General features: G+C 37.7%; 1 protein-coding gene across 2 annotated transcripts; it reads right to left on the bottom strand.

Annotated features, from left to right (window-relative positions):
• Positions 1-21,398: 21,398 nt before the first annotated feature.
• SAG18 (senescence associated gene 18) lies at positions 21,399-52,623 on the bottom strand. Of its 2 annotated transcripts, none has more exons than XM_087664887.1 (7): positions 52,213-52,622; positions 39,062-39,161; positions 38,859-38,979; positions 38,355-38,476; positions 37,603-37,724; positions 26,969-27,128; positions 21,399-22,553 (listed from the first exon to the last, which is right to left on the bottom strand). In XM_087664887.1, the coding sequence occupies exons 1-7, from the start codon at positions 52,370-52,372 to the stop codon at positions 22,403-22,405; spliced, it is 936 nt and encodes a 311-aa protein (XP_087521013.1). In that variant the 5' UTR covers positions 52,373-52,622; the 3' UTR covers positions 21,399-22,402. The 2 variants fall into 2 exon arrangements, with proteins under 2 accessions (XP_087521013.1, XP_087521014.1); XM_087664888.1 differs by lacking the exon at positions 21,399-22,553 and adding an exon at positions 22,886-23,258 and having other exon boundaries at positions 52,213-52,623.
• Between the last annotated feature and the right edge of the window lie 19,466 nt (positions 52,624-72,089).

A 72,089-nucleotide genomic window follows, 5' to 3' on the forward strand; every position in this document is an offset into this window, starting at 1 on the left:
TACACTATAGTGAACCTATTCTATGAGAGACAATACAATAGTGGACTTGCATAACTCATCAAGCTCAAGCCATTCCTCATCTGGCATAGTTGCAAGCGGATGCCCACTTAACCTCAAAGGTTTGATCTGCAATTTCTACATCAACACCTGTCAAATCTGGCTCTTCCAATAAGAGTAATTCGTACCATCAAGCTTAGTGATGTTGAAAATAGCATGATCAGTGGAGGAACTCACCATAATGCAGGCTGGAAGACTATAGACAATTCAAAACTGCTTGCTGTTTATTGCAAAAAATGACCAAAAAATCACCAAAATCGAGGGAAAATTGCGAGGAAAGTGGAACCAAAGCTGCTGCCCACCAAGTACTAATGAAAGTACATCATTTCAGAGTATTTCAGCGTGAAAAATCCATGTCAATCCATATATATATGCTTGTTGTAATAAATTTCAGATTTCAGTAAAAGAGAGGTAACAGTGCCAAAATCGGATCCCAAGGCAATCAGATATTGCCAAGATCAAAGCCGGCATCATGCGGGCATAGCAGAAGCATATGACTGTCGATAAGCATGAATCCAACACCCAAGTATGTCATACAAACATCTGCCAGTGAGTAGGCACACCCCCAGTCAACGGGGCAAAGTGTTCCTGCCACTACCAAAACTTGACACAAGTAGGTGTCAGTTCACAAAGATACGAATCCAAAACTGAGACAGCTCATAAGCATACAGTGAACCAAGACATATGATGTATCATCCCAAAAGGTAAGAAGTCCCAAAGTCTAAAGTGTTTGTAACTGCTCAATGGCATGTAACGGCTCAATGCATAAAAGTACCACCTGCTCAATGGCATGTAACGGCTCAATGCATAAAAGTACCACCTGCTCAATGTCTGATAAGCATTCAAGAATGCTCCCACTGGCACAAAAGTCATATGTACGAGCTCAAGAGCTCAAGCCAAGGCAAGACACAGTGCCAATGACATAAGTCCAAGACAATACATCAATAGTACATCCCGAACATGTAGGCGGTAGAGCATCCGTATGTAGCATCTGTAAGCATGTAAGACATCAAATACATCCCAATCCAAACTCTGACAAGCCAAGTAACATCCAAGACTACTCCAGATAATCCAAAATATATCCAAGGTGGAGCTTCAATGAGCACTCAAGCTCAATGTATGCATAGGGTAATCAACTGTAACATGAGCATCAAGCCGTAGGCAACGGATATGCATAAACCCAAGAAGCATCACTGTCAAAGCATATACCAATGTCAATAAGTGCGGGCTGAAATAAGCTCAAGCTTCCAAAAGCATCGAGATTCAATGACAAGCTCAAAGTTGTCCCTCGATGATCAATACATCATAGCATAACCCAAGACATACATCCGGAACCAATAGGCATATGTCAAAGCATGAAAGATAGCTTCAGCCCAAGAGTATTCAGCATGCACTTACTGTTATAAACTGTGTATTTCCAGCCCCAAAATCAGGACAAAATCATAGCATTACATGTAGCTTCAATCCCCCAATCAATCGGGATGCAATAGGCATTAAACCGGTTATGTAGTCATGCCCAAACAAGCATAGGCATACAAATACATGCTGTCTCACACCTGAAATCTATTGCAAAAGATTTTGTCATCAGAATTTGGCAAATCTGACATCACCATCGCATCCGGAGCGTGCCAAAACCCCAACTTAGACTCTTACCTTGCCTGAATCGGGTTTCAAATGCCCGAGATATGACAAAAATAGTGATTTTTGAGCCAGATTTTGAAACATGCGCAAAAAAAAAAAGTGAGCTGGCTGGGGGGTCTGTTATCCCACGTGTCAACAATGGGGTCCAAAGGGGGCACAAATGAGGGCCAAAGAAGGCCTACACCAAGCCTCAGCAAGCTTGATAGGCTGGAAGCAAGATCCAGGTGAAGGAAGCTCCAAGAGGTGTGAGCTATGGCTGCCCACAACTTGTTTACAGCCTGTGAGACCTGAGAACTGAAGTAAACCCTGAAGAAAATGATCAAATACATCTGATGTAATGCTCTGAAGGTGTCCAACAATGCCGAGAAGGTGCTCAGGAAGCCGGGGAGTGACGGGAGCTCGAAGGAGTCGGATATGGCTGCCGGGAAGGAGACCCAATGCAAGTAGGGAGTCGATGGGATGCTAAGAATGCCATGAACCAAGCTCAAGAGTCAGAAAGCAAAGCTTTGATACCCGTTGAAAGGGAGCGACGGATCGAAGGTTGGACTGGAAAGCTATGGCGGGAGAGCAAGAGCAAGAAAGGGAGAGACTAGAAATGGGAACTCCAACAGTCACAATGTGTGACCGGGCCTTCCTTTATTCAAACTGTCACTAAAAGAATAAAGAATAAAGTGACAGTGACGGGCGCCTGCCACCTGCAGTGTACAGTGGCGGTGACTGTCAGTGTAGTAATACACGGGCGGCTAGGCAGAGGCGCCTTTACCCCCAACAATTTGTATTCTATTTACTTGTCCAATTTTGACAGTTTTCTATCTGATTCTCAGAGATTCGATTCTCAAGAGTCCAATTATCAGAATTGGATGTCCGATTTTGGGTGGGTCTGATTTTTGTGTGTCCGATTTTGAACGCATCTGATTCTAAGAATCGGACATCCAATTTGACAGGAGTGTCCAATTCTGGATGGTCCGATTTTTGTGTCCAATTTTTATGTATTCGATTTTGGGAATCGAATGTCCGATTATGGGGTGTCTGATTTTCATGTGTCCGATCTAGGATGTCCAATTTTCAAAATCAGACATGGTATGTTTGATTGAATAGGATAGGATGGTCTGAGTCCAAAAATCAGACTGTTCGATTCTGGGAATCGGACCGCCGTCCGTGTCCAATTCTGGGAATCAAACTCTGATAACAGTGTCCAAATCATGTGGACAAGTTTCCAAAGATGACGAAAATCACTCGATTCTAACAATTTTGGTCATGAGGGGTTGCACAAACTTCTAAAATATAAGAATAGACCCTAATGAAAGATTATGAATACCTAGAATAGCAAATAAACTCCAAAATACAAATCGACAAGCAAATCAAACCCTCTTGCCCTATTATGATAATAGAAACCCTAATGCTTATTTTTCTTTTTTTTTCCTTTTTTTTTCCTACCCTAATGCATCCAAATCACAAAGCAAACACCTACACTACTCCAACCTACTTTTCCAAATCCAAAAAACCAAAAACCTAGTTCAATGCTAATTCGAAGCTCGCAAGCACTCAAGGCTTGAATCCGTTGGTCTCGGCAATGGAACCAAAATGTAGAGGTGAACTACCAAGACCCACAGACCGCTTATTGTTTCAAGTATTCCAAGCCGAGCACTAATGGCTACCTCTCACATAGTCAACGTGCTATCCATCTCTACGAGTATAGTGAGCTTATCTCCATGCTCGATAGAGTTGCCTCCTCTCCCAAGCACTCCGGTAGCTCCATGATCCAAGTGCAAGCTTCAAGCAAGCTCCATCATCAAGCTCCACACTCCAAGCTCCATTGCCACGAGCAAGACAAGAGAAGAGAAGAGAAGAGAAGAGAACCCTCGCTCTCCTCATTATTGTTGTTGAGAATTAAGCTCTAGAACTTATATCAAATATTGTAGGACAACTCTACACTAGTTGACATCAGTCATGTGTGATACAATAAATGAATTGATGTGACTCAACTATGATTAGTCTGTGTGGTTAGTTTAGTGCCTATCTCTTTAGTTATATATGCAACTTAGTAGTGGTGTGTGTCACACTGAATGAATGGAATACACCTACCTCCCTTGGGAGCATAGGACCCCCACCCGCAGGTGAGTTTTTCCACACTCCGCAGAGTGTAAGGGAGCATTGGGTTGGGGACCCCAATGTCCTGAACCACCACAATCCACATCTCATCCGTCTATGCAAGCACGGAATCATAAGAGCCATAACTCATCATTCACAAATCCAAAAGCAATCGTAACCATAAGACATTTTTACCAATTGTCAATGTGATGCATAGAATATATCCCCTTCATCAATTTCAGTATTCCTTCTTAAAAAGCATTTGATAATATTAACATGCTTTTACAAGTCTAAGTGAGTTCTAACCAATCGTGATCCTTTTCTTATGTACTAACCTGATTATCTCCGTTTAACCATCCATCGTGCTTACGGTTTATAGCCGCGACCTCGATTTGTTGTGGGATGGCTAGTTCTTTAGTTTGAATGGGTTCGGGGTTAACTTCCGCTTATGCTTCAGCATTGTGTTGAGTTCCCTCAGTAGCAGCGGCGACCACTTCCTCGTGTTGGGGAACTTTCTGAGCGTGACCTTGCTCAGCATCGCATCGTCTCTTAGGAGCCATGGGAGAAGCTTGATGGGCAACGCTTCCGCGTAGGGTTGGAGAGAGAGAGAAGAGAGAGAGAGACTAAGCTGATTGCAGCAGAGCTTCGTCGCGTCAATAGCAGCAGAGAGACTTCTGCATGATTCATTGGAGCCCCAAGAGGAACACCGAGGAAAAAGAGATTCTACTACAATAAAATATATCTTGGAACATCAACAAGCTTTTATTTCATTCTTTTGATGACCAAAACAAAGAAAACAGCAAATCTTCACGCAACATCATATTAGATATCTCCCACGGATTTGATAGAATCAACCATAATCTTCAACATCTTCATAGAATCCATCAATATAACAATGAACATAAAAGAATACACCATTTTGAATGGAAATCAATCATATAGTATTCATCTTCAATATCTTCATAGTTTTCTCTCTGAATCTCTCATATACCGATACATTGTTTTGATAGAATTTACTATCTTTGGCTCTCTCTCTCTCTCTCTCTCTCTCTCTCTCTCTCTCTCTCTCTCTCTCTCTCTCTCTCTCTCTCTCTCAATAGTACATTATCTCCTCACTACAATACTCTATAATGACTCTCAATAATCCTTCTTAGGTGGTGGATGCACCTCCCAAGAGGTATGTCTGATGTAAAGAGGCACCAGAGCCACTACAGTGTCTCTTCACAGCTCACTACTGTCACTTCACTCCAGTCTTCAGCACTGCTTTTTCCATTTTTTTTAGCTCTTTTGAACTTAGATCCATCCTTTCCAAAAGTTAGAAAACTTTCCCAAATTCACACATACATTCTACAGAACACTTACAGAAGATCTACAGAACAGTACAGTACAGGACCAGAGCAGATATAGAATAAATACAGAGCAGAAACAGAGGCTCTATAGAAGGTTTACAGAGCATTATAGAAGGTCATCAGATCCTCATAACTTATACTAAAACCATTCCAAACTATCAAAAACTATTCAATAAGCTTTCAAAATATTTCTCCCTTCATCAATCATCAATCCATGCTTCATACAGAAGAAAATCAGAACAAAACAGAAGCTATACAGAAGATATATATAACCAATCAGAACCTATCAGAACATTACAGAGCTTCATATTTCCACTAAAAATCATCATAAGCTTCAAAAATATAATCAATATCATCCAAAACATTCTCAAACACTTCCATTAACAACCATACATCACTCTAAATCCATCAAAAATTAATCATTCAGACCTCAAAAATAACAAAAATCAATCAAAAATTCAGTCTTTTTCCACTCTCAACATATCCCCACACTTAGAAAGGAAGCGTCCTCGCGACCTAAGGAAAAGAAGAATAGAAGTTTATTAAAGAGCTCAATTTAATCTTCTTCAGTATCTTCAATAATCTCTCCAAACCACGACCCCAACTTATCACATGTATTTCTAGAAAAGAATACTTCTAAAGGAAAACTTCATTATTAATTAACTCATCTGATAAACATTTGAAAGTCATAACAAATTTGTAAAGGATAAAAGAGGTTCGTCAGCTTTCCATCATAGGCTTTCCATCCACCATCAATAGTTGAAAAGAGCTCTCGAACAAATTATTCAACCAGCACAAACTCATCACATACAAATGATTACAACACACACACACAAACACAACCATCTGAATGACACCTCCAAAAAGAGAGATATATATCATTAAAAATCATCCAAAATACATTGCAAAGGCATCAATGAAGGTGATCCCTTTTGAAGGCTTGGTGGTTACGAAAGCGATCCATGGAGAAGGACTCATCCACAAATGTCTTGGGAGGATTTTGAAAGAATTGAAGACAGCACATCCTTTCTAGCAAAACAAGGTATCTGCTAGGTAGACATAGGGCATGAAAATATAGGGCATCCAATTGTTGGGAATCAATGTTCACATTGACATTCATACAAAGCTTTGGAATGGCCTTTTGATCGTTATGGGAATGCCTATGTATATATGCTAGATACCAAGCAAAATGAGCTCTCAATCTCACTGAAGGATCTAGAGATTGTGAATATTGGTGAGTAAAATGGAGGTAATTATGGTATGCTTGACTAGCAATTGTCCTATCCCTTGGAATTAATGGCCAGTTAATCCCGTGAGAGAATCAATTGAGCTCCATCCTCTTCTTCTTGGAATTTGCTGATCAAATCATTCGTACCCACTAACCAACTAAGGGGGTTGAGAAATCGAAGTGGCAGGAGATGGAAGTGGAATAAGTAAAAGAGGATGAAGAGATGGGTAGGCAAAATCATAAAAGGAGGAATAAGCTAAAGAAGGAGTGGCTGAAAATTTAAGTGAATCAGTTAGGAAAGGTTTCAATTGATAAGCAGGAAAAGTAGAAGGTATATGAATAGATGGAGAAGGACATGGTGGAAAAGGAGAAAAAAATCGATTTTCAATGAAAGAACAATAGGTAAATATAGAAATTTGAGGAAAACCCTGAGGTTGGAAAGGAAGAGGTAAGATAGTTGCTGAGTTGGTTTGATAAAGGGAAAGCTAAGTATCATAGCGATGAGCCATTTGTTGATAGTACAATAGGCTAGGAATAGAGGGACCTAAAATAGATCGTCTTTGGTAGGCATCAAAGAAGGATGAATCAAATGGATGGTTCTTGGAAAGATAAGCTAGGAGATCTTGGTTAGTGCTCTGCACATAAGTAGAAGCTGTATTCTGATGTTGATTCAAGACCACAAAATCAATCATTGAATGCATGAAGAGTCCGAGCAAGTAGCCACTTTAGAAGAATAACACTGGAACATGTCATCTATTCTCAACTCCAAATAGTTGACATATAAGACAGCTTGCAAAACCACATCCCCCACATACCATGCTAGATCTACATCATCTGAAATCAATAGATCACCTCGTAGATACATGTAAGACATCAACATGGTATCCATCATTAAAGAATCTTCAAAAACCATACGGAAAACTTTTGTCAGCAAATCAGAAGACCAAGCCCCACTCCAACCATCCTCTAGAAGAGGAAGATCCATCGTTGAAAGCTTCATATAGAAGGCCAACTTCTGCAACTAATAGTGGACAAAGAAGGAATGGTCCGGAGGAACATACTCCTGAAAGAGTTCAAATGTGGACCATAACAAATCCATCCTGGACTGTAATCTTTCCACTTTATCTTGAAACAACGGACATAATATGGCCTATCTCTGGAGAACTGCCAAGTCCTGCTGAGATATAGAAGGAATCATAGGAACATTGGGGCTTAGAGGAATGGACTGTGATTGTGCCAGTTGGTCCTGCAACTACTTAATCTGGGAAGCTTGTGATTCCAATGTATTATGAGCAGTCTGCAAAGCTAACAGTTTTGTATCTAAAAGAGTCTGAAACTCTTGAGCTTCTTTGGACATTCTCTCTTTCCCCTCTGAGACTCTAGTGACCTCTGACTGAGCTTCTGTTAACTGAATCTTCAAAGAAGATATTTCTTCTCTCTGGGTCTCAATCATGTGGGTCTGCTACTCCATCTGCTTAAACAGATCAGCAAGAGTGTCTTTAGCAGAGGCTAACTCTGAGGTTGCCTTATACAACTGGTCTTTGGACTGCATCAATTCTTCATAGAAAGAAGCATATAACTGTTGAAAACAAGCTATCACTGAGAGTTCAATAGAACTCTCGATGCCATTACAAAGGAATGGATTAGCATCTCCTGATACTAAACTGTTCAGTGAAGGGACTGATATTTCCAAAGAACCCTCTCTATGTGCCCTGAATAAATTGTTACATGTGAGGTAGGCAAGGAGGTCACTGCCAGAAGTAGCAAGAACTGTGACTGAAGGAATGACTGATGGAGTTTTAGCTGCAACACGTTTCAAGCGCTTCCACTGAATGACCAATGGAGGAGGGGAATCAAGATCCTCTATGTCAATAGGTTTTGAATCTTCTGAAGGTGGAGGGGGAGGAACTGGATCAGATGGAGGAGAAGGTAGCACACCCTTCTTAAGGCTTGAGTATGTCAAGAAAGCATATAAGTATGAACCATAAGTGACATTTGTGACATTCCCTCTAGTCACTTTGACAAAATGTTGGTCCATCTTCGTAAGCAAGTAAGTACTCCAATCAATGGCAACCCCTTTTAACACCATCCTGGAAGCTGCGAAGAGTTCCTTGGACAAATAATGAGATGGTGTTTTGGTAGGCATAAACCTATCTTGGAGAAATTGGCAGACTAACTTCCAAAGAGGATTAGTGATCATGGAAAAAGACACTCTTGAAGTGTTAATCACTTTCTTGACATCCAGAACCTCTTTTTTCTACTTCTGTAATAGCTTGAGAGTCTCATCATTGGAGAATAATTGTTTGGCTATAACAAAGGGTTCTCCTTTGTGGGGAAGAGACAAAGCCTTCCCTAACCCTCGGGGTGTCAATACTATGGAAGCACCACGAACCATGCCCGATTTCTTACTGTGTGATGCAAGAAACTCATCACATAGGGATGGATTGTCTGGAATCAATGGGAGTGAAGCAGTCACGAAAGTTGCAATTCCTTCTTTCGCTATAGGCTCAAAAGCCAGTAGGGAAGAATAATACCTATTGATCAACGGGACATACTGGATAGGAGGAGGAGCGTGATGCGCCATTTAGATAGAAAACACACATACCACAAAACACAGACAATCACAAAGAATGCCTGCAAAATAACCAAATAGTAAAAAAGAAATCAATCAAAAGAAGCACACACACAGACGTAACTAACCAATTGACTACCCCAAACAACCCACATCCTAGAAAAAATTTGACATGACCTCTACACATATGTGACTAAAAACTTCAATGGAAAACTACCAAATTTGAACTCTGCATAGGGTTTGGTTCTATAAAGGGAACACTTGGTACGTGTAAAGTCCTTCTATTCAAGAGAAAAGCCAAGCTGTGTTCTTGAGCTTTTGGTACCATATGGAATGATTGCTAAGCATCATAATTCTTGATTAATACTCTAGAATGGCTTGGGTGGTATAACTAATTTCTTTGGTGACATATGGAACAAGTGGCCTACATATGATAAGTAGCACGTTTTATTAATCCATTGCTATATGGAGTATTAATCTACAACAACATTTGGTATTATCCAAAGACTTTCATACTATTCTAGAATGCACTCAAGAACATCAGTCCAAATCAAAATCCAAGCAATCAAAGATCTCAAGAATAACGTGTTACATTAGATTCATCAAGAAGATGTATGGGATGTTTGATAACAAAATTTTCCTCAATTCTTTGCTTACATATATCCTTTTTGCTAGGTGAAACTCTTGCCTCCAATGTCTAGAATGCATAGACCAAATCTCTCATTTCATCTATGATGCTACTATTTCAAGGCAATTATCTCTGACAAGCACTAAGTGGCAACACTTCACCCTTATTTTTCATATCTAACCAAGTACTTATTGCCATTATATTCCTTTGATGAACACCCAAGACAATAGCAATTCTTGATTGATTGATTGATGGTGTTCTATCATCATTATTCAAGATCATCATCAAAGTAGCTCTCTCTTGACAAAAAGCTCCCTTTGTGTTGAGTGGGATATCTTGAGCTAAGTTAGTGTGTTATGAATACCGAATACAAGATTCGCTTCAACATTTGAATTTATCAACTTGGAAAATGTCTATCGATGCATGAGTTTCTCAAGAATTTCCTATTTTGTTCATTTATTGTAAGGCCTTCAGTCTGGCTCACACCAATACCAAGCCATGGCTAAGTATATGTTCTCCCTTGACCTAGTTCTTAATAGTTGAGCTCTCATACCATGATTCTTTTCTTTGCTTCATTGTTGATGCTTCTTTTCTATGCAATAGCTTTGGATGTAAGCTTGATTAGAGAATGGTTCTCGTGGATGAAAGAAGGGGCACCGACTTCCATGGTAGTAGTCATTGTAGATGCAGGTTCCTCTAAGTAAACAAAGGTGGAGGGGCTAATGTAAGCTTCCATGATACAAGGGGGGAGAGAGAGAGAGAGAGAGAGAGAGAGAGAGAGAGAGAGAGAGAGAGAGAGAGAGAGAGAGAGAGAGAGAGAGAGAGAGAGAGAGAGAGAGAGAGAGAGAGAGAGAGAGAGAGAGAGATGGATATAGTGTGCAACAACTACAAAGACTGACCATGCATAAAACAAGTCGAGCGTTGCAACTCCCCTCACCCTCTACACATGTAATTGAGGTCCCACCCTTCTATTATGAAACATTTCAAAAGAAGTGATCTTTCCAACCCTTCCGCGATTTTTTTTCTCTCTATTTTACCTTTACACCTTTTTAAAAAGAAACTAGTTTTATACACACAAACAACCAATCCAATACAATATTAAACAAGGACGCTCCTTTTTGTACCAACAAGCCGTGCTTTTGGCCTAATGTCAAAGCAATTATCTACTAGCATCTACATAAGAAGCCATATTCTTACATACATGCTATTCTCAAAGAGGTATGACCGATTGCAATTCTAAAATTCCTAATGGCTCTTACCCTACTAAGGAAATAACTAATATGCTTATGGCTAGGCCTCATGGACCTTATCGCCTCTTCACTACCGATGATGACCTAAAGAAAAGAATATTGTGACGATGCACAAGTAGATAGAATAAAAGCAAGAAGAAGAAGCATGCTCTCAAGTTTGCACACTAGAAGAATGAGCTTATCCATTCACTTTCTAGTTTTTATACATGGGGTTCTGAGTTTGGGCTTCCAATTAAGTTGGGCACTTGTATCTCCAATGTGGACTTGGCTTGGTCTTTTATACATATTAGATTACACCCATCATCATGAAAGTGAATGAAAGCTAGTGAACGTGCCTTTGCCAAGCTATGGGTCTTTCTTTTTGGTAGAAAATATTACAACTTGCACAAGCACTACACTCGGCTTTGAAAATAAGATTACAATTAATTATATGAATGTAAACTTTGACTGAAAATTATTACATGCCTTACATCCTTCACTTAATTTGCACTTCTCTTTACTTTTTTATGTCTTTGTCCACCTTTCCCGATTGCTCTATTGTTCTGTCACCTTTCATCTTACAATTAACAATGTTGCTAGGAAATAAAGGGAAAGAGCTTATCCAAGACCCTAGAAGTTACACAGTGTTGAAGTAGAGAATAACCATGTGTAAGAGGTCTCCCAACTTGTTGAAGGTTTCAAAAGGGAGGATAGAGAGGTAGGTTTAATTGATCACAAAGATGTTGAGGAGAATGATAATGAAGTTTCTATAGCTCTATTGCCCACCTTCCCTATTGGTGAGTATATTCTCCTAGACTAATATCCAAGCCCTTTTTAACATCAAGGAGAACTACTACCTAGCCATTATTGCACAAGATCTTGAAACAAATTTTTACTTTATTGTTTCATATTGGAATAAGTATTTGCTTGTGGATTCAAATGTCAAGGATAAAAAATACTAATCCATTGTAGAGACTTTGACCATGATATATAAGGACTCACTCTGATATGAGTCAACCCTTCCCTCGAAGAAAAGTCTGAAGCAACATAGGACAAATTAAATGTATCTCCCTTGGGCAAATCAAACAAGGACTTGACTTCTAATTCTTTGAAGAACAACCAATCAAGCATCTAGATGTGGAGTGAGGAGTTGCTAGTTTCAAATAAAAATCAAAAGATTTGTTTCATAATTTATGTTCATTTGGATACCATATTGATTTCCATAAGAATTTTGCTATAGTTAACTAGGTATATTTGATTTTGTTGATCTTTTTGTATACAAGGATGGGTTCATTAGTTGTGCATCCAACAAACAAAAGGGAGGTTTAAGCAAGGGCTATGCCTTGGGCCATTATATCAAAGATCTCACATTTCCAAGGTTTATTATTTTCCATCACGAGTTCTCAAGAGACAATACAAATTCTCCCCTTTTTACTTTGAAAACCCTATCAAGATATCTTGGAGAGTAGCAAATTAAGCGTAATGCAAAGAAGATAATGTTTTGGAAGAAACGGGAAGCTTTATGAATTCTTTGTCAAGGTCCTAGTTGCCAAGTACGACATGGTAAATACCACTTCATGTATGATCAAGGATCCGAATGTACTTGTAGAATATAGAAAAAGGTGTCTACTTAGAAAGAAATCAATTTCAAAAATTGATTAACAATCTTTAAATGAACTAGAGTAACGATTGTACAATGAAGCTAGGCCATTTTCAAAGGCCATGAGTAGAGGAGTGAACTTAAGCATTGTATTCTCGCTTTACTCAAAAACGATGTTTTTCAAAAACAAGATGTTAATCAGCGTTCCCTTGTGTTAATATTTCTTCAAGACTTCTCAAGCATTTATTTCATTATGTATGGGCTTACGAGAAAGTATTCTTTAGGGGTATCCAAGCCTTTCCTTATCTTTTCCTAGTTTGTCACCACATAGTATATTCATTGCTTCATTAGAATTCTACCACAATTTCTTTTTTCTTTGTCACTCCAAATATTGTATTGATTTGTTAATTTTAGATATTCTTAGTGTTTCTTTTCTGTTAGCTCTATAGACAAGCTCCACTCGTGTAATTCTTCTAAGCTATTAGATTTATCCACTCCTCCATTGTGTCTTGCATAGCTAAAATAGCTTATACGAGCTTGATAATGGATTTTCTCCATATCTTGAGTTGATCACACTAATATACTACCATATTCCTTGGCAAACCAAGGGGTGTGATTATATAATATGTTGTCAAAGCATAAGAATGATTCTCAGTTAGTGCTGCACTTTCAATTAAGTGATTATACTTTATGAAACATTATGAAGACAACCTACTATATAGTGTGTAATGTGTTGATTTGTCAAAACACTAACCATTGACTTTTTGAACTTTCTTAATGTTGTCTCAATGGCGTGAAAGTCATGTGAGTTTCATACCCACATGTCACAAAACTTGAAGATTATATATAAGGACTTTCAAATGTTCACCTTGCATGATCATGCTCCGCTACTATCATAGTGCTCCATAGCTACATTATTGATGCATTGCACCTATTGAATTGAATTCTTTGAGTGAATTGCATTACTTGATAAGGATTGTCTTAGGATGATGCTAATAAAAATCTTCATTCTTCCACATCTCCAATGGAAAGTCTCTTTGGCATGTCTCAATCATTCTTTGACCTTTTCTTATCCTTCTCAATTTTCACATTTCCACCATGCAAACCAATGTCTAACAATACCTTCTCAAGTGCTACAATTGCCTTGATTTACAGACCTAGGCCACATTGTCCATGCAAAATATATATAGAAGAAAAGTAATTTCTCAATGATTCTGTATAGACCATGCATTGTGCAAATATAGACTCTAGACAAGGGAATATCTAAAATTACACTAAAATTTGGATATTTGAAGTGCCTATCAAGTGCCTTTTTTCAATTCTTTTTGTCAAGTTCATTTACAACACATATGCAAAATATGCATGGGCTCTTTAAAGTGGCCCATTTTGAGACATTTTGATACACTTTAGGGTCTTTAGATCACTTCCTCGATGCCACTTTACTTAAAATCTTCTAAATCCTTCCAGGTGAAAGATTTTATTGTTCATTTTCTTACTAATGATTTGGATATGCTTGTATTATGGAAAATCTAATGCAAGGTTTCAAAATTCTCAAATATAACCTAGAATACACACATATTATAAGCATGTGACACAAGAGAACTATTAGCATGAGAAAACTTCCGATATAAATATATCGCTCATCTCAAAGGATCCTAGAGAATGTATTCTTCTTAGATTGGACACTAAACCATTTTGGATTTTTCTTTGAAATTGTTGACTTGAGTGCCCTATTCATCAAGGTGATGGTGACCCATTCTAGCTTTGCATCCTTCACAATCCAACACTCATTGAGCTTGAGTATAAATTTCAAGACACCATCACATTCACTGAAGTTACCTCAAATAATTGAAAGGAGTATGATTGTAAGGCCTCCATGTTGTAAAATATATTATTATATTTTTTATAAATCATTGCCTCCCATATTGCATCATAGTACGTATCTTCAATATGAAGTGCAAGGGCCTAGGACCTATAGAACTTGATCATTCACTTGTTTTCACATTCTTTTGAGTAATGTTTGGTTTGGCAATTTTTGTGGTTCCCTTTCAAAAATGCCTCAATCTCTTATTTCATAAGTTTTTGATACTTTACATCCTTCAAGACTGCCTTGATAGCTTCCTTATTGAGAATCATTCTAATGTGTGCAATTAATGTCTCCATTCTTGAATTCTTTTTTTCATTGGCTTGTAGGATATCTCTATATTCAAAATCAAAATATTTATTCATGATAAAATACTTTATTAGATGAAGAAAGAAATAATAAAAAACTTATCTCACAGCATATGTCATTACACTTTATATCTTGAGTATTTTGAAGTTTCATGCACAATTTATGAAGCCCCAATACCATTTCCTTAAGCCTCAATTGATCTTTTTATTTCACCAACTCTAAAATAGCCTCCTTATTCTACAATAGTTTGTGCTTAAATTTCTCTAATATTAGTCTCAAAGAGGCATTCTCCTTCTCTAACAAATCTCTTTCTAACTTATATACATTGCTTGTGTGTATCCTAAGAGGCCATTATAGCCATCTCCAACAAAGCTTACTAAGGATGTAATATCCCTAAATGGAGAAGGACTTATGCAAAGGATCTTTTGGATACATTTTCTCATTATTCCATAAATCTCTATTCCTCTTTTCATATAACCTACATAGTTCTTTGGATATAAAAGATGACATAGGGTTTGTTTTTCTTACATAATGGCTCATACTCGCACTAAAGCTCAACATGGAAGTGATATGTTTCTCTCATGTATCTCTTTGATTATGGTTTGGGCACCGCCATATCCTTTTGAATGTTGATTCCACCCCATCCATCCCCATTTGTGATGTTGATTTGGCCCCAATCGTCCTTGTTAATTCCACCCTAGCCATCTACATTTAAAATATCAATTCAACCCCAACCATCTCTATTTGTGCTATGTGAAGTTGTTTCTAAAAAATGTAAGAGAATACATGAAATGTTTTAAAATGCAATGTGGGGAGCACAACACAAGGCTTCATGTAATCTTTTGGCTCATCTTTTGATGAAAAGAAACCACACTATTAATCCTAATCAATCTGGATACGAGTCGTCAAAATTTGAGCATTGGGCACAGAAGTGCTAACCTCTAGATTCTTAGTTAGGGCTAATTGACAACTCACAAACTACGTATAATTTGTGTATTTTGAAAAAAAAAACTTAAAATTTGACATTTTTATTTTTAATTCTTTTTGAATTACATCTCTCTATGTTGAGGTGGAATTTCTTACAAGGCCCAACCTTGAGACCAAATCTCCCTAATGGATGCATACCAAGAGAAGATCGAGGGCCTTGACATCCTAAAGGCTAAAGATATATACATTGAGAAGGAGATTGCAAATGTGCTAAAGGAGATTCAAAGACTATAGAGAAGGAGGCAAGAGAAATCCTTGCAAAGGCTTCAAATCCTAACATTGGGGAGGATATATGTGTTGATGAAGAAGTCATTACAGGAGATGAGTCTCCAATAGAGATGTTGTCCTTCTTCCTTTACAAAGTTGGATATGTTGAGTTCTTTGAGAATGCTAGGATAATATTCAATGCTCCCTTCAACATAAAACAGGTGATAATATCCAAGGTATGTTTCTTGGAAGATGAGTACAATACCTTCAAGGACTTGGTGGATTCATAGAAAACTTTTTAAACCTCCAAGATCTTTATACACTATCCAGATGAAGGACTGAAGTATGATAAGAGAGTTGCAAAAAAAAGGCTCCAATTAGAAGCTTTGTAATTTCCAAGTTTTTCTTTTGCATCTCTTTTTTGCAAGCATGTATGGTCTATAATGAATAAAAACACTCTGACAATATTGAGGAAGGTTCTTCAACAACCACATTGTTAGTTGCTCTGCATCCTTGTCTACTAATTGAAGCATTATCAAAGGCTTCTAAAACTTGTCATGGTTCAACTATGTTTTGATAATCCTTGCTAATCTTTCCAACACATATTTGTGTAAAGAGCTTTAAGTCGGGTCCTTTAGCAAGTTGATAATATCCTCTCTATTTTGATGTGCTATATGCTTCTTGAAATAAAAATAGTTGAAGTCAATACTTATTATATTCTTTTTCATCATTTTCTTGAAGCCCCCACTCTTTGGTGCTAAATTGTCAAGGCTTTTAAATTGCCTTTGTCTAGGCTGACACCAGCTAAATGAGCAAGGGTTTCCATTTAACAACTTCATCCTTTTGTGATTGGTTGTCCTCCTTAACCTTCTCCATTTCCCCTCCATTGTTTTTAACTTTGTGTCTAACTTAGCTAATCTACCCGCTTGTTGTTCATACTTTGTCTCCCAAGAACAATGGTTGTGATAAAGCAATTAACTTATATTGTGAGCTTCACTTATATGTTGACATTGCAAACAATTACAATACCCCAACAAGCGATCCTTTCTGTCTCCAATAAACCCAATTATGTCACGAAGATTCTAAAATTTGGATGGTTAGCCTATTAATGAATTTTTTGGATATAACCCTCCATTTACCTACAGATCAATGTTTTTCTTACCTTTATCTCAACCTTCTAACTGCGACCTAATCGATGAGAACCTTGTGATTCTTTCCTCTCCATACCCAATATTTTTCTTTCATAAGAATGTGAATATTATTATTCTTTCTTATTGGAGATTCATCAATGCTTCTTCAAAGCAAAAGAGTGCTATAGACCTACAACATTGAAAGACATGGTTATGAGAGACTTCTTAAACTAATGCAAATATGAACACAAATAGAAATTACTTTAGCATTTCAATTATCTTGACAAATTCCATGCTTCTTCCAATCAATTTGGCACACCCAAGCTTTTTTCAATACAGCATAGAATACATAAAAAGCAGAAGAGCAATAATGAGAAAGAAGACAAAAACCTTGTGATAATGAAAAAGACTTCTTCTGATCCAATTGGCACACCAAGCTTTTTCCATTAGACCTTTTTCCAATAGAGCATAGGAATACATAAAAAGCATAAGCGCAATAATAAGAAAGAAGATAAAGCATTGTGACAATGAAAATACTTATTGATTTCTAATAGTTAGCATTTTAATTACCTTCACAACTTTCTTAATTCTTTTAATCCAATTAGTACGACAAGCCTTTTTCCAATAGAGCATGCAAATCCATAAAAATAGCAAAAGCTATAGTAAGAAACATACAAAACAAAGAGAATGACCTATAATAATAAAAATGACTTCTAAAATCATAACAATCTTTACATCATCAACCTTCTTTCTTCTTCCCATTAGGTTGATATAACTTGCTTCTTCTAATAGGGTATACAAATATATAAAGAGCGTAAGATTTCTAAAACACTTAACAATGGGAATGGAAATGATACCTCAAGCTTCTTTCAACTATGTGAACAAACATAGAGAAAGAGAAATGTCGAGAGGAGAAAGAGAACGAAGGAGAAAAGACAATAAACAAAACAACAAAAAATGTGAAATCTAGAAAAATGAAAACATTGAAATTTTTAAGTCTAAAAATAAAACATATTTAGATATTGAAAAACAAGCATCTAGAGGTAGTAATCAAAGTTATTGGGAAATGGGACATCATTCTCAAGGCTTTACTCAAAATCTTTGGGAATGAGGTTATAAAACACAAAAATAAAGGGAAGAGATGAAAAAGGTAGATATGCCACCCTTTATTTAATGCTAATTCAGCCCTAAAATTCCAAATCTTCGCCATGCCCGTTTGGCTTCAAAATTAGCCCCAATTATTAATATGAAAGTACATACTAACTATGTAATTTCTTTGAAATATAAATTCTGCTAACTTAAAATGAGGTAGAATATGCGATTATATGGAGGGTGCCAAGTGAAGATGGATGTTTGCATACCATTTATCTTGTAACTTGAATCTTGGTATTCCTCCTTTTCAATGACAATCCATGTTTTCTCTTTTTCATTTGTTGATTCTATGAGGACCTTTGCAAGAGAGAAGGATTGTCATCCAATTGTTAAGCTTGTAGATTATTGGATACCACATATCATCCTCTCTTCCATTATAGTATGTACAAGCCTATATAGAGTTAGATGGTTGCCTAGAAGAAGCCATTGATAAGGTCTAATGTATTGACAAGAAATTAGGTTAAAATAGAGCATAGATAATGTGCAAAAAGGAGTTTGGAGGAGCTGAGATAAAAAAGAATGAAAGCTACGAGAGGAATTCACACAAAAAGCATGCAAGCTATAAAAACTTTTGAGACATCTCTTAAATCAAAATCAAAGATTTTAGTTTTTAATGTTGAGGCATTTTAAAGGACCTAATCTTTTAAAAAATTACATCATGTTATTGAAAACAAGAAAAACTAGCCAAAAAATTTCAATATCAATTATAGAACTTTTAGCTAGAATTGCCTCATAAGAATAAGTTGAGACTCCTTTTTCACTTTTTGCTAGAGATAAATGAGATTTGGTGGAATTAGTATAAAATCAAATGCTGAATCGGATGACACATGGTAGTGTGCATTAGTATATCTATCATATCAGGATAAGGTCGGTGTGTGTGTGTGTGTGTGTGTGTGTGTGTGTGTGACAACAATTATGGAGATAAATTCCAATAGAGATGGAAGTGGAGAGAGAGGAGAGAGAGAGAGAGAGAGAGAGAGAGAGATCTGAGTGTAAAATCCTCTATATAATTGCTATAACATGAGCTATGAATTTCACTAATGAATCTCATTCAACTTTTTTAAATAAGACGTGTTACCTTCTCAAGACAAAGGTTCCCTTGAGATCATATAGAAAGCTATCACCTTACTAGTGATGTCTAGAATATAGGTATCAAGTCCACATATTCACATATGCATCCGCACATGTTGATCCACTAGCTACCCATCCAAAGCATCATCGACGTAGTGTGATTCCCCTTGCTTACTTGTTGATGACATATCTTTGTTGAACTACATTACAAAAATTTGATCTAGGTGCTAGCATTAGAGGTAAGCATAGGCTCACCTCCTTAAAGAAGAGGTGTTGTCTCGGAAACAAAAATGAAACCAACCATCAAACTTGCAAATGGAAGTAATTAACTTAACTTGTAAATCACTTTACATTTGCAAATACATTACTTCACATAGGGGGAGCTAGAATGTTCTTGCTAAAAGACAAAAGACATAGATTGGCTCGAAAGCTTTAAGTTTTTATTTAAGATCACTAGAGCTACTTGAATCGAGTACAAAGTAGCTAATTTCTACTTCAAAATCCCATGTTTCAATCACAAGCAACTTGTTCTTATATCTACTCTTCACAAATCAATCTAGCCTTAATTACTTAATAATTCCAAGCTACTCTCACCAATTGTGATGAAACTTCTCCAAGACTAACTAGATCTACCATGAAAGCTTCAACTTCTATAAGATCTCCCCAAAGAATAGTAGCATGATGCCCAAGACCATTGCCAACAAAAACATTTTTTCCCTCTGGAGAGAAAAATCACAGCCCTAAGTAAGTCTATGTTGAATAGAGATGCTTTAAGTCATCACTAATATTTAACACTTCAACTCAACCTTGCATGATGTTGTCCACTCAAGATTTTCTTGCACTTGAGAATACAGCCTATTCTTTGCAACAAATTGGAGGAGAACAAGAACACATTGGTGATGCATACCTCACTAATATCTAACACTTCAACTCAACCTTGCATGATGTTGTCCACTCAAGATTTTCTTGCACTTGAGAATACAACCTATTCTTTGCAACAAATTGGAGGAGAACAAGAACACATTGGTGATGCATACCTACTAGCCACAATTGCCTCTCCACTCACCATGACTATTGCCAAAGGCCAACACCTCCCCATTTGTCATGATCTTTTCAAAGCCACCATGACCATGCAAAAGTATGCCACAATCCCACTTTTTTCATTTTATTCCAACTCGTCACCTTTTGCAAAGAAAAATTAAAAAATGTTTAAAAAGTTCCACTTATTCAAATGTGCATCATGCACTTACACATTAAATAATCAATCTCTTTGGCTATCAACTATTGAACCCTCATCTCTAATGGACCTACCCATAGCTTGCACAACTTATGCAATACCATACATGCCCAAGTGGGCAAAAGAAAATCACATTTAACATTGAGCTTGGAAACATACATCCTAGTGATAGAGATAGTCATTTGTGCCTTAAGTATTGCAAAGACTTATGTAACAACTATACTTGCAACGAAAGTATAATTACATCTTTTGACCTCATGTCCATATTATTAAATTCCATTCCAGAGAAATTACATGGCTCTAAGAATTGTTTCTTAATGCTAAATAAAATATGACATTGTTTTTGGAATATTTCTTTCGTTTCACAACTCAAAAGGGCTAGGACACTCTACAATCTAAAGTTGTGCTTGAAGAAAAACATGTGCAAAATTTTAAGCTTTCTATAAGAACACTTCAATATTTTAAGTTCAATTAGCATGATGTTTCTCTTTTGAGACACCCACATTTCTATGACTTTCAAGACAATCTTTAAAGTTCAATTAACATTATGTTTCTCTTTTGACATGTCCACATTTCAAGGATAAGCAAGATGGTGTTTATATTCATCCCAATTAGTATACCACCAAAGATGTACATATTGTTGACAATTATCATGAAATGTAATAGGTGAAAAGAAAGGATTTGATAGCGCAATTGCCATATCAATAAAATCACTATTATACCAATCTCCTAGGGCTGGGTTGATGCATTATCATTCCATGATTTTTTTTTGGGAAAGATGAACATTTGCACGTATTTAAAACCATAGCAAGTACCGACAGTCTTTTTAATTGAGGACTACAACACTATGAACCCTACGGTAACAATGGATTTTGAATGTGAGGAAATATTAATCATGTGCTTTTTTTATTACTTAGAAAATATTTTAGCTGTGTACAAGCTAGACAAAGGTCTCTGATAATGTTTATATCACTTATTTCTGTTCGATTGACATAAGCACCAAACTCTTTAGGCTTTCTTCTCATTGTCATCAATAGAGAGAAAGCAGAGGTATACATCTCATAATATTGCTTGTAGGATATGTTTTTTCGTTTGTCAGAACATAAATGCCCATCAAACTCTTTAGGCTTTAACATAAATGCCCATCAAACTCTTTTAGGCTTTCTTGTTGTTGTCATACATAGAAAAAGGCAAAGATAAGAGGGTCAATGTCACACAAGGTATTCTACGCCTTCGATATAAGTTCTCCACAACATGTTCTACCCACTTCTGGATTCAGAATTTGCCTATTGGATTGTAACAACCCCAAGATTAAAGTTTTTTGACATTGTTGAATACAATAGCACAAGATTTGGGGAGCAGAAAGAGGAGCAACAAGTTGATGAATTGTGGCTTGCACCTCATTGAAGGAATCGGATAAGCCCAACAAAAAGTTGGGAGAAAGTATCAGGAGATGTTTTGGAATGCAATGCTAGCTAAATGGAGAAACCACTGTGTTAATGCAACATTGGAGAAGTTTAAATGGAGTTGACCTTTAAATGGTACACGAGTCATATGCAAAGCAATCTCTTCATTGTTTGGAAGCATTGTTAGATATTTCAAACTGTGGTAAGTGTGTCCTTTCGAAATGTCTATCTTCTCACCAGAGTAAACAGCTTCAAGTACAAGACCAGAGAAATTCTGGGTCAGAGATAGTATTCTGCTCAGGTCACTATCAAATTCTGAATCAGATAAAGTATCCTGCTCAGGTCACAATCAGTAAGCACAGTATTCCCCATTTGAAAATGGATGCATGTGCTACTACAATTTCTACTACCTGATGCAGGTGCCATTAATGCCAGAATGGTATGAGTTACATTGTTCGCTCCATTGAGAAACGTCTGAAGAAAGCCAGCAGCAGCGTCTGCTTTCAGTAAGATTTCCTGAATAATTGCAGTGTATTGATACCGTATGAAACAGGGACAACAGTCCAGCAGATCTATGATTTGTTAGTCTCATTAAAACTACATGATGTGTCCCAGTGGACGAGCCAGAATTCTCCCAAAAACCCCTAGACTGTTTCCCTTGTTTGAACAAGCCTCTCAGTTTCATCCTGTAAACAAGAGTTCTTTTCTCCAAAAGTTCTAGATTGAAACAATGATGATTTATCTTCCTGAAAGAAATACGTTGTTTTAATCCTCCATTTTTCCCACATGCTCTGCCTGCAATCACAAGGAATGGTACTTTAACTCAAAATGTTCCTTTAGTACTACCTCTCCATAAATAACCAATCAACAACTGCAGTTTGCCAAAGGATCTCCATATTTTATTTTTTCAATAAACCCTAAATTACCATCAAATATTTTTATAGGAGCAGAAAGAATCAATGAACAATAATTTATCTAGAATCACCCAAACACAATGCGGCCCTTCACTGCAAAAAACTTCAGGCAGCACTTTTGAAAAGAGAGGTATTTCTCCAATTATCATCGGTTCCCCTTGGCCTTCAACCGTTTGAAAATAAGAGACTAAACTACACTCTTAATACCAATCAAAGCAGAAACACTCCTGAAAATACAAAATAAGCAGAACAATCACAATGTATCCTGCTCTGAATGTATATACAGTAACTCCATATACAACCATGAAGCCTACCACCCATCCTTGCTTATAGTAGGATGGCATACAAAACTGTTCGAATTAAAGCCTGGATACCCACTATAGACACCACTAAGAACAGGAAATCTCGTGGCAAACTTCTAATGATTTGCACAACAGAGATCTTCCAATATGCGTACAACTGAGAAAGCTCTGGACCCCGCATGTGATACCTTACATCAAATAACGTTCGACTTTTCGAACAGTGTCAAGAGTCACAGATGCTTTGTTATCTCAATGCCCAAGACCTCCGCAGTCATCAAGAATCCCTACATGTGATAAAAGGTATAATCGTCATCTCAATTTCAAGTATATGAAATAATTTCACCACATGCAACACAACATCCATACAAAGAATTCTTACATGATAGCTACTTTGTGGACCACTTAATCTTAGAGCCCTTGTAGGCAGAAGGATCAAAGGCCAGTGTACCAGTTAGAAATGAGGTGGAAATATGTAGCCCCATTCTAAAGCTGCTTAGTTTGTCTCCATTTACCATGGTACTAAGTTTCCGTGGCTGTCGTTCTAAGTTTTCTTGTGAAGGCATTGGCTCCTGCAGCTCATGGCATGCTCATGGGTTGCATACTGTTTGTCTAGGCTACTTTATTTTAGCTGTTTGCAGTCCACTGAAGCTCTGCCAACTGTCAACACTGACTCTGTTTCAGTGTGTAAAAGCTGCATTTGTAACTGGAAAGCTAGGCTTGTTGTCCTGTTGGAACATAGACCTTGTGAGGATGACATGGTTTTTGCTATCATCAACACACTAGAGGAGGGTTTTGCTGCTGATATGTCGTGTTTTGCATTGAACTTTCCTTTCTTCAACCTAAAGAAAACCTTATCAACTGCTTGCACCTGCTCTGCTGTTGCTTGGGGATGCTACATTTTAGCCTGTTGAGGCCTGGATGGAGACATTTGGAAGCTGATTGGGCTGGTCATATATGGCATGTGAATCAGAGGAGGTTGACATTATTTTCATGCTGTATGACCAAGACAGCTGACTGTCAGCTACAGTTGTATTGCAGTGCACACTTGTTGCACTCTTGAGTGTTGGTGCCACTGGAACTTTGGCTGCACAGTGTGGCTGCTCTCTCAAGCCTGCAAAGACAGGGCTGAAAACTGGCTGTCAAGTGTGCAGATAAAGAGGACATCTTCAATAAGGTCAGAGTCTCCTATCTTTGCAAAGGAGTGGTGAACCCTTTTAAAAAAGTTTTGTACGGTGGAGTACTCCAATCAGAATTTGTACCTTTCCCCACCAAATATAATGTCATTCATATGCAGACCATAGGACTGCACACAGACTGAGTAGGTGCCAACTCTTCATGGATTACTACTCTTCTTCTTCAGTAATGAGCTGACTCAACCACTAAAGATCTCATAACCTTTTTTTGTGTTTCTACATCCATTGGTCCCATAGCAGGATCTAGAAGCATGAGGATGAGAAATGTTACCAAAGCTAAGGAGACCTGGTTTTTGTGAGGGCAGCTCTTATAACGGCTGGTCATGTCAGAGCTACAAGGAAAGTGGCCCACTCCAAGCTGCTGCTTTATATCATGGCTGTTTGGCAATGATGATGTATTGCCCCAGTTGTTTTGCTTCGTGGGGTCAGCACATGCCTAAGGTAGTTGCATTTGATGCTATTACGTGAGATAATGTATCGTATGTTTTGAATTTGTGAGAGCTACAATTATTAGGGAATCCCTTTACAAACATTCTTCTACAAAAGGGTTACTTATATGTAAGGGGCAAAGTACACATACAGAGACCCATAAGAAACAGAGCATTCCTATACAATGGATGTTCAAGTTATCCTCGAATTTAGGTGGGAATGTATAAAGCTTTCAAACCTTATGGGACTACCGCAGGGGCATATGGATTCACAAGGGGTTAAAACCAGTATTTCTAAGGCATCTCAACCCATGAGCCAACTACGATCTGGATGAACATTGGAGCATCCTAGACTTTTGTTGACCGTAAGCGTAATGAGAATGCAATGAGTGAGGAAAATGTGAGTGATAAACACACATATAAGCAAAAAACGAAAAGATGTTCTACGACTTGCCCATCTAGTTGAATGTAAAACTGAGCACTGCTTGAAGAGCTATGCTGTACTGTTCCTTCTGCACATGAACAAGGTCTAGGAAAACCGTAAAAGGCATGTCTAGTGGGATCCAAGGGCCACACTTGTTGATATAGTAATATACATCAGAAGATTAATACCAATATGCATTATGAAAGTTTTATTTTCTAGCTCTCTTCATTATTGGACTGCCTTGGACTTTAGGGCCTCTCATCTTGTATAGGTGTGAGCCTATATGAAGGTGCCCTCTTGTACACACTACCCTTTGCTAGATTCTCTTCTACTCTTAAGATTGCTCAATTATGACTGTTGAAAACCAAAAAAAAACCATGATCAAGAGCTATGGATGCAACCAAAGTTCTTTTGTTGATGGCTTTGGTAGGTGAGTCATCTGAATGAAATCGAAACAGCTTCATTTTTTTAAAACCAAGACTTACTGACAATCTGGCAGATTTCTACTTACAAACAACTTAGATTCTGGCCCAGGTTTTTAAATACAATCCAAATTCTCCCCAAATACAAGACTTTCCTAGCGCCTAGCGCACCTAGCTTGCCTAGCTGTTCAATCTGTTGTACAATTTTTGCATTATGATGAATGGCCCTTATAAAGGACATGACATCTCCAATGGGTGTGCTGACCAATCCTGATCCTGGCATTGATATGCAGCAAACAACGCAAGCCCCTCAAACCAGAAGTGATCAAAAACAGAAATCAGAAATGGCTTGAGGAGTTCAACTTTAAAATTTCTACTTTAGGCAGGTGCATACATGATTACTTTGGGGGAAAGGTAAGAACTTTAAGAATTCTACTTTAGGCAGGTGCATACATGACTACTTGGGGAGAGGGAGAAATGTAAACATTTTGAATTAATTTTTTGGCTGATTGCTCATCCAAAACATCCATGGCCAGTTTTCAAGCAACTTTGGTCCATAGCCATTTACAAATGCAAGGATGATGTTCCTTCTGACCCAGGGTCCAGGCCTCCACAAGGGTTCTTTCTTCTCTTCTTCATGTGTTCACCTTAACTTTAGTATAGCTGGTTACCTCAATCAATCCAGTTTGTGATAATGTTAATAGAGAACATTACATGCCTTCTGAACAACTATGCTAGGAGAAAAACATATGCTATGGTCTTGGAGCATTTCCTTGTGTGGACCCTCTAGCTTGCATGGACAAGCACAAGTAAGTCTCTACCCTTAAAATGAATGCTTAATAGCAGCATACATGCTGGAGGAGGGCACATGCAATTGTGGTCAAAATGTTGCAGGAACAAGAATAAGCAGAGCCAACTGCTAGCTGATCAAACGCACTGCTTAAAAGCAAAACCTAGCTTGGGCCAATAACAAATCTGAGAAACAGAATGAGGACCTACAGGCTAAAAGTATTGGGAAAAGTACAGCTCAGGACCACATGAAATGACTATGGCTTATGCAAAACTACTCAACCAAGGATCCTACTGATCTCAGCTACCAATGGCAAATTGATGATAAATGTGAATTGACTGCTGAAACATAATGCATGTGAAAATGATGCTTGGTAAAGCCACTCACGTATGCAAGTCTGCCTTGGGCCTACAGGCATAAAGCAAAACAGTCATGTTTGGGGGCTGGATATGCATCAAAGTACATATCATCACTGGAAATAGATTTTCTTTTAAAAGCAAAGACAAATAATGAGAGAAAGACAGACAGATAGAGAACAAGCCACCGCCACATATTTGCATTTCCAGTTTCTACCCCAGGTCTCAAGGCTCACATGCACAAGGCAGCACATGTGCCCAAAATAAAAACAAGACAGAATATAAAAGTAGTCAAGAACGCATGTCAAGAAATATCCCCCACACATAAAAATTGATCTTTTGACTAACTTGCACTGGAGTAGGTGCAATCAGGAATCGTACCTTTCAATTTTGATGCTGCGACGAGCTAGCATCACCGTAATAAAAACTGGTACCATTGCAGCAAAGAGATGCTTTAAAGTGTGACCACTAACCACATGATTAGTCCACCTATAAATCTTTTTATCCATAGCCTCCTCTATTTTGGCCAGTAAGTAGAAGCCTTCACAACAAAAATCAAGTTAGTGTAGAACTTCACAAGGTAAACATAAAAGCGAAAGCTAGACAAGTATAAATCATGGAGGAAGATTGAGGTGGCTGTATTTCTGTGTATCATTTGTACAGTTCCAGTAGTTATAAGAAATTTCATTTAATATCTAGCCTGTAAGTGTTTTCACAAGTTGATGCTAGGGTAACCACTTAATTGAAGCTAAGAAACTAGAACATTGTAAGGACTGAAAGATAATATGTGCAAGACAAGCACAAGTGAGCAGGAGTGGCATCACTCTGTCACCAACAAGCACAACACAAAATTATGAACCCATGCATTGTACTTTCTATCTTGGATTACGTAGACTCTGTGATTCTGAAGTCAAAGCTAAGGTGCTAGAAGATAAGAAACTTCTATGTGCAAGGAAAGCATAAGCAAGCAAGGAATGTTCACTCAACATCCTACACAACACAAATTATGAATTTGTGTAATTTATTGGATTATGCAAAGTGTACAGATCATCTTGTCTATTCATTGAATGAGAATATAGATCATCTTGTCTATCCAATGAAGGAGCATATAGATGATCTTCTCTATTCATTGAATGAGCCATGATTTCAGACATGGCTCACTAGAAAGGTTTTGCATAATTGGACTAACCTGGGTGGATGTGATTGTTTCCTATTATAGATTGATCCTGAATGCCCTAGGATTTTACAATGTCACATTCAGGTTGAACTTGAATGTATTTGGCAATCAATTGGATTCCAACATATGAAGTTCATAAAAACTGGATATAAGCCAAGCCCTTGAAAGCAAATTGAAAATATGGATCATGAATCCCAGTTAGATCCAAGTCATAGATACCAAAACCACCAGCATCCAGCCCTAGTTAACTCATTCCCGCTTAGGGTATTTATATATGGAATGACAGTTATATCACGATTGGTAGGTTTCACTCATCTCTTCACTTCCAAGAATGAAAGGGTCCTTTAATCAATGGATTTCCAATCAAAGAGGTTTTTTCCAGCAAATAAAAGATGTCCTAGAAGTGAAACACCCTCATCAATCCAACTTGCATACATCACATGGCATCAATAGAAACATAGAGGAACAAACATCAAGCTCAGCACCCAACCAAAACCAGCTCACCCTGAAGCCTAGGTCTAGTAGCAAATTAGGCAAAGCTCCCATCACAAGGGTTGATGTCCAATAATTAATTTAGTCTTTCTCAACAAACAAACCAACAAGATTGCTTAGCCCTATGGTCAAGAACCAATTCGAGTTTAAAGTGGAATGTAATGAGCCAAACCTCCAAGGACGAGACTTTCTCAATCAAGAGAAGAGTTCACCTTGCCCTAGCTATTCTATCAATATGAGTTACATCAAACAAATGAGCATGGATATCTAGAGGTAACTCCAACTGAGAGGCTATGGTGCTTATTCATGGATATCTAGAGGTAACTCCAACTAAGACACTATGGTGCTTATTTGTTTATGCTCATCATATTGAATATTTTGGTACCTTTGGGTACATCCAAATGCAATCAAGTAACTCACGGATTATGATGATGGTGATGATGGCTACCAATCAGCATTTCCTAAATGATTGTAAGACATCTGTCTCCTAAATGCACAACTCGGAGAAACATATGAGAATCAAAAGGCATAAATGATCTTCTTAAGATATACATTAGAACAGTAAAACGGATGTATACAAGGGTGAAATTTGCTGACAGTGAATCCACGCAGCTCCAGCCCCGATGCAATTCTGCACTTCACATGCTCCAAATCTCAATGTACATCTTGCTGCCTTGCACAAGATAGACTCGCAATCAGCCTCGAAGAGCCATGATCAGCCAAAAGATCCCAAGCTCACATTCTTATTCTGCACACACATCACCCGGCTCACCTTCCTGCTTTGTTGCTAAGGAGATGATCAGCAATATAATTCAAATTGGTGCCATAAATGATGACAAACTACCTTAAATAGGGGCACCATAGTATACAGACCCACCTGCATATCAATTGATCCCATGTCATAAAACTAGACCATATTGACTACTAGATCATCATTATTGTGACTGCTACATCATAAAAAGTGTCCAACCTGACTTGCACTTCATCTCATGTGCTTTGTTTGCCACATGGCACACTACCACTAACAATCCTATCACCTGTCAACCACCCATCCCTACATCATCAGCTCACAGCATAACGAGTTTCATGCAAGCGGTGCCCATGTGCTTTACATTCTTCCCTACTAGCAGTTCACCTATTCCCAAATTCATCAGCTCTTGGCATATCTAAGAAAATTCAAAGAATCATCTCAAATTTGACTCTCATCCAACCACACCACTGCTTGAAAAGGGTCAATGCTGTAAAATGCTAAGGAAATGTCATAGGATGAGAAAAAAAATCAGCTGAAGAGACTATCTTTTGAATGGTAGCTCTAATGGCAATTTTGATGGTGCCAACAACTTCAAAAAAGGGGTAAAATCCTACTGCAACTAACAAGCCCTCCTCTTCTATGGCCGCCCCTCACTAAGATGGAGAAGGAAACCTACTGCCCCTGTCTTATCGCACTGCACGACCAGTTGTCACCTATCTGAAAGCTAGTCAGGGAGCTCCTCCTTCCTCCCTCAACCTTTGAATGACCTCCTTCACACTCAACCAACCCCGAACAGCCTTCTATCAGCTTCCATAGAAAAGTTTGCCACTCGGCAGCCCTGTTGGCCACTTGGCAACCTTCTAAATGTAATTTCCAGCATTGATTACTTAATTTTTAAAATTTAATTTCTGAAAATTATTCCTTTGTCCCTGCCCAATAACTAGAGCCCATTTACATTTAATGTGCTAACCCCCATGGAACATTTAATAGTCCCAAATGTTATTTAGCCTAGGACTAACATTGATTTATTAATTAAAACCTAGCCCCCAATGTAACCATTGGATATCTTGATGGTCCATCACCCAATTAATGGCCTAGACCCAAACTGTAAGTATGGGAAAGAACGTGAGAATGACAATACTTTAAACTTAACCAACTCGATCAATTATCACCATGAAAATGAGAGAGAGAGAGAGAGAGTCAACATCACGTTGAGAGGGAAACCAACCCCTCCCACTTTACAGGAATTCATTGAAACAAACCATGGACACTGACCCCTAAACCATATACATACAAAAGGGCTAATCTACTCCGATTCTGAAAATTCAAGTTTTGAAACCTAATTTCTCCATACTTCATGCAGCAAGCTGATTTTCTTCTTTGGTGCCTCAATCAATTCTCCATACTTCATGCAGCAAGCTGATTTTCTTCTTTGGTGCCTCAATCAAATCAAGTTAAGTAGAAAGCGCTTTTTGGATGAGAGATAGATAGGAGAGTACAAAGCATGTGAATGAAATTTCAGCACAAGCACTTATTCAAAATGAAAAGAGAGACCTCCAATATATAGGTGTGAGACTTGGGTGCTCAAAAGTGGAAAGTAAAGGCTAAAAATAACATGTTTGCTAAAAATGACAACTGTAGGAACACTTATCTCTTCAAAACAACACATGTCCTATTCTAGATGCCACATGTCACTTTTCTAGACAAAGAAGCTTCTAAACCTTCTACTCTAAAATTCTCTCAAATGGTTAAGAATTTGAGATAGGCACTGGAGACAAAATAGTCCCTTGCGAAATTCCGGAGCCTTTAACGCAAACAAAATTTTCATTTGAGCAACTTCCAAAAATAATAACCTAAATTTTAAGAGATTCTAGAGAGCTTCATTATATAGATTCACCAATTCATGGTTTGTTTCTTTGATCGTGACCATCTGGTTTCACTTTTTTAAACCACTCATTATATGGACTTCTAGTCAGCGTGACTATTCAAGTATAAAAGTATTAGTTATCTAAGGCTTTTTGGTCAATCTGACTGCTCGATTAAACATTTAATTTCTCTCGGACATCTCCTCAATGACAACCCAAGTATAATTGTAGCGTGTTTTAGCCATTGGCCACTCTTAAATAAAAAGATGAACATTTAATCATATTTTGAAATACTGAAATAATACAAATCACCTTTCAAAGTATATGAGCATCAAATTATTTTGAATCATTAAGCCAATGTATTTCGATTATAATTGATATACAAAAGGTTAGTTACATCCCTGCTTTTAAAATCCATCTTATCCTCAAGATGTTCCTTGAAGTATTTCTGATCCTATGGCTTCTTTATAAGCTACAAGTATTTTTGGATAGTCTTTAAAATACTCTTCTGACAACATTTAAAACCTAAATGAAAGTAATTCTTAAATTTCAAAAGGATTTTTCTAGAAATGGTTCTTCATAAGGCTTCAAATAGTGGATCCTCTATTACAGGTTCCAATAGTGGAGGCTCTTCATAAGACTTCAAAAGATAGATATAAAAAGCATTGTGAATTCTCCAATGCTCTAGAAGTTGTAACAACAAACATAATTAATCTTTTCAGTGACTTGAAATTGCCCATAATTTCTTGCTCTAAGCTTAATGAATTGGAATGAAGGCTTGTTAGAGCTTCTTAAACGAGTTTTGTCGAATTTCAACCACATCCAATCTCTTTTTTGTAAAATCAAGTATCTTCGATATTTATCTATTGCTTTCTTTTGTTTTTCTTAAGATCTTTGAATAGATCATCTAACTTGGGCAAAAGCTATATCCATATCATGCATAAACTCATCAATATGAAATATCTCCTCTCCTTTTTTAGAATAGGTAGTAAGTGTGATTTTCCATATATAATCTCAATTAGTGCTTTACTTATAGAAGTATAAACTATGTTATTATAGGCAAATTCTACCAAAGATAAATAATTTTTCCATTGTCGGTTGGCTTCATCATGATTCATGGCAATAGCATTTCAACATATCCAATATCGTGAGATTAGCTATCTCACTTTGACCATCTGTTTAGGGATGATAAGAAAAAGAAAGAGCAAGCTTTGTACCCAAATTTTTTAAAAAGAGCTCGCCAAAAGAGACTAGTGGTTCGTGGATCTCTATCACCCACGATGAATTGTGGTAATCCATGATATCTAAAAGATTGGTTGAATCAATACTCTAGCTATATTGAGACTTGATAGACTAGAATGAAACGAGTCTGCTTGCTAAACCTATCAATAATAGTTCATATGTAATTATTACTATTTTTTTATTTTGGCAAGCTAAAAATAAAATCCATAGCAATGCTTTTTCAAGATTAGCTCGGAATTGGTAATGATTGCAAAAGTCATACAAGCTTTTGATAACCAAAATTAATCTTTTGACGGACAAGAAATTCTTTGACAAATTCTTCAATGTCTCACCGAAGACTTGGCCAAAAAAAATAAATTTCAAGTGCCTTGGTTGTGGCCAAAATACCACGATGAGCCATGTAAGGAGTAGTGTGACATTCTTCCATTGCTTTAGACCTAAAATCTTTAGTATCGCATAACTTATTTTCCATTAAAGAAAATTCATCTTTGATAACATAAGAGTATACCCTTTTACCAAGTTGTAAACTATCCCAAATGATTTTAAAGTCTTCGTCAAAAGCATACATGACCCTCATACTACTAAAATCCGTATATTGAATCATGGATATTACATGAATCTGAGGTCTTTTTGACAAGGCCTCAACTACCTTGTTTTGCTTCCTAAGAATATGCAATGTTTAAAAGTTAAATTGAGCTAAATAATTGGCCCATTGAACATGCTACTTAGAAATCTTTTGTTGGTTGAAAAAATATCTCAAACTATCATGGACCAACCTCTTAATGAGAATATCTCCACCTAGAAGATAGTGTCTTGAAACTTTTAAAGCTTGAATGATAGCCATTAACTCCTTTTCATAGATAGTAGCATTCTTTTCTACATTTTGTAACCTTCTGCTTACATAAGCAACTGTATACCCTTCCTGGTTTAAGATTGCTCCAATGCAATCTCATGAAGCATCACATTCCACAAAGAAATATTTTAACAAATTAGATATAATCAAAATAGGTCCTTTGCTGATATAAAACTTTAGAGCTTCAAAAGCTTCTTTCTCTAGTTTATTCCACTGGAATGTCATTGTTTTCCTAGTTAAATCATGCAATGGTCCAATAATCACCGAAACCATTTAATGAATATTTTGTAATAAGAGCATAATTCCAAGAAACTTCAAACTTCATGAACACTAGTCAATTCTGGCCATTCTACAATAGCCTTGACTTTTTTGCAAATAAAATTTTCGTTTGAGCAACTTTCAAAGATAGTAACCTCCTAAATTTTAGTAGTTGCCAAATTTAGATTCTAAAGAGTTTCATTATATAGGTTCACCGGTTCATGGTTTGTTTCTTTGATCATGAGCATCAAGTTTCACTTTCTAAAACCACTTATATGAACTTCTAGTTGATGTGATTATCTGAATGTAAAAGTCTTAGTCATCTAATCTTTCTAGTCAATCTGACCGCCTAACTAAACTTATAAGTTCTCTTGGATATCTCGTTAATGATGACCCAAGTATAATTATAGGGTGTTCTGGCCATTGGCTACCCTTAAATAGAAAAATAAACATTTCATCATATTTTGAAACACTCAATTAATACAAATCACCTTTCAAAGTACATAAGCATCAAATTAATTTGAATCATTGAGCCAATATTTCTTGATAGTAATTGATATACAAAAGGTTGGTTATAACTACAAGGCCCTCAACAAAATAACAATTTGGAATAGGTTTCCATTCCACGAATTGATAATATTTTGGATAGGTTGGATGGATCCAAAGTATTCAATCGGATTGACTTGAAGAGCGATTACCATCAAATAAGAATTGCTCCTCAATATATTCATAAAACAACATTTAGGATAAATTTTGGTTTACATGAGTTTCTTATGCTACCATTTGGTCTTACCAACGCTCCTGCAACCTTTAATAGAATGATGGAAAGAATCATTAGAGCACATCGAAAGTTTGCAGGTACTTTCTTTAATGATATTTTGAATTCAAAATATGTCATAGACCATAACCGAAGTAGAAAATTGATTAAGGATGTGAACAGTGGTGACCATTGCTCCGACCCATAGACACTAAGATATCTGCGGATGCTCCATCATAGTCTACGCTATCTCAATCACACTATGATTCTTCCGCTCCAACATACCATTCTCCTTAGGGATATTTATGTTGGCAAACTCCTGGTAGATACCACGATTTGCACAAAAACAAGTTAGCCCTTAGGAAACAAACTCCCCTCCCATGTTGAAACGCATGATCTTGAGTTTCCAGGCATACCTATTCTCTTCAAAGATCAACCAATCCTTAAAATATGAGAATGCTTCTGACTTCAGGGCCGAGAAATACACCCCACGTCATCCTACAAAAATGATCAACAATTAGCATAAAATACAAACTCCCCCTTAAGAGACTCTGTCTGTATGGGTCCACATAAGTCTGTCGAAACAAGCTCCAATGGCTTATTAGCCCATCTGAAGCCTTGCTGGAAATAGCATCTCTATGTTGCTTGCCATGAATGCAAGATACACACAGTAGGTGGCTCACCCCAATCTCTGGCAACCCATGCACTAGATGACCACGAGTTCCCTTCCGAAGGTACTTGTTATTAAGGTGGCCAAATCAAGCATGCCAAAGCTCTTGGTGTGAGTCTGTGAAGAGAGAAGAAGAGAAGAAAAGGTAGAATACAGTTGTACCTCGTAGACTCCATTCTTCTCATATCTGCCACAAAGAACCTATCGACTCACTCCATCAAGAACTTGGTAAGAGTCCTTATCAAACTCAACCATTAAACCAAGAGCACATATCTTGCTCACTAAAAGTAGATGATACCCTAGACCCAACACATAGAGCACCTTTGATGTGTAAACATCACCTTGCCCATCTGAAATCAGTTGCATATCACCCTTGTCTTTAATGGAGATCAAAGAACTATCACTTATAAGAATTTGCATGTGCATCAAACACATAAGAGCAATCCCATCAGAAGGAGTCGTGTGTCGAGAAGCACCACTGTCCACAATCCACTCATGAGCAACGGGACCATCATTGTTGCATCAATGACCATTGAAGAAGCATTCTCTTTTACCTCCAAGTGGAGAAAGTCAGCCAATAAAGAAGCAGCCACCGCTCCGAAGTCCTTTATAGTCTTCTCCTTCTTGGTATCCTTCTTGTCCTTGTCATGGTAATCTTTCTTCCAATGACTATTTTGCCACAGATGTGGAAAATAGACTCCTTGGCTTTATCCTGTTTGGACTTTTCGTCCTTCTTCTTCTTCTTGTTCTTCCCCTTTTGTTGGAAAGACCGACTAGTCAAAGCCTCTAACTTGGAAGTATTCCAACCTTTGAGTTGTTCCTCTTGGTCCAAGAACATAGAAACCAACTTCTCCCACTTAAGGATCTCTATCCGCCTTAAAGCAATCAAGAGCGGTTACTAAGAAAGAAGAGTTATCGCTATATTCTCTGATGTAATCGTCTTCCTTGCATTCTAGACCCTGCATGGCCAAAGCTTATTGGCATGCTCCTATATAAAAGAAGTCTTGTTAGGACTCAAAAGTCCTCATGTCCTCATCTGAACCTCCAAAGACACCGCTTCATCATGATCATCCAATTGTCTATTTGATCTAGCTCCAACCATATCTCCTGAGCCATGATCAAGCACTCAATGTGAGCAATGACGGCTAGAGTGTAAGATAGAAAGAGAAAAGGACGGATGTGGGCATTCAATTTGTTCCAATGTGCCTATACCTTCATCAGCTCGGCTTTCTCATCTACAAAAGCTTGGAGGCATCACGAACTATAGGATGATCTATAGCTTGGGTCATGAGCTCCGCCAAATCATAAGACTCCACTATGGCAAGTATCATTACACATCAAATGCAATAATTCTTCACATCAAGCTTTTGATCCGAATTTCGGTCGACATTGTAAATGGAATGACCTGCACAAAAACGAGGGCAGCCCCCTTTGACTCATCACTCCGCGCACGGTGCCAGTGCCTACTAGGGCTTCCTCCGCTCATCCTCAAAGAGTTTCACCCACAGGAGGCAATGAAAACTCAAAATCTACTTCAAACGGCTGAAAATGCAGCCTTTCCTCCTTCACCAACAGCAAGGACCTGAAAAAAAACTTATTTGCTCCTCCACCTTGTACTTGTTTACTTCAGCCTCCAAAGACTGAAAACACAAACTTTGGTCGCGAAGAATCCTCCCAATCCGGTCTACCCATGGTCAATCAGCCCTTCTACTGCAGCAAATGCGGAAGCGTATGGACAAGATTGAAAGACAATGAATAGGAGAGAAGAGGGAGAGAGAAAAGAGACAAAAGAACGCAGAAATCTGTAGTCAATGAATGCTGAAATGAAGAGGACAAATGCAAAAGGGGCTGTTGATGTGTCTTCTCAAGGCAGATCTCTCTCACCAATACCTGAAAATGAACAAGTGAAAGGGGAAGGCTGAAATGGCCAATACATAACCAAGAAAGAATGAGAAAAAATATGGCAGGTCAGCCAGCCAAATCTAGCAGACTGCTGCCAGATTTGGCCAACCTGCCAAATCTGGCCAAATCCCACCAACAGTAGACCTGCAATAAATGCGACCTGTCCTGCCTGTCCACCTGGCACAAAACTGCCCAGAAACTGCTGGCGCCTGCTAAAAAGGATGCCCAAACTAACAAGAAAATGCATAAGTCCACCCAAGAGAACTGACTGCATTAAATATATCCTGAGAATGCTAGTCTAGGGGGCGACTAATCTCTGACACCCACTGCTCACTTTGGGCACTTGGGCCATCAACGTGACTTAACTAACTTGCACTTCACATGTGCACCTCACATATGCACAGCTTAGTAATGCCAAAGCTAAGCATTAAAAATACACGTCCCCATCTCTCTCTCTCTCTCTCACACACACACTCTCTCTCTCCCCACCCTAGTGATAAGCCATTAATCTTATTAACCCACTGACCCAATTTCAAATCTTCCTTTTTTCTACACCTATACTAAATGGCCATGTGGGATGTAGGAGTTAAACCCAAGACCTCTATTCACCACACATTCCAATTAAACAACCAACCTACACCTCTGTGTGTGTGTGTGTGTGTGTGTGTGTGTGTGTGTGTGAAATATAGGGGGTGTATGTGTGGTGTGTGAGCAATTAAAAGCATCGATCAGTCAAAAACAAGGAGAAAATAATTGCTGAGTATGTCATATCAAACCAAAAGCCCAAGTCAATCTTCTCCTTTCCTTTTTAAAAAAACAAAACTATTTCCCTCAAGAATGAGTTTACCGTTTGATGTTAACCTTAATGCTCTCAAGGGAAGGGAAATTCTGTTTCTTAAGTGTCCAGCTTGGCTTCGATAATATGCAAAAGAATTTTATTCAAAGCAAGTGCAATTATGAACTCCCAAACACCAACAACCACACACATGAGATACGGATTACAAATCTCTACACATATCACCAAAAAGTCACATGGAAGATAATTCACCTGCTGCCCATAACCAGTAAACCGAATGTGTGTATTTTGGTGGTAATGCAATGGTCATGGCTGGTATTGCAATACAAGGAACAAACTGCACCAGCACATACGGTCTTAAGTCATCCGCAAACCTGCACAAATTAGCTGTCATGTCAACATCTTCTGACCATAGCTCTTGCAATGCAGAAGAGGCATCAGTGTTTTAAAAGAACACGCTTTAATCAAAGCATGCGTCCACTTGCAGCAGCTAATCTGTGCACTTTGAAGAACTGGAATTTGAATACCAGAAATTTGCTACTCAAATCAAGCATCTAGAAGAGCTATCAAAAACTCATAATTATTGCAGTCAAGCTTTCTTGTGAAATCTATGCTGTACAGGAAAGTGTTGGCAAGATATCTCATCTAGATGCCACAGAATGTGGATTAGGTTCCTATTTTACCAATACAGAAAAGAGTTTTGTTCAGCAGCTAATCTGTGCACTTTGAAGAACTGGAATTTGAATACCAGAAATTTGCTACTCAAATCAAGCATCTAGAAGAGCTATCAAAAACTCATAATTATTGCAGTCAAGCTTTCTTGTGAAATCTATGCTGTACAGGAAAGTGTTGGCAAGATATCTGATCTAGATGCCACAGAATGTGGATTAGGTTCCTATTTTACCAATACAGAGAGTTTTGTTCAGTGCATCATTCTGACTATCTAAGAATTTCTATGAGCTAAAGAATAATCATCTCATGGAAACCACAGACACAGCACTTACCTCCAGTAAGCAATACTAACAACACCAGCAAGGAGCAAGGGAGCAAGGGACGCGGTTCCCTTTCGCTCGTCTATTCTCTCAATTATGAATACTGCCATTAGTGATGAGAAGGCGACAGTCATCTGCAAACCCAGTACACCAAGTTAACAAGCAGAATATCATCAAAACTGGAAAAGTACATTCTCATCTTTTTACAAAAGCATGATTCCAGCCAGAATCATTCAATTGTGAACACAACCACAAAAACAATATTAGAGTTACAGATCAGTTTTTTCAGATTCACCAGTTAGAAGAGTATGGCAACAGCAGACCATGCATTACAACAACTTCAAAGCAATAAAATGGCACCTTGCATTATGTACATCAAGGGATCAGCAACCACAACCAAGTAATATGGATTGACAGAAGTTATGACTACAGGAACTAGGAACCTAATATCGACATTGGGCCTCTGATAAGCATTGTTGCCAAAGCACAAGAGACTCCATATGACAAGAGTCATACCGGGAGGCGATCCCACACAAGTCGTGCATCATCTGGCTTGAGATGGTAATATGCAGAACCAAATGCTGTAGCTGTAACTCCTATGTAGAAGCATGTCCATCCCCATAATTCACCTTTTAAGCTGCATACAGGTGTCATAAAAAAAAAATTAGTAGTCTATACAATTAAATTTCAGCTATTAAAAAATTTAAGCATTTGCATACCTTAACCCAAGATAGTTTCCATGAAGGCAAAGTACAAGTCCAACAACTCCCACAATGAGGAAGGGGAAATTTGATATCACATTCAATGAGTTTGGAACACCTGAAATATTTACACACTCAATTTCAAAGATTGAACTTGAACTTCCACAAATTGTTCACTCAACAACTTCAACCCATGCTCCAACAGAATAGAAGGTACAAGGTGAAACCAACCTTCCCCCTCGGATAGGGTGGTAAATAACCTGATTAAGCACAACAATTAACAAATTCACAAAACTAAAATGCACGCTTTACCATATAATCTTGAACATTGGACACCTTGTTGGCCCCAAAAACTGCCGCCCCTTTCAGTATTTATTTAACTTAATTGAAGAAGAAGTTGTTGTACAATGGGATTCTCCCAACCCCTTTCCATATTCCAACTTCCCTTATTGTCCAAAATGACCAGCAAGTCTCCAATCTGATTTGTTATCATGAGGACATGTATTTTTGAAACCTCACTTAACATGTGGATTAATTCTTAATCACATGATTAAGTAAATGTTGCACATGTGAGGTGCAACTAGGGTTAAAGTAAATTTACGAGCCTGGGACTTGAAGAAATCACGAGATGTCAAAGGCAAAAGTTGCTATAGTTATGCCGCACAAGTACTTGGTGGTATTTGGTGCAAGTTGTTGGCCTAGGTCATCCATTAGGCCATAAGTGTGAGTTGGTGACACTAGAGAAGTGGCGTTTAATGGTACCTAATGCCAAATTTGATGGTCAAAGATGGCACAAAGACACTCGGAAATGGAAGTTGCCTAGCCAATTTAATTATTGGCCAGTCAGATTATTTTTCAAGGCACTGAAATAATTATTAGATTAATTTTCAGTATTTTAAGGCTGAAAATTAATATTCAATTATGTAGAATGTTGGAAAAACCATTTGGGAAAACTGCCACTTGTGAAAAATGCCCATACAAGACTAGAAAACGTCTTTAGAGGTTGGAGGCATTTCTATAAATTCAGCCTGCAAGAGAGAGGGAGGGGAGGCCGCTAGTCTGATTTGCAGCCATTGGAGGAAGAACTTCTGAGAGCAACCAAGGGCAAAAAAAGACCAATCAACAGCAGGAGACAACATCTACAGGCTGTTGAGGTAGGACAGCAGTAATAAATGACTGATTTTCTTCAATTCTTTGCATCTACATGTTGTTGTGGCAGGGCAACAGCTGCATTTGACTGATTTTCAGTCATTGTTCGTGACAAAACTCTGAATTTTCTCTCTACAGCTTTCCCTCTCATCTCCCAGCCATTTCACAGCCTTGCTATAAGCAAGCTTAGTAGAAATAAATTCTCTGCCCTCATCAATCATTAGGTCTTCGGTTTCCAGCCCGATCGATCTCCTCAAAGAGCAACCAATCTATAAAATTGGAGATAGCCTCCGACTTCAACTTTAAGAAATAAGCTCGTGCCATCCTACTATAATCATCCATAATTAGTATGAAATACAAGCTCCCTGTCATGAGGACATGTATTTTTCAAACCCCACTTAACATGTGGATTAATTTTCAATCACATGGTTAAGTAAATGTTGCACATGTGAGCTATAATTGGGGTTAGAGTAAATTTACGAGCTCGGGATCCGAGGAAATCACGGGATGTCAAAGGCAAAAGTTGCTATAAGTTATGCCGCACAAGTACTTGGTGGTATCTGATGCCAGTTGTTGGCCTAGGTCATTCATTTGGCCATAAGTGTCAGTTGGTGACAGTAGAGAAATGGCATTTAATGGTACCTAATGCCAATTTGATGATCAAAGATGGCGCACAGACACTCCCAAATGGAAGTTGCCTAGCCAATTTAATTATTGGCCAGTCAAATTATTTTTCAGGGCACTGAAATAATTATTAGATTAATTTTCAGTATTAAAAGACTGAAATTTAATATTTAATCATGGATAATACTAGAAAAACCATTTGGAAAGGCTGCCACTTGTCAAAAATGCCCATGCAAGACTAAAAAACGTCTTTAGAGGCTAGAGAGAGGCATTTTTAGTGTATTCAGCCTGCAAGAGAGAGGAAGAAGATGTTGCTGGTCTAATTTGCAGCCATTGGAGGACCTTCTGAGGCAACTAGGGGCAGAAGAAGACCAATCAACAGCAGGTGACAACATCTACAGGTTATTAGGGCAACAGCAGTAAATGACTGATTTTCTTCAGTTCTTTGCATCTACATACTGTTGTGGCAAGGCAACTGCTGCATTTGATTGATTTTCAATCATTCTTCGGGACAAAACTCTGAATTTTCTCTCTCTACAGCTTTCCCTCTCATCTCCCAGTCATTTCACAACCTTGCTTCGAAGATCTCAACATTTGGACCCTTGGAGGCTGTGGAATTTTAGATTTCTCTGCTGTAAACCCTGATCTGCAACAGAAATTAGTATTTAGTAACAGTCTCGGAAAGCATGCCAGAAATTGGAAGCTCCACGACTTGGATTCAACAGAGTTGAAGCTGTTTTTAGCCTATTCAAGTGGAGGGACCAGCAAATAATTGAATTTGGGGCTGATTGCCCGAATCAAGGGGCAAATCAGATTAAAGACTTGCTAGTGATTTTGAATAGCAAGGGGAGTTGGAATACCGAAAGGGATTGGGAGAATCCCATTGTGAATCAACTTCTTCTCAATAAAGCTAAAGAAATACCGAAAGGGGCGCCAATTTTGGGACCAATTGGGTGTGCATTGTCCAAGATCAATAGGTAAATTTGTATTTTCAAGTTTGCATTTATTGTTTGCTGCTGTAATTAAGTTGTAATCAGGGATTTACCACCCATCCACGGAAGGAAGGTTGGTTACACTCCCTCTAAGGGACTCCATCCTCATTGATCCACAAAGATCAATAGAAACAAGTTCCAAGGGTGCTAAAGACCGCCTCGAAGCCTTGATGGGAATAGCTTCCCACAAATACAAGATACACAAGGTTACTGGCTCACCACAATATATGGCAAACCTCTAATAAGCTACCCCTTAGATGCCTTTCGCAGATAATTATAGTTGAAGTGGCAAAACCAAGCATGCCATAGCTTGGATTGAGTTTGAGAGATAAAAAGAAAAGAAGTCAAATCAAAAAAAGACCACAATTTATAGACTCCATTCTCCTCATAACCTGAAAACCTGTCTCGATCCACGATCAAGAATCCTAAAAGAATCCATATCAAACTCGACCAAGAGGCCAAGGGCACAAATCTTATGCACCGAAAGTAGATGGTATCCCAAGACCAACACATAAAGCACCTCAAATATATGGGCACCACCTTGCCCAACTAGAATAAGATGCATGTTACCATGTCCCTGAATAGGGATAGAAGAACTATCACCAATGAGAATTTGGCCATGCAAAGGCCGCAAATGAGCAGTGCGTACTAAAGAAGGAGTCACGTGCTATGAGACACCACTATTAACAATCCACTCCCGAGTGTATAGGGCCGTCAACGCAACATTAGAGACCTCCAAGGTCGATGCCTCAACCAACTCTAAGTGGATAAAAGCAACTGATGAGAGAGCAACCACCGCTCCAAAATCCTTTGAAGATTTCTCATTCTCATTTTCCTTCTCCTTGTCGAGACGATCCTTCTTCTAGTGACTTGTCTTGCCACAAATGTAACAAGTGGACTCCTTTTCTTTGTCCTTTGATCTGTCCTTCTTCTTTTTCTTCTTTTGGTCCTTCCCCTTCTTCTAAAAGGACTGACCTACCAAGGTCTTAGATTTAGAAGCATTGATCCCTTTGAACTACTCCTCTTAGTCCAAGACCATAGGAACCAACTCCTCCCAACAAAAAGTCTCCAACCGCCCTAAGGAAATCAAGGCAAAATAAAAACCACTAAAACGTGGCGGTAACTGTGAAAAAAGAGTTATTGCCATGTCTTCAAAAGTGATCACCTTCCCTGCATTTTGTACTTGTATCTGAAGTTGCCTCAACTTGTTACTATGCTCCCGCATAGAAAATGACTTGTTGATGCTCATGGTCCTCATCTACACTCCCAAAGAAACTCGCTTCATGACGGTCATGCGATTATACATCTAACCAAGCTCTAGCCATATCTCCTGGACCACCGTCAAATGCTCTATATAAGAGATCGCAGCTATAGTGTATGAGAAAAATAAAAACGAGCGGATGCGAGTATTGAGTTTGTACCAATGTGCCTGAGCCTTTGCCAACTCCAACTTATCACTTGAAGAGAGTCTAGACTCATCTCGTGAAGAAGGATGATAAACAACCTTGGAACAAGCTCCGCCAAATCATAGGACTCCAAAATGGAAAGCATCATAACCCACCAGATGCGATAGTTCTTCCCATCGAGCTTTTGATCTCATGGAAGAGCCGATAACACAAACATCTTCTGGTACATGATCGCCTGAAACTCTATCTCACCCTCAGAAGACATCTTCACCTACAATGCCTACACAAAACACAAAAAGTAGCCCCCTCCGACTGTGTGCATGCAACCTGCTAGGGTTCTTCACTGCTTGTCTTGCTCCTCCTTCACCCGCCGGAGGCAATGAAAATGTAAAATCTACACTTGAAGGCCCAAAATGCAATCTTATTCCTTCTTAAACAGCAAAAATCAGCAGTAGCTTCAGCAAACCTGCTCCTTTCTCGCACACCCACACTTGCCTCAGCCTTGTTTTGATATGCAGTCCTCCTACTCACCCTTGAATGCTGAAAACGCAGCCTTGTATCAAGCTGAAATCTCCTCTTCAGGTAGGTCCACTCTTAGTCAGAGTCCTTCAATACTCTGATACCATGTCAAAGTGAAGCAGTGCAAAAGCATATGACCAAGACAAAGAGTGAATAGAGAGAAAAGAGAGAGAGAGAGAGAGACACTCAAATGTAGAAAATCTATAGTGAAGAATGTTGTATAAGGATGCATATATGTACATGGGTGCTAAGTGTATGTTTGGGAAGGATGCATATATGTACATGGGTGCTAAGTGTATGTTTGGGTGTGTCTCCACCTCAAAGATCTCACATTCCATGGACCCTAAGGACAGTCTCCACACTCAACAGCTTAGAAACCTTAAATCAGAACTGACTAAATGGGTGGAGCCTAGGGCCAATAAATAGCCAACAAAAAATGCAATAAATGATGCAAGTCGATTGCATTAAATGCAGTCGATTGTACAGCAATTGTCTAACTAACCTACACTTGACCATCTTGCAAAAAACTGTCCCACCTATCCTCCTATCATGAGGATGTGTATTTTTTTAACCTCACTTAAAATGTGGATTAATTTTTATCTTATGGTTAAGTAAATGCTGCACATATGAGGTGTAATTGGGGTGAGTAAATTTACGAGCTCGAGACCTCAAGAAATCATGGGATGTCAAAGGTAAAAGTTACTATAAGTTATGCCACACAAGTACTTGGTGGTATCCGGTGCCAGTTGTTGGCCTAGGTCATTCATTTGGCCATAAGTGTCAGTTGGTGACACTAGAAAAGTAGTGTTTAATGGTACCTAATGCCATTCTCATGGTCAAAGATGGTACAGGGACACTCGGGAATGAAAGTTGCCTAGCCAATTTAATTATTGGCCAATCAGATTATTTTTCACGGCACCAAAATAATTATTAGATTAATTTTTCAATATTTGAAGACTGAAAATTAATATTTAATTGGATAATCCTAGAAAAACCATTTGGGAAGGCTGCCACTTATTAAAATGCCCAGGCAAGACTGAAAAACGTCTTTAGATGCTAGAGATAAGCATTTTAGTGTATTCAACATACAAGAGAGAGGGAGGAGATGCTGTTGGTCAGATATGTAGCCATTGGAGGACCTTCTAAGGCAGCCAAGGGTAGAAGAAAACCAATCAACAACAAGTGACAGCATCTACAAGTTGTTGAGATAGGGCAACAGCAATAAATAACTGATTTTCTTTACTTCTTTGTATCTACAAGTTGTTGAGACAGTGCAGCAGCAATAAATGACTAATTTTCTTCAGTTCTTTGTGAAATGTCTGAATTTTCTCTCTCCTCAGTATTCTCTCCCATTCCCAACCTTTCTACAGCCATGCTCCAAAGATTACAACATTGAGATCACTAGAGGAGGCTCAAAATTTTCAGATTTCTCAGCTGTGTACCCTAATACCGCAAAAATTAGGATTTGGCAACAACCTCAAGAAGTGTGTCAAAAATTGGAAGCTCTAAGACTTGGATTTTACAGGGCTGAAATTGTTTTTAGTCAAATTCAAGTGAAGGGACAAGCAAATCAATGAATTTTGGGCATTTTCCATCTCCATCAAAGCGAGTGAAGGCCAATTGACTGCCTGAATCAAGGGGCCAATCTGATTGAAGACTTGCTGGTCTTTTTAGACAGCAAGGGGGATTGGAATATCAAAAGGGATTGAAAGAATCCCATTGTACATCAACTTCTTATTCAATTAAGTTAAATAAATATTGAAAGGGGCACCAATTTTGGGGCCAACAAAATGTCCATTGTCCACGATTTGCATTTCTCAGTTTTTGTAAGTTGCAATTAGGGATTTACCACCCTTCCACAGAAGGAAAGCTGGTTTCACCTCCTGTACCATGTGGCATCTACGCTACTTGCCACCTGCTAACGCCAGCTATACAGACTGTCTGCCATGTGGCATGCTTGGTACAACTACCAAAAACTGCTCAAAATTGAAATTACTTGTCTAGGGAATGCCAATCTCTAACAAAAGCCTGATACTTTGGAAGCACCCCAAGATGCAACCTTAGAAGTTAAAGAAGTGTATATGCCATGGATGCTTGGTAAAGCCTCAAAAGAAAAACCACAAAGAAATATGACTAAGATATTTAACCAAAAGAAGTCGGATAAACAAAAACCCAAAGCATAAGGATGAAGGTAAACCACCTTTGCCATCCAAAAAGAAACTAATATATCAACAATTAACAAAATATACAAGAGAAGCATGATGCTTCTCTTATGGAGAAAAATAACCCATGGCTAGTCAATGTCCTAATAAGGCGAAGAAGCAAAACCAGCCTCAAAAGACACCTCAAGCAAATGCTATACCTAAGGAATCCTTGCAACATAATGAAACTCCACCAGAGAAAAGGGAGCTTTTGTATGGCTTGGGTTAAGATTGTAATCAACCTATTCTCATTCATTTTGATATAAGGACTACATATCATTATATCCATCCTCAGATTGTTGAAGCTCTACATCTACCAAAGGAGAGGTTTGGAACACCAAAAATGTCAAGTGTTGCTTTTCAAGGAATGGAGTCTGAAGTTACTCCCATTCTTGGAAAACTACGAATTGAGATAGGAAATTATGTAGATCATGAGAGTTTTGTCATGGCAGATACTAGTCATTGTGATGTTATATTAGAAATACCTTGACATAGAAAAATAGATCCAACCATTGATTAGAATCAAAAAATGTTTAAATTCTCTTTCAAGGGTAAAACTGAATCTTTTAATGTGGGAATGATCAAAGATTCTAACAAAGAGTCTAGAGTTGAAGAGTCCATCTCAAATACGAACAAGGACCGAATGAGTTTCTTATAGGAGTATGAAGATAGTTTTACAGACACTTTACCTAATAAGTTACCACTAAGGAGGCCAAAAGATCATCACATTAATCTCATTTCTAGAAGCTCATCTCCAAATAGGCCACTCTATCATATGAGTCCAACACAATAGGAGATTATAAACCAAGTAAGCTCGCTCTTGGAAAAAGGGTCTAATAAGACCCAATTCCTCACCTTTTTGCTCTCCAATCCTCTTAGTGCTAAAGAAAGATGACTCTTGGCCCATATGTGTGAACTACAGAGTCCTCAACAAAATTACAACTCAGAATAGATTTCCCATTCCAAGAGTTGATGATATCTTGGATAGATTGGATGGATCCAAAGTATTCAGTCGGATTGACTTGAAGAGTGGCTACCATCAAATAAGGATTGCTTCTCAGCATATTCATAAAACAGCATTCACGACAACTTTTGGTTTGTATGAGTTTCTTGTGCTACCATTTGGTCTCACCAATGCTCCTGCAACCTTTAATAGAATGATAAAAAGAATCTTTAGACCACATCAAAAGTTTACACGTACTTTTTTTTAATGATATTTTGGTTCATTCAAAAGATGAAGAAAAGCATAAGTAGCACTTGAAAATAGTACTTCAAGAAGTCCGCAAACACAAACTTTAAGTAAATTGCAAAAAGAGTGAATTTTTTCTAGAGGAGATTCACTACTTGGGCCATATTGTATCCAAAGATGGAATTCAGATAGATCCAGAAAAAGTCAATGCTATTATAGAATGGCCAAAATTGACTAGTGTTCATGAAATTCAAAGTTTCTTGGGATTATGCTCTTATTACAGGAGATCCATTAAATGGTTTGCAGAGTTTGTTGGCGTTGAGCTAAAACATGCTTTTCAACTGATTAGCATTCTTAAAACAGCCCCAAACACACTTAATTAATGAAAAACCCTAAAAAGGGGAGCGGTCCGAGAGAGTTTCAATGTGGTCCCCCAAAAACCCTAATTCTTTGGGATACCCTTCAACATCTATAAATAGATATGCTGCCCCCATTCAGCCTTATTCCATCTGTGCAAGTTTCACACAATTGAGTGCAGATTTCAGACATCAGTCCACACACATGTGGCCATCCAGCCCTCGGCACTGCTGCCACATCTTCTAACATTGCATTTACTCCAGTGTGTAAGCGACAACTGACAACCCATCTCCATCATCAAGCGATAGTTTCCTCTATCAAGCGATAGCTTCTCCACACCAAGTTACAGCTACCCACCCTATTTGTCATCTATCCAGCTTGTGTTTGGTGCTCCAGGTCCTCCTGAGACCTGCCTTTGTTGCATCCTCTCAATCCTTCACTCCGACTAGTGGTCACACACTTGGGATCCGTCTCCGGTGGACGTCACTCTCCGACACATTGCTCTGCCCTTGAGTATCTATACACTCTTACATTCATTTACAATATTCATTTACTTCAGAGTTGTGTTCTTCTTTCCCTTCTTCTGTTTGTGTTTGAGTTTTAAGTTTTGCATTTAGGGTTTGAGTTTTGCTTTCTATGTCTGTGTCTATCTCTTTGTGTTTCTGTCTGGTCGTACACTCGGTGTTTCCTCAATGTAAACCCTAGCAGTTTTCTTCACAACTGAACCATTGCATGATTTAACCACAAAAGTAGTAGCATTCCAATGGGCCAATTATTTAGCTCAATTTAACTTTCAATCTGCATATTCCTAGAAAGCAAAACAAGGTAGCTGATGCCCTGTCAAGAAGACCTCAGATTCATGCAGTGCTCATGATTCATCATACAGATTTCACTAGTATAAGGGACATGTATGCTTCTAATAAAGATTTTAAAATCATCTAGGAGAGTTTACAACTTGGTAAAAGGATAAACTCTTATGTTATCGAAGACAGATTTCTTTTGATGGAGAGTTTACAACTTGGTAAAAGAATAAACTCTTATGTTATCGAAGACAAATTTCTTTCGATGGAAAATAAGTTATGCGTTACTAAATATTTCAGACCTAAAGTAATAGAAGAATGTCATACAACTCCTTATATGGCTCATCGTGGTATTTTGGCCACCACCAAGGCACTTGAAAAATAAAAAATTACCCAAGTCTTTGACAAGACATTGAACAATTTATCAAAGAACATCTTATGTGCCAAAAGATTAAGTTTGATCGCCAAAAGCCTGCAAGGCTTTTGTAACCATTACATATTCTGAGCCAACCTTCAAAGCATTGCTATGGATTTTATTTTTGGCTTGTCAAAATTAGTAAATGGCAATGATGGCATATTGACTATTATTAACAGGTTTAGCAAACAGGCTCATTTCATTCCAATCAATAAGATTATCAAGTCTCAACATATGGCTATTATTGACAGATTTAGCAAGCATGCTCATTTCATTCCAATCAATAAGACAAGTCTCAATATATGGCTAAAATATTTATTCAACAAATCCTTAAGTATCATGGGTTACCACAATCCATCATGGATACTAGAGATTTACGAACCACGAGACTCTTTTGGCGAGTTATTTTTTAAATTTGGACACAAAGCTTACATTTTCTTCTTCTTATCATTCTCAAATAGATGGTCAAAGTGAGATAGCCAATCTCACAATATTGAATATGCTGAAGTGCTATTACCAACCAACAATGGAAAAAGTATTTGCCTTTGGTAGAATATACCTATAACAACAGTTCATACTTCTACATGTAAAGCACCATTTGAGATCATATATGAAAAACAACTCTTGTTATCTATTCTCAAAACCAAAGAGGAGATATTTCATGCGGATGAGTTTGTGCGTGATGTGGATATAGCTTTTATCCAGCTCGCAAAGATCTCAAGAAAAACAAAAGAAAGAAGTAGAAAAGCATCGAATGCAAATGATTCTACAAAAAGGAGATTGGATGTGGACTGAAATTTAACAAAGCTCATCTAAGAAGCTCTAACAAGTCTTCATCCCGAGTCACTAAGCTCATAGCAAGAAATTATGGGTCATTTCAAGCCACTAAAAAGATTAATTATATTTGTTATAAGTTACAACTTCCAAAGTATTAAAGAATTCACAATGCTTTTGATATTCATCTTCCAAAGCCCTATAAAGCACCATCACCATTGGAACATGTAATAGAGGATCACCTAAAGTAGATAAATAGAAGGAGATATATTAACCAAAGCATATGATCAACAAACGAAAAAGAAACATTTTTAGAAAATTCCTTTTGAAATTTAAAAATTACTCTCATTTAGATTCTAAATAAATGCCAGAAGAGTATTTTAAAGACTATCCAAAAATACTTGCAACTTATAAAAAAGTTGTAGCATCAAAAATACTTCAAGCAACATCTTAAGAACAATATAAATTTCAAGAAAAAGAAATGTAACAAATCTTTTATATATCAATTGTTACCAAAACATATTGGCTCAATGATTCCAAATTAATTTGATACTCATGTACTTTGAAATGTAATTTGTATTATTAAGTGTTTCAAAAAATGATGAGATGCTCATATTTCTATTTAAGGGTAATCAATGGCTAAAACACCCTATAATTATACTTGGGTTATCATTGATGAGATGCTCGAGAGAAATTAAAAGTTTAGTTGAGTAATCACATTGACTAGAAAGCTCAGATAACTAAGACTTTACACTCAAATAGCCACATTGACTAGAAACCCCTATAATTAGTAATTTTAGCAGTGAGACTAGATACTCACGATCAAAGAAACAAACCATGAACCAATAAATCTATATAATGAGACTCTCCAAAAGATAAATTTGGCAACTCCTAAAATGTAAGAGGTAACTATTTTTGAAAGTTGCTCAAATGAAATTTATGTTCACATCAAAGACTCCAGAATTTCGTTAGGAACAATTTTATCTTCAATTGCTATCTTAAATTATTAACCATTTGAGAGATTTTTACAGTAGAAGGTTTGCAAGCTTCTTTCTCTAAAAAAGTGACATGTGATATCTAAAAGAGGACGTGTGTCATTTTGAGAAACAAGTGTCCCTACACTTGTTATTTTTCAACAAACACTTGTCATTAGTAGCCTCTACTTTTCACTTTTGAGCACCCAAGTCCACACCTATGTATTGAAGATCTCTCTCTTTATTTGGTATAAGCTCTTATGCTGAAATTTTAGCCACGTGCTTTGTATTTTCCTATCTATCTCTCATCCAAGAAGCACTTTCTATTTACTTTGATCTAATCCAAGCACTAAAGAAGAAAATCAATTTACTGCTTAAGTTTGCAAAAATTAGGATTTCAAAATCCTAATTTCAAAATTGCAATAAATCAACCTTTTGTATGTGGTTCAAGCAGTTGGTGCCCATGGTTTTGTTTCAATAAATTCCTGTAAAGAAAAAGAGGCTAGTTCCTCTCTCAACATGGTGTCGACTCTCTCTCTCTCTCTCTCTCTCTCTCTCTCTCTCTCTCTCTCTCTCTCACGCACACATTTTTATAGTGATAATTGATCGAGTTGGTTAAATTCAAAGTATTATCATTATCATGTTCTTTCCCGCGCTTACAAGCTGGGCTTTCTCCTCCCCTTAGAATTCATTCAATGTACACCTACCATTGTTTTGTTGGAGAGGAAGCTGGTGTCCATGCCCACACAACCAGTGACTCACATTATTTCTATATTGTCTCATGTCTTACTCTCTTATGTTGTGCAATCCTTTAGAATAGATTTATACACTTCCATCATTACGCCCACTTTTGACACAAGATGGGACATAGTGTCAATGAGAGTGTACCAACAAGCAAGAAACAATTGACAATTTAGTTACAGGGACTCTACTTTCTACTATAGCACTACTTCTATTGTAAGGCGCATTGCATCTTCAAAACAAATGATCGACTACAAGCCTTGATTCAACAAGTTTTAAGTCTAATCCTCTTGTCAAGTTGCTTTTTGGAGTCCTTTTTTAATCTTCTCTAACATGGTTTACTTGTGCTCAAGGACTAATCCCTTCACATGTAGTGTTTTCAACAATTTGTAATGATGATGGTGCAACATAATGATTGGATTGTAACAATGTGTATATTCACATACTTTACTGAAGTTGTCAATAACACTACTTGGAAGATCTTCATGAATTAATGTGCCTAATTTGTCCCCATTCCCCCTCTTAGTAAGGCACAATTAGGCAATCTTTTGCTTGAATGGAAATTTCAGCTCAAAGAACAGCCTCAAAAAATCTGCTTAATGATAGACTCTGCCCCTGTGCAAAGACCCTCTTGACCTGCCAAGCAGCCTGGTCCGCAATTTTGAAGCAAAGCTTCAGCACTCACATTAGATTAAAGCCCTAGAAGCAATCAAATGAGAGAAGACTTCAATGCATTAAGATGCCAAACGATCACCTGTACTTTGATCATCTTTGATCTTAATAAATGGTCTAATAAATCAAACCACTACTGTACTAACCAATAATGTTACCCTGTATGCCACCAAAAAATTCAATTCTCTGATGGATAAAATTACCTTGATTTTTAAGAAATGGCCTAATGAATTCCTAATTAAGGACTTCATTCAAATCAAACCACTACTATGCTAAACAATAATATTAAACTTGTATGCCATCACGATATCAATTCTACGACAATTGTAAAGCGAATTTCTAGCTTCAGAAAGTACCGATCAGGTTCCTTTGATCCGCAAACTTGTGGTACGATTGAGACTGCGGGATGCGAGGCGTAATCCACATCAGAATCAGAAAGCACAGGATGGCAGTAGCCCAGACGAAACCCCTCTGCTCCCGGAAGCTCTTCAGGGTCGCTTGAATATTCGTCATCATGCTGGCAAGGAGATGACGATGCTGCTGCTAACGACGACGGCGACGACGATGATGATGATGATGACGCAACGATGATAATGATGATGGATGGATGACGAAAGGGAAGAAGAAAGCAGTGAAATACAGTTATATCGAGGCAGTGAAGAGATGCAAAAATTTGGCAAGAAGAAGAAGAAGAAGAAGAAGAAAGAAAGACAAACAGCAAGAAAGAAAAGAAGAGAAAGAGAGGAACGGCAGTGTAAACGCAAGAAGGCCGTCTCGGAATAATAAGGTTATCATAAGGCTATAATAACGATTTGAGTTCGTGACGTGGAAAGCTGGCCTCTTATGATGCCACATTTCGTGACCTTTTCCCGAGTTTTCCTTGACCCAATGAGGGGGCCACGTCATCATCCATCTAGGCCCACACATAGCCCTACAATACAATATGGAGAACTAGCTGGACGGCCTATTGCATGCTAGGGGTAAGCCAACTGCACTCGACATGAGTGCACATATCACATTGTGCCCTACGATGGAGGGAAGGATCAATCTTCTTACATGACATTTAATACCTTTTCGCTTTTGCTATCAATCCAAGACATAGATGTTGTCTCTCCCTTGTTTTCAACCAAACTGCTGAGATTTTCTCTTTTGTTTCGATGAAACCATCAAATTTGTATTAAGTAAAATAAATGAGATAGTGTACATCACATTTGTATTTAAAGAGTGACTCTCCCAAAGGTAGAACTACGTTATGCTTGGCTTAGATGAAACTTAAGTATAGTTGAGCAAAAAAGGTACACCTCTATTTTCTTTGTCTCAAGGAGTGCGGATTTCTCTTTTTTCAAGAGGTAGACCTTGAAGGCTCATATGGAGTTCTTTGCTTCATCTTTGATGATTATCTCCTCACATATGAGCACCTAAAGCATGAAATTAGACCTCAATCCAAAGACCACATTGGAGTTAATGCCAAAAAAGACCTTGTTATTCCTAGCTTTCCACACATTTGAAAGGAAAATACTTCTCATGTTATTTCATAATGTTATCGGTATCCTATTAGCTTCCCCTAGGAGGAGATCTTTCCAAGTTAGGACTTGAGGATAGAGGGGAAATGTGAGTTTGTATAGTTCCTTAAGGGTTTCCTTGTTACTTAGGGAAGATATGAATACATGTGGAATGGTTTATATTTCCTTATTGCACCTAGGATAACAACCATCACCAACTTTTATTTTGAGTGTATGCTTATTGGTCCACAAGCCTTTATGATAAATTGGCCATATGAAGTAGAAATTTTAGTTGTTATTAATGAGAACCATAATTGTACAAATCTAAAGAACCATTGATGTTTATTCCACTATATGCTCTACCACTTGTTTAATTTCCTTAAGAGCTTCATTGTCCCCTTTTGTTAAATTGGGGAGGGCAAGTAAGCATGTCCTCTAAAATCTTAAGCCTTGACCTACATGTTAAGTTAAATGAAGATGGGTTTAGCATCACTCCAAACCTTTCTTTTGGCTCTTATTAGGGCTAGGTCAATAACATTGAATCTCTAGGTTCTTTTAAGCTTCTTATTAAAAGGTAGAGCTACAAGTTAAGTTAAATGAAGATGGGTTTAGCATCACTTCAAACCTTTCTTTTGGCTCTTATAAGGGCTAGGTCAACAACATTGAATCTCTAGGTTCTTTTAAGCTTCTCATTAAAAGGTAGAGCTTGAGTGAAAGCACACAAGCAAAAGTAAGAGCAAAGCAAGAGCTATGACGGATGGAGAAAGAGAGTGAGAGAGAGACACACACATACCATATGAGGGAACTCCAATTGTCACAATGTGTGACTGGCATTCCCCTATTCAATAGTCACTGAAAGAATAAAGAATAAAAAATGATAGTGATGGTGGGCACACACCACCTGCAGTGTATAGGATGTGGTCACAATGTGTGTAGTAAATATAGGGCGACATAGACATAGGCACCTTTACCCCCAGCAACCTCCAACTTAAAGTTAAATGTGCCTCTGAGTGAGAAGGGAATAAGAAAAAAGCGACAAAGTATAAATGTACATAAAGCACAACAAGATAAGGAATAGACATCATCTCATCCTATACTTATCATCTTCCTAAGGAAGGCAAAACATTCCACTAAGAGACATTTCATGAGAAGATCTATAAGATTCTCGTTAGTCGAGATCTTGATAAACTCAAAAAACTTTTCCTCTACCACCACTCTAATGAAGTGAATAGCACTCATAGAATCTGAATGCAGTGTAGAAGTAATAATAATACCAAAGTCTACCATTAAATGGCCTAACCATAGGGCCTCCTTGCAAGCCTTAATGGCTACAACATACTCTCAATAGTAGATAAGACCATACATTTTTGCACCCAGAACATCCAAGAAACAACACCTCTAACAAAAGTAAAGACATACCTAGAGGTGGACTTCCTACTATCTGCATGTCCTGCATAGTCAAAGTTAGTGTAACCCATGAATCTAGTATCATGATTACTATAGCAAATGCTCATATCTAAAGTGACTTTCAAGTACCTCATGATACCCTTCATGGCATCCCAATGTCGCTAGCCAAGTGTAGCCATATAGCATACCACAACTCCCACTATAAATGCTATGTTAGGGTGAGTGGCTATTATTGCATATATCAAATTGTCCATTGTGGATGTATAGGGGATCTTGGCCATCAGAGCCTTCTACTCATCTAATTGTTTGCCTAACTAACCTTCACATGGGAAGGTAAAGGATAGCTAACAGGCTTAATATCTTGCATATGGAAGCGCTCAAGGACCTTATGTATATTTCCCTTCAGTGATAAGTAAAGGAAACCCTGAGAGTAATCACGCATGATGCACATCCCAAGAATATGTGAGGCATATTCCATGTCCTTAATCTCAAATCTCTTCTTGAGCTAAGTTTTCAAAGCATCCATCTCATCACGAGCTCTCCCAATAATCAACATATCATCCACATAAAGTACAAAGATAATAAGACTATCATCACGAGCCGTCTTCGTGTAGTTATCTTACCTACAAAAGAGAAGACTTCATCGAAGTTAACACCATATTCCTACTTAAATTCCTTAGCAACTAATTTAGCCTTATATGTTGACTTGGGATGTTCAAGGATGTTCTTCAACTTGTATATGCACTTGCATGGCAATGTATGTTTTTCACTAGGCAAAGGAACCAAATCCTATGTATAGTTTTTCTGTAATGAATCAAACTCAAACTACATGACCCTCTCCTTAGAGTGGCTATCACCTCTGCACCTAGCCTCTTCATAAGTAAGAGACTCACTAGAATCTATCACCATAACACAGTCCATGGAGGGCGCAAATTGATCAAGCTAACATCTATCTTTGGTAGATTGTCACAAAACAGACTGTGGGGCATATACATCCTGTCTAACATCATAGTCATGGGCCATCCGAGCATCAATTGATGCTGATGTAAGCTATCTAGTTGGCTGTACAATAACATGAGGCTCCTTCTAAAATATCACCTTGCATACCTCAACTACTTGCTTAGGCTACTTATACATATTCTCCTTGTGGAAAACAACATTATGGTTGCAGATGACCTTTCGAGCTTGTGGATGCGATAGCCTATCTCACCTACATACCCATAACCAATAAATATGCATCTCACTGACTTAGGTCCAACTTATTGCATTTATCTTTGGGTGCATTGCAAAAAGCCATACATCCAAAGACTCTAAGATGCGCATATGAGGAAGGTTTTCTAGCCATACCTTCGTTGCAACCTGACAACCAATAGTAGTATATGGGGATTTGTTTATCAAGTGCATGATAGTAGTAATTACCTCAGTCTAAAAATATTGTGATAAGCCTACTTGACTTAGCATACTACATACTCATTCTTGAATAGTCCTATTCGTGTGCTCCGTAATACCATTCTAGGGTGGGTTACACGGGGTAGTCAATTGATACTTAATAGCTCTCTCATCACAAAACGAGTCAAATGCTTTAGAAACATACTCACTCCCATTGTCAAGTCTTAGGCATTTCAACCTATATCCACATTGGTTCTCAAAGAGCAAGCCAATACTCAAAGGCACATAAGACATTTGATTTCTTCTTAATAAGATATGCCTAGACCTTATGTGAATAATCATCAATGAATGTAACAAAGTACTTCGCACCACCCAATGACTGACAGGGCATGGGACCACATACATCAGAATACACAAGAGCTAGAGGCTCACCCGTGTGTATGTCAAACTTCTTATGAGAACTACATGTGTGCTTGCCATAAAGACAATGCCACAAGAATCAAAAGATTTGTAATCAAGAGGTGGAAGATGAGACAAATGAGCAAGCATTTTTCATTCCCTTTAAGGACATGTGCCCAAGTTGATGATGCCATAAAGATACATGTGGTATATCAACCATAGCCAAAACATGGTCAAGAGATCCAAATACAAATAAAGGATAGAGGCTACTAGCCTTGGCACCTCAAGCAAAGATAAGATTCCCATGGGTAATCTTCCATGTAGAATCACCAAAAGATACATAATATCCTACATCACCCAACTATCCAACAAATAGAAGGCTTTTAGTGAAAGTCGGTACATGATGTATATTATGTAGAGTAAAAGAGATGTCTAAGGGAAACTGCAACCATACATCCCTAATGCTAATAATATCCAATGTCAAGTCATTTTCCAGTCTAAAAAAATCTATCATGTTGCGATATGATTGAAACCAATGCATGGTAACATGAAAGGAAGCCTTGGAATCAAGCAACTAACACTGAGAAATATGTAGAAGGAGCATTGGTCAATTGAGAAGCATCAAGAGAGAAACCTACTAAGATGTACTCATCATCTAGCTCAAGCTACACCTACATTTATCTCTTTAATCTTTACACTACACTTAGTAGGGATAATGTTGCAATCATCAAATTTTTCCTACACGTTGCCCTTTCCTTTCTCTTTGTGCTTATCATCTTGCATCTTATAGCATTGTAACCAAATATAACCCTGCTTTCCATAATAATGACATGTCATAGAGGACTTATGACCATGGGACTTTTTGCAAGAGTGGCTACTACAAGATTGATACCTCTGTCAATCTCTACCATGACAATCATTATCTCTCTAACCATCATGTCTACCCCTAACAATAAATGCATGCGACCCTCAATATCCCGGAGTTTCAAACCATCCTTAGGCATTTAGCACACATGATAGTATGGAAAGTATCCCATGACTCAAGAAGTATCACAAGCAAGAACAAGGGAGGGAGATTATCCTTGAACTCAATGCCTATAGAGTCAAGTTTCAACTAGCTAAAAATAGAATGAAATTCAAGGGTGCTATATCCTTAACACCATTATTAGGATTTGGGAAGGACTAGATTATTCTCAAATTCTTAAATTTGCAATTTTTAAATAAAGCTTATGACCATGTTTAATAGGATTTTGTTTTATAGAGCCTAGCAAATATTGGACCAGAGAAACATTTCAAAAAATACATCTCGATGATCATTGAAAACACTACTACCAAGTTAACAATCAATGGTGAACTCATGGAGTCATTTCAACTCAATAGATCAACCATGTATGGTGGATGCTTGCTCACCTAGTGTTTGTGATTGTGCCAAATATGCTTGGCTAGTCACTCCAAGATTAATTCCAACAAGGCAATATTTGCAATATTTAGCTTCCTAGCAATAATAGGGATATGGTTCTCACCCTATTTGTTGCCAATGACACAAACATCATTGTCAAAAACGAATAGGAGTCTATCAAGACATTTTGGGAGTGTCTCAATACTTTCTACTTGGCCTTTTGCTTAAGAACAAGCCATAAGAAGACTCGGATAAAAACATTGCTCAAAGATCCCTCTATGTGGCTCTTAGGCATATTAATGGGGTTCTGAGTCTAGTTGAAACAATTGTGGAACTAGGTTCTAGATAGGATCAAAGTAAAGCTGAACAAGCTCAATAGCCCACAATAAGGAGTTGTTAGCAAGATAATGATACTACAAGACAATGTAGCCCCATTTGTCATACTTTCTTGCCTACAGGAGACCCTCAATATCCTCTTAAATAATTAGAAGCACAATATAGGAACTTATTGTGGGGGGTAGATACCCATACCTTCAAAGTACTAAAAGTGGCACAAAGACACTATATTTTCCCAAGAAAGAGGGGGTTCTTAGCTTGTTCAATATCCAAGCAATCGGCATAAAGACTTGGGGGACATATGGGACTTCAATGAGCATAATTGAAAGGGAGGTGAGTGTTGGGGGTAAAGGCGCATGTGCCTATGCCACCTTGTATTTACTACACATATTGTGGCCACACACCTATACACTGCATGTGGCAAGCACCCATCACTATCACTTTATTCTTTATTCTTTCAATGACTATTGAATAAGGGAATGCCGGCCACATATTGCGACTATTGGAGTTTCCACATATAGTGTCTCTCTCTTGCTCTCTTGCTCCATCCACTGTAGCTCTTGCTTTGCTTTTGCTTCCATTTGCGTGCTTCCACTCAGGCTCTACCTTTCAATTAGTATTAGAGCCAACCATTTGGGAGCTTCTTCATCTTGTGCTTCAACTTGGATTCAAAGCTTCAGCTAAGGTTTCATAGCAACCATTGTTTCTTCCTCCCGAGGTATGCATTGAGTCTTTCCTTCTCCCAACTTGTTCTAGTTTGCTCCTAGCCTGTTGGAGAGCTTCCCAAGGCTAAGCCGAACCTTGGAGTTTTTATTGAGCTAAGGAGTAGCCATTCTATCCATTTTGAGCGGATATAGAGCATGCTATAGAAGTCGTTAACAACTATGGTAGCTTGATAGCACTTTCGTATTTTGGCCCATAACTTTTGCATATGATATCAGATTCAGGTGTTCTATAGCTAGAAGTAAAGAGCATGAAAAGAGCTACAAATTTGAGCACTCATATAGTTAATTTTATGCTATTTTTTAATTCTCTATTTTACATAAAAAAGAAACATTCTGGTTTGGACATCAAACAATAGATTCCATAATACATGTTTGATGCTTCAGGGATGTTATTTTGGTGTCCAGATGGTATCGTTATGCTTTGGGATGCGACTTGGACTGCTTAGAGCTTGATTAGACTAGTTTTGTAGAGGTTCTTTGCTATAATAATAGTTTAGATAGCAAGCTTTTTAACAGAGAAGGTTATGTCTACTGAGGCTTGATGCTATTCGGGTATGCCACTTGTATGTATTGATGTCTAGCATTGATACTTGGAACTTGATATGATTATGGATTTCTTTACCACTCGAATTATAGCTACATTAGATGCTTTGTAGCTTTGGATTTTTGCTTCAATTCTTTTAGTCATTGACATTACAAGTTTGAAGACTTACTTAGGTTTCATACTCCTAGATGTATCTTAGATTCCAGATGATTATGTACTTGTTGTCTTGAGCTTGTATTGCTCATTTGGCATTCAAATTTGCTTCAGTGGGAAGCACTTGCTATTGGATTAGAGATTTGGATTCTTTGTGCGATTGAGCTTGATATCTTGGATAAGTGGGACTCTAGACTTATATACATGCCCTCTTGATACTCATTGGATGTAGTTACCCTACCAGTGGGCTGATTTGATTCCATATACTTTGGACATCAACACTTACCTCTATCAATAGTTTGTTAGTGATGTATATGATTATGGGATGTATAGTTTACTAACACCTTTTTTGACAATCTTTGGCATAGTGGTCTTTGACAATCTTTGACATTCTTTGTATCTTAGTTGCTACTTGGATATCCCTGGCAATGGGAGCTTTATTTCTTACCTATTTGCCCATAGTTGGATTGATATATATTACTACCTTTATTTCAACATTGTTGTAATTACAAATTGTTGTGTTGTCTTAAAGAGCAAGCATTCTACTTTGACAATCTATTGCCTGCATTTGGTGGATAGATCTATACTTTGGTATTTCCTCCTATTTTCACCTTATTTTGGCCAAGTCTTTGGGGCTAATTTGTAGCCATTAATAATTACTCATTCTCTTGGATTTTGCATTGATATCCTATCATTATGATTGGTTCTTTGAATGATAGTGCTATTTTCAATATTGAAATGCTTGATGGCACTAAATTCACCTATTGGAAGACGCAAGTACAGTAAGTAGTGGTTGAAAAGAAGTAGGTTAGGCCTTTGAAAACCAAGAGTGTAAAACTCAAAGGTATTAATTAGAATGATTGGGATGAGTTAGATGGGCTATGTAAATCCACTCTTATATTGTCATTGTCCAAATAGATTTATTTCAATGTTGTGGCACCAGAGGATAATGCTTGATAGTTGTGGAAAAAGATATGCAATCTTTATGACAAACAAAGTTCTACTTTACAAATGTATTGGTTGAAACAGCTCATGGACTTTCGCATGAAGGAAGGGACTAGTGTGTCTGCACATTTGAGTATGGTGTATTGAGACATGTGATTAGTCTTTGATTGAAGAGGTCTTCCCACTCTTCTTTTTTGTATTAGCTCGAGTCCACCTTTGTTGATTATATTTAAGAGGTCTCCATTATGTGGCAATTCCAACCAAATAACAATGCGGGGCCATAGATTAGGTTGCATTCATACATCCTATTATTTATAAATATGTTTTATACATTTAATACAACCACATGATTTGTATAATGCCTTAAATACTTTTTTTGTATGAAAGACTCTTTCTTGTGAAATATTGTTTTATATGAATGGTGTGCCCTCTCTACATAAGTTGGAACTCAAGGTTTAGAATTTATTTGTATAAAAGAACTAAACCGATTATTATCCAAATTTAGAGCTTATAGTGGCACGAGCATAGCTATTTGCACATAGTTAAAAATAATATTAGTTTATTTTTTAGATATATTTAAAAACTAAATAAACAAAAAAAACATAAAAAGTGAGGATGGTGTTAGATTTTAAAAACACCTTGATGCTAGTTTGCATGCATCTTATACCAACATATCTAGGATTAGGAATGAATAGCAATGGATAGGTAAGAAGATGCATTAGATATTACTAATACCTTGGTACTAGTTTGCATACATCCTACACCAATGTGTCTAGGTTTTAAAATGAATATATGTTTGGATAGTAATACCTTGGTGCCAGTTTGCATGCATCCCACACCAACATGTTTAAGATTAGAAAATAATATAGGCTAAGGTAGACAACATTAGTGTAGTTTTCTTGCATCCTATACCATGTTTAGAATGAAATCAAAATTTATCTTTAAACCTACAATAAACTTCCACTTGGTGTAAGTGTGGTGTAGCATGCCCGTGCGGACACTAATGTGCTTGTCATAGCTGCTATTGTATAGCATGCTTATGTCATGCACCTATATCCTTGTGTTGTAATAATCTTGACTTAGTATGTTTATGCCATATACTAGCATGCATGACTAAAAATATCATAGTGCTTTATTTGTGTGTGTGTGTGTGTGTGTGTGTGTGTGTGTGTGTGTGTGAATATTCACACACAGCATAAAAAATCACTACTAGAAATTAGGGGCATAGCAATGGCAAATTTGTGGCATAAGAATTGCAAGATAGTGTCATTATATAAGTGTCGCTACTATGATTGGTTGCTTAAGCAATGGTCTAAGCAATAACGTCACATACAGAACTTAATGTAAGTGACACATGTTGACTAAATGTTGTTTAAGTAATGCACGTAGACTAAATGTCACTTAAGTGATGCTAATGATTTTTTCAATCCCTTACTCTTTCTCCCCACCCCTATGCCCTTTTTGCCATGAAATGTTTGCTTATGGTTGCCTACTCTCACAGAGTCTCCACTCCCCCCCCCTCGTGATGCACCTGCACTCGTTATGCACTCAACACGGCACAGAAAGGTAACATGATATGTGAGCTCAAGGTATACTCTTGTATTATTCAATCAAAGAAGCGGGACAACATAGACATATCCCAGGACTACACCCTCGTGACGCCGCACATAAGAGAGTTCACCACTGGGTATAGGGAATCACATGTAGAGTGGAAACAAGGCAGGGCTTTAAGTCACTACTAATCCCTATATAGGTGTTTCCGGGTGATAACGGCATGGTATAACTACAAAGCCCTTACACTCACCCCTGCTTACTGGATTGTTGTCCTCAACAATCTAAGGGTAGTGCTTTATTTTGACTCATCTGGGGTCTTAACACAACTTTTTCTATCAAGCTGGTCAGTGTTTGCTGGTCTATGTGACCGCGGGGTCTTAACACAGTCTATACTATCAAACTGGTCAGTGTCTGCCGTACTAGGACTTGGGGGTCTTTACACAGCCTTTTCTAGCAAGCTGGTCAGTGTCTGCCTATCTAGACTTATTGAGGGCTTTTGTTTGAAGTTATTAATGTTGGAATTACCATGCGAATCCACCCTCGACTCAATTACATTTGAGGAGTGGGGGCGTTTTTTGGGTCTATGATTGAGAACCGCTTGTTTGTTGGAGAGGCTCAAGGGTCATTGGAAGGAGTAGTGGGGTTCTCCTTGAGCCAAAGGGCGAAGGCGTCTTTCCCATGTTCATGAGCCTTCGCTTCTGAGATCCAAGTGGCTTCCTTGAGTGGACACCCATGCCACTTGGTGAGGTACTCGGGGTATCCTCTTTGTTCCTGGTGTTGGAGGAATGCTTCTACTTCGAAGGGACCATTGGAATGGAGCATTGGTACGCGTCCCCATTGGTTGTCGAGATAGAACATATGTAGAAGAAGAGCATGAAAAACATTATGAACACATACACTGTCTTGCAGATCGAGTTTGTAGGTGACTTCGTTCAGCACTTGAGTGATTTGGTAGGGTCCATAGTAGCGGTGGTTGAATTTGGGAGTCATGTTCTTGGGGAGTGACATATTCTTAGAGTTGACTAGGACCATGTCTCCTTTGGTGAATAGTATGGCCTTTCTCTTTTTGTTGGCTTGCTCAGTCATAGTGATTTTGCTTTGTTTTAGGCTCTGCTTGGCCGCCGCATTTCGATCTCTCCATTTCTTCAGGAACTCCTCTGCATCTTGATCTTCTCCTTTGGCCGCTCCGGATGCTAAGGCCAGTGGGGTAATGACTTCTTTTCCTGTGGCCAATTCAATGGGGGTATAAACCGTTGCCGAGTGGATGGAGCTGTTGTAGTGGAATTCCAAGACATCAAGGTACAAGGTCCAATCTTTCTGGTCTACTCGGGCATAGCTCCTAAGATAATCTTCAATGCCTTGGTTGACTCGTTGTGTTTATCTATCTGTTTCAAGGTGGAAGGATGAGGAGAATCTCAACTGTGTTTCCAGGGTTTTGAAGAGTTCCTTCCACATGTCACTCATGAATCTTCCATCTCTATCTGATACTATTGCCAAGGGTAAGCCATGGAGTTTGAATACATGGCAAAACAAAACAAAATCCACTTTTTTTAAAACAAAAAAAAAACTTTCACTTTCCCCCTCCATTTTTTAAAAAACCCTCCCCTCGTCTCCTTTTCCCCCTTCAGTGCATGGCCACCCATTATTCCGCCGTGTTGTTTGCGTGTCCCTTTCTAAGATCTTGTTCGTGTGGGAGGTTTTGGACATCATTGTGCGTGTTCGTGATTGTAGTCATTCACGTGCAGGGACGCACGTGTGGTTTTGTTCGCGTGGTGGAGAGCATGCAGATGTTCACAGGTAGTCCATGTCATTTGTGATTGGGTACCATATTTGCCTCCTTTTTCATTTTCAAAAAACGTGATAATAACATTTAAAAATTATCTAAAATCAATAAAAAATCAAATAAAATGAAGAAAAGTACAAAAAAATTCATCAAATTTTTTTGCATCTTTTTGAAAAATAAAAGTATTTAATCTTAATGCAACATGTCAATAAAAAATAGAAAAATATTACGATATAATAAATAAAAAAGGGAGACAAAAAATTCACAAAACTTCAACATGTCACACAAATTTCATAAAATTTTGTAAAAGTAAAAAAAAACCACAAAACATTCTAGAAAATTCCAAATAAATTTCCATTATGATTATGACTCCTCACAAATACATTAAATTTTGAAAACATGGAAATTTCAAAACATTGTTGTTGCAATACCTTAAAAACTTCCACAAAATTGTTTTCATATTTCTACTATTTGTGTTACCATTTGGGTACTCACGTCTGTCTATTTATTTATTTTAAAAAAAACACAAACACCAAAATCAACAAGGAGAAAAATATTATAAAAAAAACCAAACCCAATTTACCACACATAATGATACATTTATGAAACTTCATTTAAAAAAAAAACAAATAATAACAAAACAAACTAAACATTCAACACATAATTGCCCAAGTGTCACATCCTTTTTTGTCCCCATTCTTTTTATATTAGTATTTGGTTTTTCGTAACTTACAAGAGGTCGAGTGCCACTTAGTTGCCTTGTTCTTTGCATACGAGGATTTTCCTATTTCTTTTGGATTTTTTGGAAGTGCGATTTTGCACGTTAGGCCTTGCAAGTGTCCACATGCCACCAGGTTTTTCTCTTTTCCTCCCTTCACATACACTGTCACACACAAGTAATTGTAATTAAAAATCAACGGACCGTTGCACCCACAAAATTAACAGAATGCACAACCTAATTTTTTAATTAAAAAGAAGCGGCTGTTAATTTATAAAAGGAACCCCGCTGTTGTACGAGCACATAGCACCATAATCCACTTAATTTGGTAACTTAAAATCCATTCACATGTACACGTGCACATGCGTTATACATACAATTAATTTGTAATTAATAATAAACCCCCCAAAGTCACGCATACATGCACTTTGCACCATAGATCATATAAAATTTTAAAAAAATGAATTGCATTTGTAGAGACCCCTAGTTCAATCAAGTCAATATAAGTTGGGGTTGGGCTACACAAACGACTCACCACGCATTAACGGATTAATTTAATAATGAACTGTGATTAATTAATTATCTAATAAAATGGGTCATGTATTTTTCACTCACCCACTTCACCGCACCATAGGTATATGCCTTACATTTACGGAGATTAGGTTTTTTCTTGGTCAAAGATAAACATATTGTCTGTCTAAATTTATTGTGATGGTCGGAGTCTATGGTGGTTTAGTCTTGATTTTTGTATTATGTATGGGATAAAATATGCGTGAAATTTTATTTTCTTTTGAGTGTTTAATTACGAGGTTTGTGGGTGTCTGTATGTATGCATCACATGAAGCTTTCGGTCTCATATATGCATAGCTCATGTTAATTTTTTCATAGGATGTGAAATGTTTTGGGGGGTTTGGTCTAGTCCAATCCATGTGTTGTTATTGTTATTTTTGTTTCCCTATTATTTATCTCAGTGGTGGTATGTGTGGGTTTTGCAAGAATCCTTCCTCATTTTCCTGGTTGTGTGTGTGTGTGGATACTCTAGTGTGGTCTAAATGGCATCTTCTTCCACTCCCCCACTTGTGATCCAGCATGTACCATTACCGATTCATGATTATTCTCTTCTCTTGGATGCTGATTGTATTTGAAAGGCTGGCCTTCATCTTTTTGTGGCCTTGAAGTTCCCTCCAGTGGATGCAATGCTTTATTATTCTTCCCTGAAGACTTACAAGAAGCTCCGGCTTGGTTAATGGTCGTTGATTTTGTTTATCCCCTGTTATTATCAATGAGTCCTTGTTTCTACCTTTTGCAGCTTTCCTTGTGCCTACTGGCAATCAATTATTATCCACTATAGAGATCCTTGCCTTGTTGCAGAAGGAAACCTTTACTCCTTTGGTAGTACATAAGGTTTCACTAGTTTAGGAGTATCGATGTCACATGTTTCCTCTCCTTTATGGAAGCAATTATGCCAATTACTCTAGGATCGCATGCAAGCCTACTTCAAAGTGTTTGTCCAGAGAACTCTTCACGGCCTGTATCAGGATCCTAGAAGGGGTTAAGCTTAATTGGACAACCTTCTTACTGGCTAAGATGGATCAACATTTTTAGCGAGTCATGAAAGGTCAACTCAGTAATGTGTCCTATGGACTTTTTCTACAGAAAATCATTTAGTTGGCACCTCCCCCAGGTGGTATTCATGTGCTTGATCCTGTTCCCCTTTCACAACAAACTCCTCCACATGTTCCTTCTCCTCCTATGGAAGTCAATTCAAATCTAGCGGATGTACCCACTACCAAAATCATTCGAAAGAAGCGCCACACACAAGGTCCTTCTAATCCTTTACTTGTCTCAACCCTTGTGGTACAAATTCTCGTCCTTGAGGTGTCTAGTAGCTCCTTTCCCTCATTTTTGTCTTGTACCAATCTCTTTGCAACATAATAGGAAGGACAACTGGATCCATAGATTCCTCCTTTCTTGCAAATAATACTATCCGGATCTATGCTATCACAGCTAGTTTCTGGTGTTTAGAATGCTTTGGAGACTTCCATCACTTCATGTCTTCAGACAATCTGTACGGGAGTGTATACTTCATTGCAAGAAAAGGTTGATTCTTTGACTAGTTAGCTTAGCAAAAATCTTGTGGATTTAGCTTCTGAAAAGATTACTTAATGACTGTAGCTATAGCTTTGATGGATTCATTGCAGGTCATGATTAAAGAATTAGAAGCTAAGGTTGCTACTTTAGAGGAAGCAAACATGTCCTTAAACAAAGAGAAGAATGCCACCCTTGAGAAAATAATTGAATTAGCTCACAAGCTTGGTATTTGTGAGGGCCAGTTGTTCAGGATTCTTAAGAGACTGTAGAGTTGCAAAAGAGGTGTATTGATGAACTTAATCAAAAAGTTGCCACTCTTTCTGTTCCTCCTCCAACTCCCATGATGTCTTCCTTATTGTCTAAGGAAGAGCTAGATCATTTGCAACAAAAGGCTAAACTATGTGATGGATTTTTTGCTAAGGTCGAGCACCTTCAGCAGCACATGAATTGTGTCCAGGAGGATTTTGTCCATTATGTTGAATTGGTGTCACCTTCATCATCCTTTTGGATTCAATATCAGCAGCAGCGCTTTGCATTGTACATCTCCTTGAGTAATGTGGATTTAGAACCTCCAAAGAATGGGTGGTAGAATATGTGGTCAATAGATTTACTCAAAGAAATATTTGATAGATTTGTTGATGACTTGATCTCTCATGAAGCTCAACTATTATCTTTTATGTATCTATGAGGAGATATGCACATTCCTAATAAGGAGGATATGAACTTTTATGTAGGAGATGTGATTTTGCAGGTAGCCATATATGTCCATTTAGCTGAAATGACTTTGGTTGATGGCGTGAAGAATTATCATCAATAGATATTATGGTGTAAAGGCTATAATTGGCATGCTCCTTTAGAGGATGATGTTTTGGAACCTTGCAGTCGATGGAATGTATTTCACAAGTCAGATATTCAGCCCTTGAGATCTCGATTGTTGAACAATATTGCTGACAATCCTTTATTCATTGAGGATATCTTTTCAGCTTTTGATTTTTGTTGTTCCACCTATCCTTATGATCCTTATGATCCTCATGATATCCTATCTTATTCCCTTATCCCCTATCGATTACCATTGCATATTGCCATCCTCCAATCTAATCTAAATAGTATTCCTCTTTTATCTTTTACCCCTGCAGTATCTCCTACATTCCAATTTTTACTACATGCCCCTTTTGCTGATCCTATATCCTTGCCTAATCCTATTGAATCTACTTCTATTGTTCAACCTGTTCCTTCTGTTTTTCTAGCATAATTCCTTTAAAAATCCCTATTTTCTTTTCCTTCTTTCCCACCCTCATTATCCCTTCAAATATCTTCGTTCTATGATTTATCTTACCCCCTCTTCACTGTTCTCCTATTATCCCTTTACCATCTCCCTTTAATTATATTAATCTTGCTCCACAATCAGTGATGGATACTCTTGGGTATAATTGTGATATCCTCCATCGATGATAGCGGACATTGAATGATTCTTGGTTCCTGGGACACTTTACCGCAATGTTCCACTGCTTATCTTCAATTTGCTAGAGCACATGCTTGTTCTGAGGATACTTCGGTATGCTTGGTGCCTCATTTTTGTTGGTATCTTGATTTTATGCATCAACAATCTCACCTGAATACTAGGAAGAGTATTCTGAACTTGATGATTAATTCGAATGAGGATGTGACTGTTGCTCAGATGGATGTTTTGTATTATTTTGCACAAGCTTTTCCTACTAGCTTTATTGTCTTGTTGGAAAGAATGTGTTTCTTATAATTTCTTCAGAATGTGCCTCTACATTTTGTGGATGAGAACAAAAGTTTGGAATGTCTCAAGTTGAGTATGAAGTTCAAGAAAAACTATTTTCATCCTACATAGCTTGTGGACACTCTCTTGGATGTATCGATCCTTTTTAATGAAAATCTTTCTCCTTGCTCTTTAGTTTTTGGGAGCATGTGCCATTTAGACTACATTGTCTTGTGTCCATGTGAGTTGTGTATATGTTCTATGGTGTATATATGGTATTTTATCCCTCTTCGGTGGAGTTGAAGATAAAAATGAAGTTGATTGAGAAGATGACTAATGGTGGTTTGAAATTTTATTTGATGGATGGATGCTTATGGTGGATGAAAATCAAACTCTTATATCCTCACGACTCCCTGATTAAGTGTAGGTATATGTTGAGGGTTGAGATGACTTGATTTTTTGGTTGATTTTTGTTGTTTTTGTGGAATGAATGGTTGACTTTTGATGGATTTTGTATGATGATTAGTTGTTTTGGAAGTGTTTGAGAGTGTTTTGGATGAGGCTTATTGGGTTTTGGAAGCTCATGATGTTTTATAGTGGAGATATGATGTTTTGATATGTTATGTTGTCAATGTCTTGTTAGTGTTTGATTGGTTCTGTTTGAGTTTGTTGAGCTTCTGTTTTTCTCTATTTTCTTCTATATATAAGGGGTTAGAATGATGATTGATAAATTTTGAGAGTGTTTGGAAGCTTATTGATTGATTTTTGATGGTTCTGAATGATTTAAGTGAGCTAAAGGCTTTTTGATGCCTTCTGTTAACCCTTTGTTGACCGTTTGTAAAGCCTTTGTCATTGTTGTGTTTTTGTTTTGTATGCCTTCGTAAGTGTGATGATGGATGAATGTGTAGCTTGAAGACATTTTCCAATCTTGGGAAGAGATGAATACAAGTTCAAAATAGCTCGAAGAAGTAGCTACTGAAGACTTGAAGTAAAGATTGAAGTGAAAGTGACAGTAGTGAGCTCTCAAGGGACACTATAATGGTCTTGATGACCTTTCATACTAGACATAACTCTTGGAAGGGGTATCTACGACCAAAGAGGGGTTATGGATGATTATTCTTGATTATCTCATTGTACTATTGAGAGAGAGAGAGAGAGAGAGAGAGAGAGAGAGAGAGAGAGAGAGAGAGAGAGAGAGAGAGAGAGAGAGAGAGAGAGAGAGAGAGAGAGAGAGAGAGAGAGAGAGAGCCAAATTTATGTAAAACAATGTATCTATGAGTGAGAGATTGTGAGAGAAAGCTATGGAACCTTTGAAGAAAGATACTATGTGATGATTTCTATTCAAAGTGGTGTATTCTCTTGTATCTTTGTGATCTTTTAATGAGTTCTATGAAGAATATGAAGAGTATAATCAATTTGGTTTATGTTAAAGCCGTGGGAGAATTGTTTCTATGAAGCTGCGTGAGATTTCTTATTCTTGGTGTTCTTTTCTTTGTTGTGGTCACGTCAAATATGAAAATATATTTGTTGATGATATAAGATAGATTTTCTTGTAGTAGATTCCCCATTTTCTTGGTGTTTCTCTTGGGGCTCCACTTATTGGCTATGTAAATGTGTATTAGTTGAAGAATGTATAGTCATGTGAAATTGTGATAGGCTTGCTTAAGTTTAAAGTGGTTGATATGCAAAAACTTTGTGAAGCATGCCGATTTGGAAAACAAAGTAGGCATACATTTTCTCATGATAAACATGTAAGCATGAATTTACTTAATGTTGTACATTCGGATGTGTAGGATCCTACAAATATTGCATTGATGGTTGGATGTAAGTATTGTGTTATCTTTATTGATAATCATACAAGGAAGCTGTGTATATTATGAATAGGATTTCCACAACTAGAAGAAATGGAGGAGAGAGAGAAAGAAGTTAGTTGCTCAATTTTCATGTCAAAATGATTTCATGGGAGGGAGAGAAAAAAAGAAAAATGCTCAAAAAGGGGAGGTGGGGTTATGAGGATAGAGATACTCAAAATTTGTGCACTATTCATTTATTGATGTGGTTTTTATACCATTCTTGGCCTCAACCTTGTCCAAAATGATAGCCTCTTTCTGCTTGGTTATATTACCAACTCACATTGGAGATTATAGCCCTAGGATTACACTTTTGCTTGTCCCAAAATGGGAGGGTTTGAGATTTTTTTCCATGATGTTTACAAGTGCTATGCTTAATATTTCTCACGTAGGCTAAGATGACATTAACAATCATAAACTTATGCTATTCTTACTAAGGAAAAAGGGTATAGTACAATAGTCTTTTTGTTGCATTATATTGTGTAGATTTTCATTTACGAGCATATTTATAAGCATGGCTTAATCGTATTTAGATGTGCTATTAGCCATAACTATAGATGTGCATGTGTAGGTATTGCGATAATATATAAGACTTTTAGGAATATGGGAGCTATGCCTATTTGAGCAAACTAGGAATTGGTCAACAAACACATCCTAAAAGTTGAGACAAGGAATAGTTTGAGTCATTATAGACCTCTCATAATTACAAATGTGGCTTGTAAAGTCTACTCCTCCAAAGAAATGGCCATGAAAATTACATATGTATTACCAAGAATGATGCATTTGAATCGATATGGATTTGTACATTCACAACAACAAGATCCATGATATAGTACTCATCTGGCTACTTGGGGTTGACTATGCTATGAAGCTGAAATAAAGGTCTTTTCCCATTAACATGGATTTAGTTGGCACTTTGTAGTAACTTGTTGTTTGAGTGGTGTGGATTTGGTAGTAATTTTTGCAAGATAGTTAGTATAATTCTCAATCATGCCATAGTTGCTATTTGTTTTAATGGCTATTGTACCCCTTCATTTCCTCTAAAATGTTTCATTTAATGGCAATTGTGACTCGACCTCTATTTGATCATATAGACTTTAAAATGCAACAAGTTGCCATCAAAGCTTTACCCCTACCTAATGGTGAGATTTTTATTACTCAAATCTTTGCTTATGATAATTCTAACATAATTGCATATGAACAAGCCTCTTGAAATGGCATACTATTTTTCTATGATAAATTTGTACTCTTAACATCCTCAATCATTAGCAAGGAGAGGATTAAGATCCTCATGCTTGATTGAAATGATGACATAGGAGTGATTGACATGCTTGGCTTAAAAAACAATTAAGAAAGGTCACACCTTTTGCTACTTTATTGGAGTCATTATAATAATGCCAGCTTCTGAGGGTTTCAACAGTGTATGTTGTGAAAAACACTCTGTCTATCAACTTCCAATGGGTTGCTAATTGGACAAATAGAAGATTATCATTGTACCAAGCATCCCATGTATCTTGCTATTGAGCATCCACAAACAAATTTCAACTCTTTTCCTTCTTGTCTTCGTGAACCTCCATAGACCAAGACTCCTGAAGCTTCTTCATAATCTCCCACTTGATGATGTTTGGAAACTTCTCAATGAATGTCAGATCTTCCAGGGATAGTCATTCTCACTGTTTCTGCTCTTCAGTTTGTTCCCAAACAGTTTGCCA

The sequence above is a fragment of the Lygodium microphyllum genome, chromosome 24, assembly GCF_053477565.2.
Source record: "Lygodium microphyllum isolate KBCC chromosome 24, Lygodium_microphyllum_v1.1.10, whole genome shotgun sequence".
NCBI classification, from domain to species: domain Eukaryota; kingdom Viridiplantae; phylum Streptophyta; class Polypodiopsida; order Schizaeales; family Lygodiaceae; genus Lygodium; species Lygodium microphyllum.

Excerpts from the sequence above, each read along its gene's own strand:
- SAG18 (XM_087664887.1), bottom strand. The coding sequence starts at position 52,372 with ATGATGACGAATATTCAAGCGACCCTGAAGAGCTTCCGGGAGCAGAGG. Across the intron at positions 38,980-39,061 it reads GGAAACTATCTTGGGTTAAG|CTTAAAAGGTGAATTATGGG; the intron begins GTATGCAAATGC and ends ACCTGTATGCAG. Across the intron at positions 37,725-38,354 it reads GTTAGTATTGCTTACTGGAG|GTTTGCGGATGACTTAAGAC; the intron begins GTAAGTGCTGTG and ends TAATTTGTGCAG.